Source organism: Oncorhynchus kisutch, linkage group LG17, assembly GCF_002021735.2.
Source record: "Oncorhynchus kisutch isolate 150728-3 linkage group LG17, Okis_V2, whole genome shotgun sequence".
In the NCBI taxonomy this organism is placed as follows: Eukaryota; Metazoa; Chordata; class Actinopteri; order Salmoniformes; family Salmonidae; genus Oncorhynchus; species Oncorhynchus kisutch.
Window position 1 is genome coordinate 21,994,182 of NC_034190.2, and position 53,033 is coordinate 22,047,214.

General features: G+C 43.5%; 4 protein-coding genes across 6 annotated transcripts; 3 read left to right on the forward strand and 1 right to left on the reverse strand.

Moving 5' to 3' along the window:
- Nucleotides 1-11,658: 11,658 nt before the first annotated feature.
- gpr3 (G protein-coupled receptor 3) lies at nucleotides 11,659-14,325 on the reverse strand. Its single transcript, XM_020507278.2, has 2 exons — nucleotides 14,058-14,325; nucleotides 11,659-13,185 (listed from the first exon to the last, which is right to left on the reverse strand). The coding sequence occupies exon 2, from the start codon at nucleotides 13,165-13,167 to the stop codon at nucleotides 12,166-12,168; it is 1,002 nt and encodes a 333-aa protein (XP_020362867.2). The 5' UTR covers nucleotides 13,168-13,185; nucleotides 14,058-14,325; the 3' UTR covers nucleotides 11,659-12,165.
- Nucleotides 14,326-16,708: 2,383 nt separating this feature from the next.
- cd164l2 (CD164 sialomucin-like 2) lies at nucleotides 16,709-33,242 on the forward strand. The gene is made up of 6 exons (XM_031793282.1): nucleotides 16,709-18,250; nucleotides 22,860-22,946; nucleotides 23,148-23,225; nucleotides 23,339-23,374; nucleotides 23,511-23,658; nucleotides 32,660-33,242. The coding sequence occupies exons 1-6, from the start codon at nucleotides 18,163-18,165 to the stop codon at nucleotides 32,673-32,675; spliced, it is 453 nt and encodes a 150-aa protein (XP_031649142.1). The 5' UTR covers nucleotides 16,709-18,162; the 3' UTR covers nucleotides 32,676-33,242.
- Nucleotides 33,243-34,879: 1,637 nt separating this feature from the next.
- On the forward strand, nucleotides 34,880-43,628 carry sytl1 (synaptotagmin-like 1). 3 transcript variants are annotated; one of them, XM_020505240.2, is made up of 16 exons: nucleotides 34,880-35,004; nucleotides 35,198-35,330; nucleotides 35,520-35,642; nucleotides 36,243-36,391; nucleotides 36,470-36,581; nucleotides 38,453-38,510; nucleotides 38,595-38,628; nucleotides 38,751-38,806; nucleotides 38,930-39,031; nucleotides 40,299-40,465; nucleotides 40,588-40,690; nucleotides 40,849-41,010; nucleotides 41,200-41,278; nucleotides 41,389-41,488; nucleotides 41,660-41,865; nucleotides 41,935-43,628. In XM_020505240.2, exons 2-16 carry the CDS (start codon nucleotides 35,314-35,316, stop codon nucleotides 42,075-42,077), a joined length of 1,611 nt encoding a protein of 536 aa, XP_020360829.1. In that variant the 5' UTR covers nucleotides 34,880-35,004; nucleotides 35,198-35,313; the 3' UTR covers nucleotides 42,078-43,628. The 3 variants fall into 3 exon arrangements, with proteins under 3 accessions (XP_020360829.1, XP_031649145.1, XP_031649143.1); XM_031793285.1 differs by lacking the exon at nucleotides 35,198-35,330 and having other exon boundaries at nucleotides 34,883-35,004; XM_031793283.1 differs by lacking the exon at nucleotides 34,880-35,004 and having other exon boundaries at nucleotides 35,034-35,330.
- A 425-nt stretch (nucleotides 43,629-44,053) lies between these two features.
- On the forward strand, nucleotides 44,054-51,932 carry zgc:110239 (C1 family peptidase). Its single transcript, XM_020505241.2, has 11 exons — nucleotides 44,054-44,223; nucleotides 45,379-45,438; nucleotides 45,622-45,714; nucleotides 46,095-46,267; nucleotides 46,347-46,608; nucleotides 46,705-46,900; nucleotides 47,039-47,232; nucleotides 47,451-47,542; nucleotides 50,622-50,783; nucleotides 50,970-51,159; nucleotides 51,459-51,932. Exons 1-11 carry the CDS (start codon nucleotides 44,061-44,063, stop codon nucleotides 51,644-51,646), a joined length of 1,773 nt encoding a protein of 590 aa, XP_020360830.2. The 5' UTR covers nucleotides 44,054-44,060; the 3' UTR covers nucleotides 51,647-51,932.
- Nucleotides 51,933-53,033: the final 1,101 nt, after the last annotated feature.

The following is a 53,033-nucleotide window of genomic DNA, read 5'->3' on the forward strand; positions in this document are numbered from 1 at the left end:
ACTGCAGGAGTCCTGCCGAAGCTGGATTAGCTTCCGAGCAGCTTCTCTCCCGGAGAAAGGGGCATCAAAAACCTTCCTCACCTCTCCCACGAACCCCTCTAGGCTAACGAATATGGCTGGCTGTTGTTCCCATAGAGCAGTAGTCCAGGTGAGAGCCCTCCTGGACATCAGCGTGATGAGGTAGGCTATCTTGGAGCGATCCGAGGGGAAGGAAGAGGGCTGAAGCTCGAAGATGAGGGCACACTGAGCTAGAAACGCCTGACAGGTGCTCGACTCTCCATTGAAGTGTTTCGTGGGAGATGAGTGGGGCTCCCAAGAAGGTGGAGTGACCGACGAGATGGCGCTGCTCACAGCTGAGTTACTGAGGGGCTGTGGGGTTACCACCATGGTAGGCTGCCTCCCAGACAACCCACGGAATTGCTCCAGCAAAATGTCCAGAGGGGTGAGGAAGGTCATGGCGTTCAACCAACGTTTCCCCCCCTCCATAAGGCCATGAAGCAATTCCTCGTGCCTACCTATGGTGGCTACTTGGGAGGAGATGACATTGTGCAGCTGCCCCGGGTCTCCTGGGTCAGTCATGGCCGGTTCGCACTATCAGGTTTGAAGGTAAGATCCAGATGCAGACAGCGTTGATTTGACAACAGTTTAATAATTCAACAGTGGCAAGCAAAATACAGGTCAAGGGCAGGCAGGGGTCAATAATCCAGAGGTGGGGCTAAGGTACTGGATGGCAGGCAGGCTCAGGATCAGGGTCAGGCAGAGCTGTCAGGCAGGCGGGCTCAGAGTCAGGACAGGCAAGGGTCAAAAACCAGGAGGGCGAGAAAAAAGAGACTGGGGAAAAGCAGGAGCTGAAACAAAAATGCTGGTTGACTTGACAAACAAGACGAACTGGCACAGACAGATAGAAAACACAGGTACTGTATAAATACACAGGAGATAATGTGGAAGATGGGCGACACCTGGAGGGGGGTGGAGAGAAGCACAATGACAAGTGAAACAGATCATGGTGTGACACCCCCTGTGTTCTGTTAGACAGGTAACTCTATATCCACAATATAGCAGGGGGTGTAAAGCCATAACACATTTTCCAGCAGCAGACTATGATCAATAAAGTCAAAAGCCGCACTGAAGTCTAACAAAACAGCCCCCACAAAATTTTCATCATCAATTTCTCTGTCAATCATCAGTCATTTGTGTAAATGCTGTGCTTGTTGAATGTCCTTTTCAATAAGCATGCTGAAAGTTTGTTGTCAATTTGTTTACTTTAAAATAGCATTGTATCTGGTCAAACACAATTTTTCCAAAAGTTTGAGAAGGGTTGTTAACAGGCTTGTTACAGGCTTGTTAACAGATTGGTTGGCTATTTGAGCCAGTAAAGGGGTCTTTACTATTCTTGGGTAACGGCGATGACCAATCATATAGAGTGGTTCCCATGACGAATTTGACGCTATGTGACCCAAGGCTGGGGACTTTCTTCAGCAAGGATGGCTGACAAAAATACTAGGATGGAAGCAAATGTAAGTGATAATAATATCATAACAAATCATGCAAAAATGTACAGTTGACAGGAATATGTTAGTTATTGTAGAGACAAACGATTCTGCATATTTTGTGATTTAGCAAGATAGCTGACTAGCTAACATTAGCCAGCTAGCTGACTAGCTTTATTGGTCTTGTGACATGAGTATGAAATTGTAATTCTAGTTGTTTCATGTTTTAGGGACAACTGAAAGAACCAGCAAACCAGGCTGTCGTCTTCGGAAACAGTGGATGTACAGTGCCTTGCAAAAATATACATCCCCCGCGGCATTTTTTCTATTTTGTTGCATTACAACCTGTAATTTAAAATTATTTTTATTTGAATTTCATGTAATGGACATACACAAAATAATCCAAATTGGTGAAGTGAAATTTAAAAAATGACTTGTTTAAAGAAAATCAAATAAATAAAAAACAGAAAAGTGATTTGTGCATGTGTATTCACCCGCTTTGCTACGAAGCCCCTAAATAAGATCTGGTGCAACCAATTTCCTTCAGAAGTCACATAATTAGTTAAATAAAGTCCACCTTTGTACAATCTAAGTGTCACATGATCTGTCACATGATCTCAGTATATATACACCTGTTCTGAAAGGCCCCAGAGTCTGCAACACCACTAAGCAAGGGAGACCACCAAGCAAGCGGCACCATGAAGATCAATGAGTTCTCCAAACAGGTCAGGGACAAAGTTGTGGAGAACTACAGATCAGGGTTGGGTTATAAAAAAAATATCAGAAACTTTGAACATCCCACGGAGCACAATTAAATCCATTATTAAAAAATTGAAATAATATGGCACCACAACAAACCTGCCAAGAGAGGGCCGCCCACCAAAACTCACGAACCAGGCAATGAGGGCATTAATCAGAGAGGCAACAAAGAGACCAAAGATAACCCTGAAGTAGCTGAAAACCTCCACAGCGGAGATTGGAGTATCTGTCCATGGGACCACTTTAAGCCGTACACTCCAGAGTTGGGCTTTACGAAAGAGTGGCTAGAAAAAGCAATTTTTATAAATAAAATAATAATAATTTGCAAATAAATAAATAAAAAATCTTACAATGTGATTTTCTGGATTTTTTTCTCCTCATTTTGTCTGTCATAGTTGAAGTGTACCTATGATGAAAATTACAGGCCTCTCATCTTTTTAAGTGGGAGAACTTGCACAATTGGTGGCTGACTAAATACTTTTTTGCCCCACTGTACGTCCTAACCGACTAGCCAAAACTATAGTTTGTTAACAAGAAATGTGTGGAGTGGTTGAAAAACTAATTTTTATTTTTTCCAACCTAAGTGTATGTAAACTTCTGACTTCAACTGTATGTGCATGTGTAGCATGTGACAATAACAGGATCATATTAAGGATAGCATCACAAATGAATACATAAATTCCACTTGAAGCTTGATGATGAGTTGATCATTTGAGTCAGCTGTGCAGTGCTAAGACAAAAACAAAGAATTGGCACCCATTTGAGTCCCTAGGACCAGAACTGAGAATCACTGCTCTTCATATGTAGACACGATTTCATAGCTTTCATTATCTGAGGACGGAAAACCTCACAAGAAACAGACTTCATTATAGTCAAATTACACCGAACTGAATATTATGTTACTATTATCTCCGTCCTCACTTATAGGGACAGGAACTACACAAAAGTACCTGCCCTGTCCAGAATAGTCTACTCTCTCACTTTGACAGTTGGGGCTGCTATCCTTTCACCCTCCCCCCTGGCTGTTAGCTCGCTACCAATAAATGCATTTGGAGTTTGTTTTTTACAGTGGTAAATACATCAAGATAGCTAGCTAATATGAAGTTAGGTAGCTGGTGATATTTAATTAACTTAGCTAGCTTAGCTATACAGTATGCGAAGTTTGCTAGATAGCTAGCTAGCCAACTATCTGTCTCATTTGAGTTTTAGATTATATTACTATTGAACTATGTACCCATTTAATAACCAGACCATACAAACGTGCTATGATGCATTTTTGACACACGATCCAACATGCTGCTATATGCTGCCAGCACGCCCACCAGCGAGTCACAATGGTGGGCGTGCTGGAGCGACAGGCAGCAATTTACATCTATCTAGTATACATGCGCCACTAATCCTTATGAAGGACTTCCAGGCAGAAGGGGTTACTCGACCAGTCAGCAGCAGATATACCAGTTAAATAATTGCTGAAATGTTGCTTTATTATATATTGTTTAAGGTTAATATCAATAGTGGGTAGATGCTCAGTATATATAATCAGTATCCTACAATGGTGTTTATCACCAGCGTTGTTTGGCGTGATGGTAACACATTTACGTTTTCATTATACGACCGGAGTTCGAATCGCAGACAGCGTCATGATTCATGAAATCTCATTCTAACCAATAATGGGGCGTGTTCATTATAAATACATTGTGATTTTGTTTGCAGAGCACACAGGCTGGCAGTTTATCGGCAGTTTATCGCCAGTTCACCCTATGGGCACAGGGGAGAATTGGACGAGGTGAACGCCGTCTCATCCCTGCGTGTGACGTTTCTTCCATAAGGCACGCAACGTAGAAACAAAGGCATTTACATAGGGTTTGAATAAAACCAGTTAATTTAGTAAATCTAGCCTGCTGTAATTTTTTTTCAAGACCTAATGCCGGCACCTTATGTAAAAATAGTATTAGTTAGCTATAACAACTGGTTCAAGCATAACCAGATAAACTTGCTTTGAAGATAAAACGACTTTCAACTCGCACTAAAACCCGTGTCCCTGTGGCTATAGTGACTTCAACTAGCTTTGGCTGCCATCTATTGGAAAGGAATGGTAACTACACTGGGTAGCCAGTTGGCATTAATAATGTATGCCATTTAGCAGACGCCTTTATCTAAAGCAAACTGGGTAGATGGTGGAAATAGATCACAGAAACAGGATTTCAATTTTGATATCATGGATGGTCAGTCCTTGCATCTATAGCTCTGTCTATAAGTTTGAGAGGAGCTACATTTCTCCAGCCCCATCCCTCAGCGTTTTACTGAAAGAGGAACAGGGAGACACTTTGTTATTGCTTCTACTGCAGATTGCCACTTTAAGAAGTTAAAATGCAGATTAAATACACACATTTCTGTTACTGATACTATAAATGTCCCATCACTCAGACAGTTAGTGAATACACAGCATCCAGCACAGCAAACAACCAATCAATCAATCAATCAAATGTATTTTACAAAAGCCCTTTTTACATGAAAATAATAACCACAGTGGTTATATAGGGTGCAACAGTTCAGCACCTCAGGAGCAAATGGCTTTTCATAGCTGAGCATTCATAGGTTGAGAGAGAGTCGAAACAGCAGGACCGGGACATGGTAGCAGGTCTGTTGAAACAGCAGGACCGGGACAAGGTAGCAGGTCTGTTGAAACAGCAGGACCGGGACAAGGTAGCAGGTCTGTTGAAACAGCAGGACCGGGACAAGGTAGCAGGTCTGTTGAAACAGCAGGACCGGGACAAGGTAGCAGGTCTGTTGAAACAGCAGGACCGGGACAAGGTAGCAGGTCTGTTGAAACAGCAGGACCGGGACAAGGTAGCAGGTCTGTTGAAACAGCAGGACCGGGACAAGGTAGCAGGTCTGTTGAAACAGCAGGACCGGGACAAGGTAGCAGGTCTGTTGAAACAGGTAAAAAAATGGAAAAACACTTCCACTGATTCCCTTTGGATGGGTGTATCTTTTAATTCGCTGTTAAATGGCCTGGTCCTTCCCCATTTTCGGAACACCAGCCCGCTCCCCCAAAGTGATCCATAGTATATTTTGGCTCGCACTGTGATGATTGTGATTCTGAGCTCTTAGGTTCACACAGCGAGTTCTGGTCTTCACTGATCTCACTCTCCGTCAGCTCCATCTGTGGCATATAGGGGCAGGACTCGGTTGTATACTGATGGTTGTGAGCGCAATCTAGCTGGGCCCCGAGCCCTTTAGAGATGGTCCTGGTGGACCTCTTCTCCACTGCAGCACAGGAACACTCTGGCACCCAGTGGTCAGTTTGGCATGCTGTACTAACCTTCTTTCCTGTTGGTAGAAAATAAGTAAGGCGGTGTCTTGAAATAAACAATAGCCTTAGAAATAACATGGATTTGAATGTACCTGCTCTGTCTCCTGCACAGTCTCCTCCAGGATGAAAACCTTTTCATGGATGAAGATGTCTGAACCCAAATATATCAGTTGGCATTAACAAGCTACCTGTCTTGTATGGTTTACACACACACACACATACACACACACACACTTTTCAGCAAACATTAGCTATGTCAACTTCAGTCTAGCTAAATGAGGTGGAGCTATCAAAACATTACAAAATCAAATCTGTCAACAAAATGTATTACAGTACTTGACTATCTGAGGTGGAAGGTCGCTACAGTAACTACCTAATAACAGGAGTACACGGATAAACTATGTAGCAATTTTAGTTGCAGTTGAGTTGCTTGCTAACATTATTTGCTGGGAGATGTTACACAAAACACTACAGACGCAATTAGATAGTTACCTAGAGTTGCAACAAAGTTGTCCAGTGTCTAATGCTAGCCTAGTCAACAACAGTCATGACAGCAGTCGCATTTGCTTCAAATCAAATCAAAGTTTATTTGTCACGTGCGCTGAATACAACAGGTGTAGACCTTACAGTGAAATGCTTACTTATAGTCTCTAACCAATAGTGAAAAAAAGGTATTAGGTGAACAATAGTAAAAAGACAGGCTATATACAGTAGCGAGGCGATAAAAGTAGCGAGGCTACATACAGACACCGGTTAGTCAGGCTGATTGAGGTAGTATGTACATGTAGACATGGTTAAAGGGACTATGCATAAACAGTGAGGGAAAAAAGTATTTGATCCCCTGCTGATTTTGTACATTTGCCCACTGATAAAGAAATGATCAGTCTATAATTTTAATGGTAGGTTTATTTGAACAGTGAGAGACAGAATAACAACAAAAACATCCAGAAAAATGCATGTCAAAAATGTTATAAATTGATTGCCATTTTAATGAGGGAAATAAGTATTTGACCCCTCTGCAAAAACATGACTTAGTATTTGGTGGCAAAACCCTTGTTGGCAATCACAGAGGTCAGACGTTTCTTGTAGTTGGCCACCAGGTTTGCACACATCTCAGGAGGGATTTTGTCCCACTCCTCTCTGCAGATGTTCTCCAAGTCATTAAGGTTTCGAGGCTGACGTTTGGCAACTCGAACCTTCAGCTCCCTCCACAGATTTTCTATGGGAATAAGGTCTGGAGACTGGCTAGGCCACTCCAGGACCTTAATGTGCTTCTTCTTGAGCCACTCCTTTGTTGCCTTGGGTCATTGTCAGGCTGGAATACGGATCCACGACCCATTTTCAATGCCCTGGCTGAGGGAAGGAGGTTCTCACCCAAGATTTGATGGTACATGACCCTGTCCATCGTCCCTTTGATGCGGTGAAGTTGTCCTGTCCCCTTAGCAGAAAAACACCCCCAAATCATAATGTTTACACCTCCATGTTTGAAGGTGGGGATGGTGTTCTTGGGGTCATAGGCAGCATTTCTCCTCCTCCAAACACAGCGAGTTGAGTTGAGCTCCATTTTGGTCTCATCTGACCACAACACTTTCACCCAGTTGTCCTCTGAATTATTCAGATGTTCATTGGCAAACCTCAGAAGGGCATGTATATGTGCTTTCTTGAGCAGGGGGACCTTGCGGGCGCTGCAGGATTTCAGTCCTTCACGGCATAGTGTGTTACCAATTGTTTTCTTGGTGACTATGGTCCCAGCTGCCTTGAGATCATTGACAAGATCCTCCCGTGTAGTTCTGGGCTGATTCCTCACCGTTCTCATGATCATTGCAACTCCACAAGGTGAAATCTTGCATGGAGCCCCAGGCCGAGAGAGATGGACAGTTCTTTTGTGTTTCTTCCATTTGCGAATAATCACACCAACTGTTGTCACCTTCTCACCAAGCTGCTTGGCGATGGTCTTGTAGCCCATCCCAGCCTTGTGTAGGTCTACAATCTTGTCCCTGACATCCTTGGAGAGCTCTTTGGTCTTGGCCATGGTGGAGAGTTTGGTATCTGATTGATTGATTGCTTCTGTGGACAGGTGTCTTTTATACAGGTAACAAGCTGAGATTAGGAGCACTCCCTTTAAGAGTGTGCTCCTAATCTCAGCTCGTTACCTGTATAAAAGACACCTGGGAGCCAGAAATCTTTCTGATTGAGAGGGGGTCAAATACTTATTTCCCTCATTAAAATGCAAATCAATTTATAACATTTTTGACGTGTTTTTCTGGATTTTGTTGTTGTTATTCTGTCTCTCACTGTTCAAATAAACCTACCATTAAAATTATAGACGGATCATTTCTTTGTCAGTGGGCAAACGTACAAAATCAGCAGGGGATCAAATACTTTTTTCCCTCACTGTATGATAAACAGAGAGTAGCAGTAGCGTAAAAGAGGGGTTGGTGGGTGGGACACAATGCAGATAGCCTGGTTAGCCAATGTGCGGGGGAGCACTGGTTGGTCGGCCCAATTGAGGTAGTATGTACATGAATGTATAGTTAAAGTGACTATGCATATATGATAAACAGAGAGTAGCAGCAGCGTAAAAAGAGGGGGGGGTGGCACACAATGCAAATAGTCCGGGTAGCCATTTGATTACCTGTTCAGGAGTCTTATGGCTTGGGGGTAAAAACTGTTGAGAAGCCTTTTTGTCCTAGACTTGGCACTCCGGTACCGCTTGCCATGCGGTAGTAGAGAGAACATGTAGAGAAATGTAATATCCATATATGGCCTGCTATGTAAACTTTAACATTGATTTATCCTGCAAAGATGTAGTTCAATTGGTAACATACATTTTTGTCTTCTAATGCCTCTTAAGGGGAAAGTAATCTAAAAGTAACTGAATGTAATCAGATTACCTTACTGAGTTTGGGAAGTCCAAAAGTTATGTTACTGATTACAATTTAACAGGCAACTAGTAACTGTAATGAATTACATTTAGAAAGTAACCTACCCAACCCTGTATAAAAGGGATAATGCCCTTGAAGCCAGTGTTTGAAGGATATATTGGCACGGTTTGCCGGCCCTCGATGACAACACCCATGAAAATATATCCTCCAAACACGGCTTCTCGGCATTATCACTTATTTATACTTCAAATGGAGCAAACTTTGTTAATAACATGTATTAAATCATATGAAATAATGTCTATAAAAATAAGTTGATTCACCCATATAAGTATACCTGGATGCACAAACATTGTTTTCTTTGTTTGGGCTAATGGCTAGGCTAATGGCTAGGCTAATGTGGATTCTAGGCTACCTGTCACATAGCAGTGGTAATGGCATGCAATTCACACCTCCAACGTAAATGTAGATAATTAGCATAACTATTGATGCTCCGCTCTGTTTTTCCGCCAAAAAATCCTTTGGTCATTGAGCAGCGTTGCTGCATGAGCTCAGCGGTTGAGACCAAGGGCCCAAGGTTCCAGTCTGGAAGCAGCTTTTGACTACACCTACAGTATTGCTTCGGTGCTGCAGTTTAACTGAATCATGGCCGAAGAAGACAATTCCAATAGAGACGATCCCACAGAGAAGTCAAATTCCAAAATGATTTAAATTGTCACCAAAGCCGATTTTTGTCATCACTCACAGCTGAAGATATTAGCATTTTATATTCATGCTCTAAGATTATGACCCCAGCTGGGTCTGGTCTACTTAGTTCATTGACTTTCATTGAACTTTCATTCAACCAGAAAATAACTTTTGAGAGGGGTGTCTCGCTTTCTCTTCTGTCTCTGGATACCTTTTTTGGTCTATGCGTGAACCGGTAGAGTTCGCCCATTGGTTGTTGCATCGCCTCGCCTTAATTGAGGAACGCGCCCTATGTGTCTATGCGTGTGTGTTCTGACACTTCACAAAGAACATCATGAATATTCACACTGGGTTATAAATATTTAAATCCTCCATTCAAGACACCCAAACCCCTCCCTTTTTTGGGCTCAGGAAAATAACTTCACGTGTGGTGGGTGTGTTTAAGGATAGACACTTTCTCACCACTTTATTTCCCTTAAAACCTTCTGTGGGATATGCACATTGGCAAACAGATGTTGAACCTTTGCTAAAGCCACTTCTCTCACAGCCTTTAGCTTCATGACCACAGGCAGAGGGGAAATGTCAATCATATCAAGCTTGATTGAATACTCATGGTCAAGCTCTTCAACGTGTTCTCTCCACCCACCAGCTACCATCCCATGTACCAGAGCGCTGCTATTGGCGAGGACACTCACACCACTGTTAAGGCTTCAGGTTCTACCAACAAAATACAACCTAGGACTCTGGTACCCCGCAAACCATGATCCGTTTTGTATCTTACATGAGTCAAATGTAATGGAGTCTGTTTCACATATTGTTAGTGGTTGCTGTTCATACAAGGACTTATACATCGTTAGACATGACCGCTTTGTCAACCTGATAGCTAATGAGGTGAGATAGGCAGTAACACCATCAGTGCATATTCCTGCATGTTGATTATGTTTTCTTGTATACCAAATATGTCAGATGTTGTTGTTGCTGCTGGAGGGAGGCCAAAGGGAGGGGTTCAGATAGTGTTGTTGTGAGGGATGCCGGAGGGAGGCGCTGGAGGGAGGCCAGAGGGAGGGGTTCAGATAGTGTTGTTGTGAGGGAGGCTGGAGGGAGGTGCTGGAGGGAGGCCAGAGGGAGGGGTTCAGATAGTGTTGTTGTGAGGGAGGCCGGAGGGAGGTACTGGAGGGAGGCCAGAGGGAGGGATTCAGATAGTGTTGTTGTGAGGGAGGCCGGAGGGTGGTACTGGAGGGAGGCCAGAGGGAGGGGTTCAGATAGTGTTGTTGTGAGGGAGGCTGGAGGGAGGTGCTGGAGGGAGGCCAGAGGGAGGGGTTCAGATAGTGTTGTTGTGAGGGAGGCTGGAGGGAGGTGCTGGAGGGAGGCCAGAGGGAGGGGTTCAGATAGTGTTGTTGTGAGGGAGGCCGGAGGGAGGTGCTGGAGGGAGGCCAGAGGGGGGGGGTTCAGATAGTGTTGTTGTGAGGGAGGCTGGAGGGAGGTACTGGAGGGAGGCTAGAGGGAGGGGTTCAGATAGTGTTGTTGTGAGGGAGGCCGGAGGGAAGTGCTCATATTGGAAGTGGGTTGCTATTTTCACCCGTAAGTGGAGCAGGCCTTTGCTGACAAGTTGCTGAAATACCAGGTTATCAGTGCAAACTTGTAGTGCTGATATTTGGGAGTCTTGGCCATGTACATAGGCTGACAGTGCATGGCCTTCAGCTTGCAGGCCTGCATAGGAAAAAGGCAAAGCAGCTAGCGAGGTACTGCTCTGTGTCAGGTGTCACGGGTAGCCTTTCTGAATGGAGAAGAAGTATCTTTCTGTATCCATGTGTCCATACTGTATATCCGTGGAGGCTGCTGAGGGAAGGACGGCTCATAATAATGGCTGGAACGGCGAAGGAAATGGCAATGTATTTGATACCATTCTACTTATTCTGCTCCAGCCGTTACCACGAGCCCGTCCTCCCCCAGTTAAGGTGCCACCAACCTCTTGTGTTGTATATCCATTACCTATGAAATGTTTGAATCCTTCTCAACTGTAATGTGATTTGTGGATTCATAGAAAATATTTAAAACTTTTGTGTAGGTCAATGGCTTCTCCCACAGGTCCACATTTTTCAGCTTTACAGTCATCCACCATGTTCAAGATCCTCCTGAAAAATAAAAAGATGAGTTGAGCTGGATTGGACACCCTTCAGAAACCGACCACCATCATCACTCGCCAGTCCCTGCCCACTGGTTGAACCAACGTTATGTCCACGTCATTTCAATGAAATTACATCGAACCAACGTGGAATAGACGTTTAATTGACATCTGTCCCAGTGGTTGAAATGAAACCCACAGGGAAAAAGAAACAGAGGGCGACCCAGAAACCCAGAAAGTCCAGGCAGAAATGACTGAGAGCGGCCTCAACTGGTGTGACCTGGGAAAACTTGCTCCAAACCGAGATGCAGGACAATTGTCAATAGGCTTAAGTCAAGTACGTCTGTGTGTGTGTGCGCATGCATGCGTGCGTATAGAAAGAAGGAGACTCCACTTCACTTTTAGTACAAAATAAAGTTGTTTTTATTTAGGAAGTAGAAAAAGACAACATTCATACATTTTATTTTAAAAAACATTAGCAAACTCAAACCTTTTCAGAGATAGTTGAGGTGCCTTTTACAGTATTAGTGCAAACCCTTTATAAGAGTTTAAGAGTCCTTCAAGTTACTCTGCATTTGACCTTTGGATCACCGACAGCAGCATAGTATAGTCCCACCAAGGACCCAGATGAATTACGATAGTTGCACCTCTGTGATTGCATCAGAGTGGATTGTCTTCATGTTAGTTGAGGATGAGGCACATGATGAAATGATACAGTACATCAGGTCTCACAGCCAATGACAGAGCTTATTCCAGCTGACTCCAAGATGGCTGCCTTCTGGAACAGTACATTCTGATTGCTTCTTATCTGAAGTGCAAGTGATGATGAGGATGTGCTATTTGTATGCGTTACAGTTATATGGGACAGTATGTGTGTGTCTATGTGTGTCTATGTGTGTCTCCATCCTACACGTCAACAGGCCCGTGTGTGTTGTGTGTGTGTCTGTGAGGACAGCAGGCGTGCAGCAGCACCTTGCGTATGTCTCTGTTCCTCAGGCTATACAGCAGAGGGTTGAGCAGAGAGTTCCCCGCAGCCGGCACTAACGTAGCGTACGTATACAGGGGCGAGCTAGATGCGTCGCCCAGCAAACCGTAAAGGGCGAAGGGCGTCCAGCAGCTGACAAACACTCCGAGGACTAACAACAGCCTAGATAGGCCCTTCCCCCGGCCCCCGTGCTTGCTGTTGTACGATTGGTCGTCAGGCAGGAAGTGCCTCTGCGTGGCGATGGCATGGGCGTGCCGCCTAGCGACACGGCAGATCCCGGTGTATAGCTGCAGCGTTACCATGATGACCAGCAGGAAGCCGCCACAAAGCAACGACAGGTACGTCCGGGTCAGGGGTCGCGCCACGGAACAGGATGTGATGTCATTGAGGCAGTGCCACCCCAGCATTGGGCCCAAGCCGATCAGACATGACCCCAGCCAGACGAGTGCCAGCAGACCAGCGGCGCATCGACGCGAGTGGCGGGAGCCGTAGGTGAGGGCGTGGCTTAGCGACAGGTAACGGTCCAGCGCCACGCCCATCAGGCTGAGGAGGGAGGCGGTTAGTGATGTCGCCAGAAGCCCTGACGTCATCAGATCTGACCAATCCGTGGGCTCCACACAGAACAGGAAGAGGAAGTGCAGGATCAAGGCCACGCCCGCCAGCAGGTCGGCCAATGCCAGGCTGGCGAGGAGCAGGAAGACAGGAGCACGGAGAGAAGGCGTGGCCAAGATGGCCGCCACTACGATGGTGTTCTCGGACACAATGAGGGTTCCGGAGACGCACAGTGCCACTCCCCATAGGCTGAGAGGAGAGGCCTCAGGAATGGTTGTGGGATCTGATTGGTCCAGCTGGGAAAGGGGCGAAGTCATCCCTGAACCTGAAGACTCCTCGAACCAGATGTCCGAGTCATTCTGGGTCATCATGAGTCACACACACGACACCTGAGAGAGAGCGAGAGAGAGAGAAGACAGAGATGTTAACAAACAATGTCACAGACTAGTAGCAAGTCTCCCTCTCTCTCTGTTCTTGCATGTGGTTTGTTATTGTTACTTAACAGCAGCAGACAGACACCCTGCACTGGGGCTGCATCTACTCTACAGTAGCTTCCTCTCCTCGTCTCTTCTCCTGCATCTCAATAGTTTACAGTAGTTTCCTCTCCTCATCTCCTCTCCTGCATCTCAATAGTCTACAGTGGCTTCCTCTCCTCGTCTCCTCTCCTGCATCTCAATAGTCTACAGTGGCTTCCTTTCCTCGTCTCCTGTCCTGCATCTCGATAGTCTACAGTGGCTTCCTCTCTTGGGTCTTAGGCCACTTCGGCATCTGCCAAAAGGTCTGGGCATTTATGGCACAGGAGGTAGGGAACTTGAACCACAGTGATACTGGTTCATCTCAAAGGAGAGACTTTGCATGCTCCTCACATTACTATGGGACCATTCCATTTCATTGCCTGATATCTACTCTTCTCTCTCCAAAGTGTGCACTTGTTCACTCCCCTCAAGAAATGTAAGAGATATATGATGACGAAGCCCTGTCTAGCCTATATGTATGTCTAGCCAATGCTTTTAAATATACAAGGGGGAGTGAACGAGTACACACTCCAGATAGAAGGTGGAGAAGACAGAATTGGAATGCAGCCCTTCTGGTGTCTCTTCTCCACTCTTCTCCTACTGTGCCTTGTGGTGTGTGGTGTAACAGATGCCCACTAGCTTGGAAAACCATGTCCTCATGCCTTATCTCTGATATAAATTGAGGTTTACATACACTGCCCCCACACACAGACTGACATACAGACAGACAGTACAGAAGATCTTACCTTCTAACAAGACCTTGATCACGATTCTTTCAAATCAGCTCTGTTGACAGAGAATCCAGGAAACTGTGATGCCGTGATGCTGTCTGTGTCCAGCTTGTCTCGTGGTATATCGATGGTCGGTAATATCTCAGTAAGGCTTGTCTGTCCCCATCAGAGTAATAACATATCCTCCTTGCGATTAGGTTGTCTCCGTTTCTCCGGTGGTGAACACCGGAATGACTGGATGGATCTCCTGCGCGAATGTTCCTTCACTAGGGAAGGTCGGACTGACGTCAGTGATGGCAGGCTTTAGCCAATGAGGCGCTCGGAGAGACGGGAGTGTGGGGTGGGATGGGGGGCTCTTGTAGAGTAATTTCATTCAGAAAAATGCGGCAGCTTCCCGCCCCTCCCACTGCGGCTTGCCTCGCGCGCAACTTTTCCTTAAAAATTTCGGACAGGCGCTTCCGAAACTCTCGCATGCACGCACGCACACACACACAAACACACACTCACACACACACCGCAGTAAATATTATTGTAAGTGTAAATGGTTGAGAGCGAGAAAGGGGCGTATAGGAGGGGCTCGCAGCGTAGTGGGGCTCGCACCTAGAGGAGCTGTCCAAGGTTCTGAAACGTAATTGTATGCTAGAATTTGCTTGCATAATCGATTGTTGTCATTTATTGAATAAGACTACAAGAAAACATTTGAGGTCATAAGTGTAGTTGTCTCTGCAGAATTAGAAAAGTTAACAGAAACGTGTACGTCATTCAATAAGCAAGAGCAAAATAGGATCTCAGTGCATGAATAGCCTACATGCAGTGTCCTAAGGTGAGTCACTGGCTAAGCACCCTTTGTCTCGGATGAATCATACATGATAATTTCTTGACCTATATGCGCAAGGCATAGTTCTGAGATATTGAGCATCAAAGTTTTCACATCCCAGAATTCAAGACTGTTTTGTAGTGTTTTGTTTTTTCTTAAAGGTACCTAAAGTGCAGAGTATCAAAATCTTGTAACATTTGTAATCCGTTTTTTTAGGGGGGTGCAATCGCAGATCGATCCTGGCTCCGAAATGTCAGTCTGGGTTCAGCTATAAGGTTCTATATGACACTTCTGAATAGTTAGTCATTTAGTCATTAAGATATTAAGACAACTGTAGCTATTTGAATACATAAATGATAGAATAACACTATTTTACCAATATAGAGTCAGAGCACATTATTAAGAAATGTATTATGATCGTTAGACGAATTACTGTCGTCACTGAACAAGCACATGACAACATCAACTTTCTAGTTGTTCATTTTTTCACTTCAAATTTATTTTTTCAAACATCTATCTTCACAGATATATGAAGAACCATCTAAAGATCAATTAAATATGACTATACAATTGTTGTTTTTAAATGTCAGATAGAACCTTACAGTCCCAAGGTCTCGATTTGAGAAAAAGTGCGTAGGCTATATATATATATATATATCTATCTCTCTCTAGGCCTTGGGTGTTTTGAAAAGCACGAAATTGAACATGTATGGGCATACTATCTATTTTGAAACATGAACAGCTGATTAATGTTGATTGGTTAATAATGTAGGCTATCTGATGAGAGATGATGGATAGATATATCTGGGAAACCCGGTCATGGATGATTTACCTGGCAACTGAGATTCTCGGTTTCCCCGGTAATACAAAACAGCGTGCGTGGGCTGCAGTGGTTGCTGCAATGTGTCTACGTGATTACGCACGGGCCACGGCACTGCGCAGAGAGGGGGACCCTCGTTTTCTCGTTGACATAGAACCATGTAAGGAAACTGACTTCCGGTTCTCTAAGGGAGAAATATATAGCATTACGTCATTTACACATTAGAAGGAAAAACTGAGAGAGGTAGACGAGGGAGAGGGAGATATTATAATTCAGCCAGGCTCCTTTTAAAAAATGTAGAGGCTTGGATCAGAAAACCAGCCATGCAGTGCAACACATCTCCTTCCAATACCGTTGATCAGGCTGTTGATTGTGGCCTGTGGATTTTTGTCCCACTCCTCTTCAAAGGCTGCTCGAAGTTTCTGGATATTGTCGGGAACTTGAACATGCTGTCGTACATGTCGATCCAGAGCATCCCAAACATGCAATGGGTGACATGTCTGGTGAGTATGCAGGCCATGGAACAACATTTTCAGCTTGCAGGAATTGTGTACACATCCTTGCAACACGGGGCCGTGCATTATCATGCTGAAACATGAGGTGAGAGCAGCAGATGACTGGCACAACAATGGGCCTCAGGATCTCATCAAGGTATCACTGTGCATTCAAATTGCCATTGATAAAATGCAATTGTGTTCGTTGTCTGTTATGCCTGCCCATACCATAACCACACCACCACCACGGGGCACTCTGTTCATAACGGGGACATCAGCAAATGGCTCGCACAGTTGAAAATGAGGTTCATCCGTGAAGAGCACACTTCTCCAGCGTGCCAGTGGCCATCGAAGGTGAGCATTTGCCCACTGAAGTCAGTTACGACGCCAAACTGCTGTCAGGTCAAGACCCTGGTGAGGACGACGAGCACGCAGATGAGCTTCTCTGAGATGGTTTCTGACAGTTTGTGCAGAAATGATTTGGTTATGCAAATCCACAGTTTCATCAGCTGTCCGGGTGGCTGGTCTCAGACGATCCCGCAGGTGAAGAAGCCGGATGTGGAGGTCCTGGCTGGACTGGTTACACGTGGTCTGCAGTTGTGAGGCCGGATGGAACTACTGCCAAAATCTCTACAATGATGTTGGAGGTGGCTTATGGTAGAGAAATAAACATTAAATTATCTGGCAACAGCTCTTTTATTTCAGCTCATGAAACATGAGACCAACACTTTTACATTTTTGTTCAGTGTACTTCAGCGTGTTGCACCACAGTAACCCGATGAGCTAAAGCCTAGGCAGCAACAAGGGGAGCTTACGCAAGTGTTCAGGTTTCAGGCGTGATTAACCTCCTAATTAAGTATATGTGGTTCCCCGAACCACCTCTGTTACACTACCTTTTAACACCTAGATGGGATAGATAGAGAGGAGACAGGCAGTAAGATCTGTTCCTTACCGTCTGACTGCTCTCAGGTGGGATTTATTAGCTGTTAACGGGAAGCTCAAGCTCGTGCTCATATGACTGCGGAAATTCCTTGGTTATCTAACAAGCACACATACTGCCTCTCCTCATACACACACACCCATACACACCTCTTTGACGCTCCAGCTCAAATCAATGTGTGAGAGGAGGGAGAGGATGGAGAGGAGGAGAAGGGAGAGGAGGAGAGGAGGTTGGGTTGTGTGTGTGGGAGGAGTGTGTGATGGAGAAGGCATGGGTTTGGTATGAGGTGAAGGTGACAAGTGTTTATTGACTTAAAGCATTATTCATTGCAATGTGTGTGTGTCAATCAACATGTTAATTATAGAGTTAGAAAGCAATGTATAGACAGGAATTAACAACACATTGCATATATACACCACATAAATACGCATTTGACAAAATACACATGTCCTTGTGTGACAGTGTCTATACAGTACCTGTAATATCTGTGTCGGAATGATAATCAGCGTGTGTGGGCACACACACCTGTGTGCGTGTGTGCACATTCCTGTGTGTGTGTGTGCGGGCATATGAGTGTGTGTGCTTGTGTGCCTGTGTGCGTGCTTGTGAGCATGCTTTTGTGTGTGTGTCCTGGGGCTCTGAGGTAAAAAGGTGTCAATCTGTCTCAGTGGTGTGGGTTTCAGGGTGGTGGAGAAGGGGAGGGGGATGGCTAGGTAACCAAGTATACTAGGGTCGAATTACACCGGTTCCTGTCTCTCTCTTTCCCAAATGCAGATAACTCCTCTCCTCTTCATTTAATCTTTTCTAAAGCCTCTGCAAGGGATCTACAACCAACTGAATGAAAGTACTTAATCTTACATTTGGAATGTTCTGAAACATTCTGGAACCTTCTGGAACCTTTAAGAACCTTATGATCCCTGTTGACATCTTGAAGCCACCTGAGGAACTGAAGCTATTTTTTGTTTTTCTCTGACTAGTCTGTGGTCTTTACCTGTCTGTACTGGTCTTTGCTGGTCTGTACTAGTCTGAACTGGTCTGTAGTGGTCAGGATGCGAGGGTTAGAGCTAAAGGCCCTCGGTGCAGCGTTGCTGGTCCTTTCAGTGGTTATCACCTCTCATTGTCAGTCGGACTCTTCAGGTAGGTATGTGAGCATGTTTGTGTGTGTGTTTGTGGTCTGTCACCCTTTGAACTTCCTTCCTGAGTTTAGCTCATTGCCTAGGGTTTAGCTCAATGCCTAGGGTGTAGCTCAGTTCCTAGGGTTTTGGTCGATACTTGGGGATTAGCTTAAAGCCTAAGGTTTAGCTCAATGCCTAGGGTTTAGTTCAATGAGTTTACCTCAATACCTGGGGTTTTAGCTCAATGCATAGAGTTTAGCTCAAAGCCTAGGGTTTAGCTCAGAACCTAGGGTTTAGCTCAAATCCCATAGGTTTAGCTCAATGATTAGGGTTTAGGTCAATGCCTAGGGTTTAGATCATTGCCAAGGGTTTAGCTAAATGAGAGTAGCTTAATGCCTAGGGTATAGCTCAATGCCTAAGGTATAGCTCAATGCCTAGGTTTTAGGTGAATGCCTAGGGTATAGCTCAATGTCTAGGGTGTAGCTCAATGCCTAAGGTATAGCTCAATGCCTGGGTTTTAGATCAATGCCTAGGGATTAGCTAAATCCCTAGGGTTTAGCTCAATTCCAAGGGTTTAGCTCATTGCCTTGGGTTTAGCTCATTGCCTAGGGTTTAGCTCAATGAGTTAAGCTCAATGCCTAGGGTTTAGCTCAATTAGTTTAGCTCAATGCCTAGGGTTTAGCTCAATGCCTAGGGTTGAGCTCAATGCCCAGGGTTTAGCTCAATATCTAGGGGTTAGCTTAATGACATGGGTTTAGATCAATACGTTTAGCTCAATTCCTAGGGTTAGCTCAATATCTAGGGATTTTTTTAACACCTTGGTTTTAGCTCAATACCAAGGGTTTAGCTCAATGCATAGGGTTTAGCTCAATACCTATGGTTTAGCTAAACGCCCAGGGTTAGCTCAATACCTAGGGTTTAGCTCAATGCTTAACCTCAATGCCTGGGGATTAGCTAAATTCCCAGGTTTTTGCTCAATTTATAGGGTTTAGCGCAATGCCTATGGTTTAGTTCAATGCCTAGGCTTAAGCTCAATGCCTAGGGTTTTGCTCAATTCGTTTAGCTCAATGCCTAGGGTTTATCTCAATATCTAGGGTTTAGCTCAAAATCTGACTTTTTAGCTCAGTTCCTAGGCTTTTGTTCAATAACTAGGTTTTTTTTCAACACTTAGGTTTTAGCCAAATACCTAGGATAAGCTCAATGACCAGAGTTGAGCTAAATCCCTAGGGTTTAGTTCAATGCCTAGGGTTTAGCTCACTATCTAGGGTTTAGCTCAATAATTTTAGCCTAATGATTTTAGCTCAATTCCTAGGATTTAGGTTAATGCCTAGGCTTAAGCTCAATGCCTAGGCTATTGCTCAATGCCTACGGTTTAGCTCAATGCCCAGGGTTTAGCTCAATAGCTAGGGTTTAGCTCATTGATTTTAGCCTAATGCCTAGTGTTTAGATCAATGCCTAGGGTTTAGCTCAATTCCTAGGGTTTATGTTGATACTTGGGGTTTTGCTCAATGCATAGGGTTTAGCTTAAGGAATTTAGCTCAATACCTAGGGTATAGCTCAATGCATAGGTTTCAGCTCAGTATCTAGGGTTTAGCTCAATAGGTAAGGTTTAGCTCAATACGTTTTCTCAATGCCTAGGGTTGAGCTCAATGCCTAGGGTTTAGCTAAATACCTATGATTTAGCTCAATATCTAGAGTTTAGCTGAATGAGTTTAGCTCAATGCCTTGGGTTTAGCTCAATGCCTAGGGTTTAGCTCAATACCTAGGTTTTAGCTCAATATCTAGAGTTTAGCTCAATGAGTTTAGCTCAATTCCCTGGGTTTAGCTCAAAGCGTAGGGTTTAGCTCAATGCATAGGGTTAGCCCAATGCCTAGGGTTTAGCTCAAAGCCTACAGGTTTATCTCAATGATTAATGTCTAGCTAATGCCCTGGGTTTAGCTCAACACCTAGGTTTTTAGCTCAATGCATAGGTTTCAGCTCAGTATCTAGGGTTTAGCTCAATAGGTAAGGTTTAGCTCAATAAGTTTTTCTCAATGCCTAGGGTTGAGCTCAATGCCTAGGGTTTAGCTAAATACCTAGGATTTAGCTCACTACCTAGAGTTTAGCTGAATGAGTTTAGCTCAATGCCTTGGGTTTAGCTCAATGCCTAGGGTTTAGCTCAATACCTAGGTTTTAGCTCAATATCTAGAGTTTAGCTCAATGAGTTTAGCTCAATTCCCTGGGTTTAGCTCAATGCATAAGGTTAGCCCAATGCCTAGGGTTTAGCTCAAAGCCTACAGGTTTATCTCAATGATTAATGTCTAGCTAATGCCCTGGGTTTAGCTCAATACCTAGGTTTTAGCTCAATGAATAGGTTTTAGCTCAATGGCTAGGGTTTAGCTCAATACCTAGGGTTTAGCTCAATACCTAGGGTTTAGCTCAATGCCTAGGGTTTAGCTCAACTCCTGGGGTTTAGCTCAATGTCTAGGTTTCAGCTCAGTATCCAGGGTTTAGCTCAATAGGTAAGGTTTAGCTCAATAAGTTTTCTCAATACCTAGGGTTGAGCTCAATGCCTAGGGTTTAGCTAAATACCTATGATTTAGCTCAATATCTAGAGTTTAGCTGAATGAGTTTAGCTCAATGCCTTGGGTTTAGCTCAATACCTAGGGTTTAGCTCAATACCTAGGTTTTAGCTCAATATCTAGAGTTTAGCTCAATGAGTTTAGCTCAATTCCCTGGGTTTAGCTCAAAGCTTAGGGTTTAGCTCAATGCATAGGGTTAGCCCAATGCCTAGGGTTTAGCTCAAAGCCTACAGGTTTATCTCAATGATTAATGTCTAGCTAATGCCCTGGGTTTAGCTCAACACCTAGGTTTTTAGCTCAATGCATAGGTTTCAGCTCAGTATCTAGGGTTTAGCTCAATAGGTAAGGTTTAGCTCAATAAGTTTTTCTCAATGCCTAGGGTTGAGCTCAATGCCTAGGGTTTAGCTAAATACCTATGATTTAGCTCAATATCTAGAGTTTAGCTGAATGAGTTTAGCTCAATGCCTTGGGTTTAGCTCAATGCCTAGGGTTTAGCTCAATACCTAGGTTTTAGCTCAATATCTAGAGTTTAGCTCAATGAGTTTAGCTCAATTCCCTGGGTTTAGCTCAATGCATAGGGTTAGCCCAATGCCTAGGGTTTAGCTCAAAGCCTACAGGTTTATCGCAATGATTAATGTCTAGCTAATGCCCTGGGTTTAGCTCAACACCTAGGTTTTAGCTCAATGCATAGGTTTTAGCTCAATGGCTAGGGTTTAGCTCAATACCTAGGGTTTAGCTCAATACCTAGGGTTTAGCTCAATGCCTAGGGTTTAGCTCAACTCCTGGGGTTTAGCTCAATGTCTAGGGTTTCGCTCAATGCCTCGGGTTTAGCTCAATGATTAGGGATTAGTTCAATTCCTGGGATTTAGCTCAATGCCAAGGGTTTAGCTTAATACCTTGGGTTTAGCTCAACACCTAGGTTTTAGCTCAATCCCCAGGGTTTAGCTCAATAAGTTTAGCTCAATGAGTTTAGCTCAATTCCTAGGGTATAGCTCAATGCCTAGGGTACAGCTAAATTCCTAGGGTTTTGCTCAGACCCTAGGGTTTAGCTCAATGCCTAGTGTTTAGCTCAATCACTAGGGTTTATTTCAATGCTTTGGGTTTAGCTCAATGCCATGGGTTTAGCTCAATGCCTATGGTTTAGCTCAATGCCTAGGGTTTAGCTCAAAGCCTAGGGCTTAGCCCAATGCCCAGGGTTTAGGTCGATGCCTAGGGTTTAGCTCAATGCCTAGGGTTTAGCTCAATGTCTCGGGTTTAGCTCAATGTCTTGGGTTTAGCTCAATGCCTTGGGTTTATCTCAACTCCTGGGGTTTAGCTCAATGTCTAGGGTTTAGCTCAATGCCTAAGGTTTAGCTCAATGATTAGGGATTAGCTCAAATCCTAGGGTTTAGCTCAATGCCAAGAGTTTAGCTCATTGCCTAGGGTTTATCTCAATGAGTTTAGCTCAATGCCTAGGGTTTAGCTCAATACCTAGTGTTTAGCTCAACACCTAGGTTTGAACTCAATCCTTAGGGTTTAGCTCAATGTCTAGAGTTTTGCTCAATGCCTAGGGTTTAGCTCAATATATTGGGTTTAGCCCAATACCTGAGGTTTTGCTCAACGAGTTTAGCTCAATCCCTAGGGTTTAGCTCAATGCCGAGGGTTTAGCTCAATGCCTAGGGTTTAGCTCAATGCCTAGGGTTTAGCTCAATGACTTGGGTTTAGCCCAATGCCTCGGGTTTAGCCCAATACCCAGGGTTGATCTCAAAGCCTAGGGTTTAGCTCAATTCCTAGGGTTTAGCTCGATGCCTAGGGTTTAGCTCAATGAGTGTAGCTCAATGCCTAGGATTTAAGTGAATCCTAGGTTTTAGCTCATTTAGTCTTTTTCTGTGTTCCCCTCCCCATCTACTATTGGTTGTATTTGTTGGATGAGAAAAAACCATTTGCGACAAAATATTTTGTGACTAAAGTTCAATTTATCTTGAATGATTCATTGATTCCTGTTATGAGGAAAGCAGAGGTCCGCCCTGAGTGTGTTTATGTGTGTTATTCTGCACTGGCTGATTGATTGACAACTGTTGCCTCCAATAGACTGCTCCCAGGCTGAGTCATGTGACCTGTGTGTCGGAGACTCCACCTTAAATCTGACTGGCTGTGTCTGGAGGGTCTGCGGGAACAGTGAGACACACACACACACACACACACACACACACACACACACACACACACACACACACACACACACACACACACACACACACACACACACACACACACACACAGGTAAGACAACCCTCCAGGTCTTTACCAGATGATTAAATTATTCAGTGTGTCAGGATCTGACCTACACACACACACCATCCCTCCTCTCTCTCGTAGGTAATGATACTGGGTGTGTATCAGATCAGGGTGATTCTCAGAACTGTAATGTGACAAACGACCCAGCCATGTGCACAGGTGAGTAACACACACACACACACGCACACACACACACACAAAATAGACAATGTGAGTAAAAACTATTCGCTAAATAAAAATAACATTGATTACATTTCCTTATGTGTTTTTAGTCATGGAGATAGCGGAAGAAGGTGAAGGGGACTCAGGTGATATTAAACTCAACATTCCATCACTTTATCCATCCCTTATTGATCTCTCTATTATTACTCATCCCTCTCCCCCTCTCTCTCTTCCCATATCTCTCCTTCTCTCCCCCCCTCCCCATATATCTCTGCCTGTCAGATGAGTCTCCTCCAGAGCCATCAGAGTTCTCCCAGGCCAGCTTTGACATGTCCAGTTTCATAGGAGGCATCATCCTGGTGTTGTGTGTACAGGCTGGGGGATTCTTCGCCATGCGCTTCCTCAAGAAAGATACCACCTACGACCCCATGTGAGTGTGTGTGTGTGTGTGTGTGTATGTGTGTGTGTGTGTGTGTGTGTGTGTGTGTGTGTGTGTGTGTGTGTGTGTGTGTGTGTGTGTGTGTGTGTGTGTGTGTGTGTGTGTGTGTGTGTGTGTGAGAGAGAGAGAGAGAGCAAGAGACAATTAGGCAAATTCAATCCCTTTTAGACAACTTCCTGGGCAAAACTTTCCATTGTAATACTGAAGTTGTAAACTTGACAGTAGAAAACCTAAACAGTACATTTGACCTCAGCTTCACTATCAAATCTAAAAATGTCAAACAGAAAACCCGAAGAAAATTAACAACAATGACAAATGGTTTGATGAAGAATGCAAAAACCTAAGAAAGAAATTGAGAAAACTATCCAACCAAAAACAGAGACCCAGAAAACCTGAGCCTACACCTTCACTATGGTGAATCACTAAAACAATACAGAAATACACTACAGAAAAAGAAGGAACAGCACGTCAGAAATCATCTCATTGTAATTTAAGAATCCATAGAATCTAACCACTTCTGGGAAAATTGGAAAACACTAAACAAACAACAACATGAAGAGTTATCTGTCCAAAACGGAGATGTATTGATAAACCACTTCTCCAATCTTTTTGGCTCAATAACAAAGAACAAACAGTAAAAAAATATACATGATCAAATACAAATCATAGAATCAACTATTAAAGACTACCAGAAGTCACTGGATTCTCCAATGACTTTGAATGAACTACAACACAAAATGCAAACCCTCCAACCCAAAAAGGCCTGTGGTGTTGATAGTATCCTCAATGAAATGATGAAATATACATACCACAAATTTCAATTGGCTATACTTAAAGTCTTTAACATCATCCTTAGCTCTGGCATCTTCCCTAGTATTTGGAAGCAAGGACTGATCACCCCAATCCACAAAATTGGAGACAAATTTGACCCCAATAACTACCATGGGATATCCGTCAACGGCAACCTTGGGAAAATCATCTGCATTATCAATAACAGCAGACTCGTACATTTCCTCAGTGAAAACAATGCACTGAGCAAATGTCAAATTGTCTTTTTACCAAATTACCATATGACAGACCACGTATTCACCATGCACACCCTAATTGACAAACAAACAAAACAAAACAAAACAAAGACAAAGTCTTCTCATGCTTTGTTGATTTCAAAAAAACTTTTGACTAAATTTGGCATGAGGGTCTGCTATACAAATTGATGGAAAGTGGTGTTTGGAAAAAAAGGTGATGTGACTATCATTAATGTGATGACTGCTATTTACCGAATATTTACCTACTACGTTTACTTATTACTCAATTAAATTAATCATGTAACAATTAACTCATTCGGAATTTGGAGCACCACGGGAACAGTTGTTTACCGAGTTACTATCTCCTGAATTAAACTCTAAAGATTATCTAAATTTCTCTTACATCAATTATAGACAAATATGAATTATTACCTCATCAGTCACATTCTGAATGTCGCATAAACCTTGGAAATCTGCACGAACTCTAACCTAAGTGATGAATCAGCGATACACAAATTGGCTTAATTATTTATCAACTAAATCATCACACCAAATACGTAAACACACATACAATGAAAACAGGTCCCTAGTCGACTAACAAAAGCATGACCGTTTGGTTATGCAATGGAAAGGGAGGGACAAAGAGTCAACTTATCATACATATGGAAACTGTGCTCACTGTAACCAGAATACAGAATACCAGCACACTAACAACCACAGAAATGCAATATATATTTACGTGTAGATGTCTTTCTCTGTCGTCACCACTTGATCCATCTATGGGAAGTGGTTTGATGTAAGTCTCTGGTTTTCCACCATAGGTTACAATGTCCTTCTTAGTTGTAGACTTCTTTTCTTCTGGAGTGTTCATTAGAATAGGTACTTCAGATGTACCACACACAGTGTTCATTAGAATAGGTACTTCAGATGTACCACACACAGTGTTCTGAGGGATCTATTTATTTAACAAGGCAAGTCTGTTTAGAGCAAATTCTTAATTACAATGACGGTCTACCAGGGAACAGTGGGTTAACTGCCTTGTTCAGGGGCAGAACGATAGGTTTTTACCTTGTCAGCTCGGGGATTCAATCTAGCAACCTTTCTGTTACTGTCCCAACGTTCTAACCACTAGGCTATCTGCCGCCCCTTCTTCTCTCTTGTCTTTGGTCAAAATGTCCTAGACTACTTTACATGCACGGCTGCAGACGGTGCATGTTTCAGTCTAGTGTACAAAGTTCTAAACGTTTCAACGTGTGGACCATGGCCTCACATTCTCTGGTCTCAATGGTTGATTATTCAGGGTACAGCTAGGATCACAGCAACCCGGCATGTTTTGGTCTAATATAAATTTTGTTAGCAAGTCCTTTTAAGCACTCTGATCTTAGGGGCATTCCAACATGCCGACGCAATGTCTGTGCTCACGTGGGCGTGGTTACTGACTGGGCCTATGTTTATATGAAAAGTCATTATCTCATTTAGAAGGCTAAAATCAAAGTTCTATCTTTTCAAAAATAGTTTCATATTTAATCATATAATTTCTACAACATGTAGCTGTAAATCTGACATATACAGTGTGAAAGCTCTTAATGTTACAATATTTCTGTTATAAGGTCTTGCTGATCATTTTAATGACATCACAAAATATTCATTTTCCATATTCCATCTCTCATCATTCGGATGTTGAAATATATTGTCCCAGTGTCCATTGTTTGATGGTAAAATTTTGGCGGCAAAGTCTCTCTGTCTAACAAAGTATTTTCGGTCTTCCCATACTGCAGAGCCAAAGGGAAAGTGTCTGCAAGGTATTTAAGTAATAAAACAGGCCAACCCCCCACCCCCCTCCTCTCCTGTTGGAGGGGAGGGGGCTATCCTCAAACATTTGCCAAGCTGATGGGTCCTTTGTATTTTCGGTCTTCCCATACTGCAGAGCCAAAGGGAAAGTGTCTGCAAGGTATTTAAGTAATAAAACAGGCCAACCCCCCACCCCCCTCCTCTCCTGTTGGAGGGGAGGGGGCTATCCTCAAACATTTGCCAAGCTGATGGGTCCTTTGGATCCTCACCAAGGAGAGAGAGTCATGACACATACGAAATGATAAAATCCATCTACACAAACAACAAGTGTGCGGTTAACTTCTTGGTGACTGGGGGGCAGTGTTGAGTAGCTTGACTGAATAAGGTGCCCAGAGTAAACTACCTGCTACTCAGAATATGCATATAATGCCTGCTACTAGAATATGCATATAATTAGTATATTCGGATAGAAAACACTTTGAAGTTTCTAAAACTGTTTGAATAATGTCTGTGAGTACAACAGAACTCGTATGGCAGGCGAAAACCTGAGAAAAATCCAACCAGGATGTGGGAAATCTAAGATTTGTAGGTTTTCAACTAACAGCCTATCGAAGATACAGTGGGATATTGGCCATGTTGCACTTACTAAGGTTTCCACTAGATGTCAACGAGAATTTTATCTTTAAATGTTGTAAAATACTTGTATGCTTGAGGAATTTTAATTATGAGATTTTTGTTGTTCTGAATTTGGCGCCCTGCACTTTCACTGGCTGTTGGCGGTGTGGGACGCTACCGCCCCGAATATCCCAGAGAGGTTCAAAGTTATTTCCACAGGGCCGTGGGGTGAGACAGGGATGCAGCTTAAGTCCAACCCTCTTCAACATATATCAACAAATTGGCGAGGGCACTAGAACAGTCTGCAGCACCCGACCTCACCCTACTAGAATCTGAAGTCAAATGTCTACTGTTTGCTGATGATCTGGTGCTTCTGTCCCCAACCAAGGAGAGCCTAGAGCAGCACCTAGATGCTTCTGCACAAATTCTGTCAAACCTGGGCCCTGACAGTAAATCTCAGTAAGAGAAAAATAATGGTGTTCCAAAAAAGGTCCAGTTGCCAGGACCACAAATATAAATTCCATCTAGACACTATTGCCCTAGAGCACACAAAAAACTACACATACCTCTGCCTTAACATCAGTGCCACAGGTAAATTCCACAAAGCTGTGAATGAGCTGAGAGACAAGGCAAGAAGGGTGTTCTATGCCATCAAAAGGAACATAATGTAACATTGTGCGCTGAGAGTTGAGAAGCAAGTTCAGGGAGTGAGTGTTTTAATAAACACAACATAACAAACACAACACAACAAAATAAGAAACACGAACAACGCACAGACATGACGATCCCGGGGATCAGAAGCGGACCAGTCACCTCTGCTGAGGCGTGGGAAACCTGTCAGTCCGGCTGAGATGCGGGAGAATGGCGACCTAGAGCCCTGGAGAGAGAGCATACGTGATGGTACCCCCTCCCCGGCGCGTTCGGCTCCAGCCACAGGACGCCAACCAAAGGGATGATCCTGAGGATCAGGAGCGGACCGGTCACCACTGCTGATGCGAGGGAACCTGACAGACCGGCTGAGGCAGGGGAGCATGGCAAACCGGCTGAAGCATGAGAGCCTGATGAGCCGGTGGAAGCAGGGGAGCCTGGCGATCTGTCTGAGGCATGAGAGCCTGTAGCGGTTCCCGGACCCTACGTCATTCCCGCTGAAAAAAAAAACACTCCCTGATGCTTCCCTTAGGTGAGACGTTATTTTGTAACGTTGTTTGCTGAGAGTCGGGAAGCAAGTTCAGGGAGTGAGTGTTTTAATAAATAAACACAACATAATACAAAATAAGAAACACGAACAACGCACAGAAACAGAAACAATAATGCCTGGGGAAGGAACCAAAGGGAGTGACATATATAGGGAAGGTAATCAGGGAAGTGATGGAGTCCAGGTGCGCGTAACAATGGTGACAAGTGTGCACCATAACGAGCAGCCTGGTGACCTAGAGGCTGGAGAGGGAGCACACCTGACACATAAAATTCGACATACAGATTATGATCTGGCTAAAAAATACTTTAATCAGTTATAGAACCCATTGCCCTTTTGCACGCCCAATTTTTCAGTTTTTGATTTGTTAAAAAAGTTTGAAATATCCAATAAATGTCGTTCCACTTCATGATTGTGTCCCACTTGTTGTTGATTCTTCACAAAAAAATACAGTTTTATATCTTTATGTTTGAAACCTGAAATGTGGCAAAAGGTCGCAAAGTTCAAGGGGGCCGAATACTTTCGCAAGGCACTGTATGTGGCAGGGTCTACAGTCAATCACGGACTACAAAAAGAAAACCAGCCCCGTCGCGGACCACGATGTCTTGCTCCCAGACAAACTAAACAATTTACTTGCTCGCTTTGAGGACAATTCAGTGCCAACGACACGGCCCGCTACCAAAACCTGTGGGCTCTCCGTCACTGCAGCCAACGTGAGTAAAACATTTAAACGTGTTGACCCTCGCAAGGCTGCCGGCCCAGACGGCATCCCTAGCTTCGTCCTCAGAGCATGTGCAGACCAGCTGGCTGGTATGTTTACGGACATATTCAATCAATCCTTATCCCAGTCTGCTGTTCCCACATTCTTCAAGAGGGCCACCATTGTTCCTGTTCGCAAGAAAGCTAAGGTAACTGAGCTAAATGACTATTGCCCCGTAGCACTCACTTCCGTCATCATGAAGTGCTTTGAGAGACTAGTCAACGACCATATCACCTCCACCCTACCTGACACCCTAGACCCACTCCAATTTTCTTACCGCCCCAATAGGTCCACAGACGACGCAATCACAATCACACTGCACACTGTCCTAACCCATCTGGACAAGAGGAATACCTATGTAAGAATGCTGTTCATTGACTACAGCTCAGCATTTAACACCATAGTACACTCCAAACTCATCATTATGCTCGAGACCCTGGGTCTCGACCCCGCCCTGTGCAACTGGGTCCTGGACTTCCTGACGGGCCGTCCCCAGGTGGTGAGGGTAGGAACAACATCTCCACCCTGCTGATCCTCAACACTGGGGCCCACAAGGGTGCGTTCTCAGCCCTCTCCTGTACTCTTTGTTCACCCATGACTGCGTGGCCATGCACGCCTCCAACTCAATCATCAAGTTTGCAGACGACACTGCAGTGGTAGGCTTGATTACCAACAACGACGAGACGGCCTACAGGGAGGAGGTGAGAGCCCTCGGAGTGTGTTGTCAGGAAAATAACCTCACACTCAATGTCAACAAAACAAAGGAGATGATCGTGGACTTCAGGAAACAGCAGAGGGAGCAGCCCCCTATCCACATCGACGACACAGTAGTGGAGAAGGCGGAAAGTTTTAAGTTCCTCGGCGTACACATCACGGACAAACTGAAATGGTCCACCCACACAGACAGCGTGGTGAAGAAGGCGCAGCAGTGCCTCTTCAACCTCAGGAGGCTGAAGAAATTCGGCTTGTCACCAAAAACACAAACAAACTTTTACAGATGCACAATCAAGAGCATCCTGTCGGGCTGTATCACCGCCTGGTGCGGCAACTGCTCCACCCACAACCGTAAGGCTCTCCAGAGGATAGTGAGGTCTGCACAACGCATCACCGGGGGCAAACTACCTGCCCTCCAGGACACCTACACCACCCGATGTCACAGGAAGGCCAAAAAGATCATCAAGGACAACAACCACCCGAGCCACTGCCTGTTCACCCCGCTATCATCCAGAAGGCGAGGTCAGTACAGGTGCATCAAAGCTGGGACCGAGAGACTAAAAAACAGCTTCTATCTCAAGGCCATCAGACTGTTAAACAGCCATCACTAACGTTGAGTGGCTACTGCCAAAATACTGACTCATCTCTAGCCACTTTAATAATTAAAAATTGGATGGAATAAATGTATCACTAGCCAATTTAAACAATGCCACTTATATAATGTTTACATACCCTACATCACTCATCTCATATGTACAGTGGGGCAAAGTATTTAGTATTTAGTCAGCCACCAATTGTGCAAGTTCTCCCACTTAAAAAGATGAGAGAGGCCTGTAATTTTCATCATAGGTACACTTCAACTATGACAGACAAAATGAGAAAAAAAATCCAGAAAATCACATTGTAGGATTTTTTATGAATTTATTTGCAAATTATGGTGGAAAATAAGTATTTGGTCAATAACAAAAGTTTATCTCAATACTTTGTTATATACCCTTTGTTGGCAATGACAGAGGTCAAATGTTTTCTGTAAGTCTTCACAAGGTTTTCACACACTGTTGCTGGTATTTTGGCCCATTCCTCCATGCAGATCTCCTCTAGAGCAGTGATGTTTTGGGGCTGTTGCTGGGCAACACGGACTTTCAACTCCCTCCAAAGATTTTCTATGGGGTTGAGATCTGGAGACTGGATAGGCCACTCCAGGACCTTGAAATGCTTCTTACGAAGCCACTCCTTCGTTGCTCGGGCGGTGTGTTTGGGTTCATTGTCATGCTGAAATACCCAGCCACGTTTCATCTTCAATGCCCTTGCTGATGGAAGGAGGTTTTCACTCAAAATCTCACAATACATGGCCCCATTCATTCTTTCCTTTACACGGATCAGTCGTCCTGGTCCCTTTGCAGAATAACAGCCCCAAAGCATGATGTTTCCACCTTCTATTTTGGTTTCATCTGACCATATGACATTCTCCCAATCTTCTTCTGGATCATCCAAATGCTCTCTAGCAAACTTCAGACGGGCCTGGACATGTACTGGCTTAAGCAGGGGGACACGTCTGGCACTGCAGGATTTGAGTCCCTGGCGGCGTAGTGTGTTACTGATGGTAGGCTTTGTTACTTTGGTCCCAGCTCTCTGCAGGTCATTCACTAGGTCCCCCCGTGTGGTTCTGTGATTTTTGCTCACCGTTCTTGTGATCATTTTGACCCCACGGGGTAAGATCTTGCATGGAGCCCCAGATCGAGGGAGATTATCAGTGGTCTTGTATGTCTTCCATTTCCTAATAATTGCTCCCACAGTTGATTTCTTCAAACCAAGCTGCTTACCTATTGCAGATGCAGTCTTCCCAGCCTGGTGCAGGTCTACAATTTAGTTTCTGGTGTCCTTTGACAGCTCTTTGGTCTTGGCCATAGTGGAGTTTGGAGTGTGACTGTTTGAGGTTGTGGACATGTGTCTTTTATACTGATAACAAGTTCAAACAGGTACCATTAATACAAGTAACGAGTGGAGGACAGAGGAGCCTCTTAAAGAAGAAGTTACAGGTCTGTAAGAGCCAGAAATCTTGCTTGTTTGTAGGTGACCAAATACTTATTTTCCACCATAATTTGCAAATAAATTCATTAAAAATCCTACAATGTGATTTTCTGGATTTTTTTCTCATTTTGTCTGTCATAGTTGAAGTGTACCTATGATGAAAACTACAGGCCTCTCTCATCTTTTTAAGTGGGAGAACTTGCACAATTGGTGGCTGACTAAATACTTTTTTGCCCCACTGTATATACTGTACTCTATACCATTTACTGCATCTTGCCTATGCCGTTTGGCCATCGCTCATCCATATATTTTTATGTACATATTCTTATTAATTCCTTTACACTTGTGTGTATAAGGTAGTTGTTGTGAAATTCCTAGATTACTTGTTAGATATTACTGCATGGTTGGAACTAGAAGCATAAGCATTTCGCTACACTCACATTAACATCTGCTTACCTATGTGTATGTGACAAATAAAATTTGATTTGATTTGAAATGGCAACCAGTGAAGAACAACACCATTGTAAATACAACCCATATTTATGTTTATTTATTTTACCTTTTGTACTTTAACTATTTGCACATAATATAACATTTGAAATATCTTTATTCTTTTGGAGTGTAATGTTTACTGTTAATTTGTATTGTTCATTTCACTTTTGTTTATTATCTCATTCACTTGCTTTGGCAATGTTAACATATGTTTCCCATACCAATAAAGCCCTTAAATTGAAATTTAAAAATTGAGAGAGAGAGAGTGTGTGTGTGTGTTTGCATCACAGTGACATCTAGAGAGCTGAAGTAATATAATAGGCTGAACAATAATCTCTGTCTCTCTTTCTCTCTCTCTCCCCTCCACAGAGAGCAGCCAGCCTAGAGGAGAGGAGAGAGAGAAGAGGAGGACAGTGAAAGATGAAGGAGGGAGGGATGAGGGGGAGCTGTGACTCACCATGCTGTCACGATGCTTTGCATGACGTCAATCTACCATACTCCAGTGCGTGTTATACTTTTTTGTGTGTCCCAGATGTGCACCTGTCGGTCATTTTGTTTGTTTGACTGACCGTCCATTATGTTGTGTAACTCCTGTTTGTGTGTGTGTGTGTGCCCATGTGTGTGTGTGCCCATGTGTGTGTGTGCCCACGTGTGTGTGTGTGTGTGTGTGTGCCCATGTGTGTGTGTGCCCATGTGTGTGTGTGTGTGTGTGTGTGTGTATTCCCTTTTTCCTGTCAGTTGGCCTAAATGCCTTCTGAATTTACAGTTGGCAAATAGTATTGTCTTAGAAGGTTGTAGTTATGTGAATGTGTAATGATTTTCAATCTTGTTTAAACATGTTCATTAATTTGTGTTGTTGAACTGGTTTGGCTTGAGCTGCGTTCAGGAGGGAGGGATCTGGGATCTGTTCTGTTGTTGTGTTGTTTATGAAAATAAAGATCATGCAAAATAATAGGTTTATGTGAGTGTGTGTGTGTGTGTGTGTGTGTGAGAGAGTGAAATAAAGAGGGAGAGAGAGTGAGTTAAAAAGGAGTGTGTGTGTGTTTAGATGTGATGATACGGATATGAAGTGACATTGAGCTGGGTGTGTCTGGGTTCCTCAACATGAGGCTAGTAGAGCTGGGTGTGTCTGTGTGCCTCAACATGAGGATAGTAGAGGGAACAGAGCCTGGATCGGAGAACAGTTGCCAGGTTCAGTTGGACAAAAATTAGAAAGTCCAGTTGGTACCTCCCTGTTTCATTCCATTTCAAAACACTTTGTCCCGTTTAGTGCCCACTGAACATGACCCAGTCCTGGTGCTATTGGTTGGTTGACTGGTTGGTTGATCAGTGGGTGGTTGGTTGGCTGGCTGGCTGATTGGCTGGCTGGTTGGCTGTTTGGCTGGTTGGTTGATTGGATGGCTGGTTGGGGCTGTTTTGGGTTGTTCAGACAGAATGTAATTTCTGGACTGATTGGTTATAAAACCTCCCAACTCAGTGAACTGAAATCCCACAAACAAACTGGCTGTCCTCCAGTTCTACTGACAAAGGACTGAATGCTGGACTCTCTCTCTCTCTCAAAATCACACATACAAACACACACACTGACAAAAGGCTTGGTGGTGGAGTCACACACACACACGCACGCACGCACGCACGCACGCACGCACGCACGCACGCACGCACGCACGCACACACACACACACACACACACACACACACACACACACACACACACACACACACACACACACACACACACACACACACACACACACACAGACACACACAAACAGTCTCTCTCCCTCTCATTCTGAAACACACTCACACACTCTCTCTTTAAACAACAAAGACTGTCAGTACACACTGTTCTGTACTGGTGTAGCTGTGTTTGTGTGAGACTGTGTAAGTGTATCGATTTCTCTGTGTGTTTGAGACTGTGTAGGCTTACCTATGTGTGTTTAAAAGGTGGGGCAGCTACTGTAAAGTACCCCACCTAGCCATATGGCCAGATATCTCTGAATGAAATGTTCTAACCTCTATCAAATACAACTATTTCTCTCTTTCTCTTTCACACACACATACACACACACACACACACCTTTTCATCAAACACAGCACAATACTGTCTGATAACACTTATCATGATGTACCAAAAAATATACACACAGCAAGCCTCATCAGCTTTGTCTCTACCACCCTCTTCAATTTCCCTCTCCTTTCCGCAACTAATTAAACTTTTACTATGTTTATTCAAATATGTTTATTCAAATATTATGAATAGAGTGTTGTGACCACCACAGAGTGTTGTGACCACCACAGTTGAGACACTGTGTTTTTCTTATGCAAATGCAACTAAGCAAATTAACCGGCTCACACAAACTGCTCCTGTCGGATCCGATTATTGTTTATTATTAAGCCTACGCCGATTTCGCGTAAATAAAGAGCAAGATACGAGTAAGCATATGTATAGGCTACGTGTCTACAACATCCCATTATATGAATGTGTTGTAAACTTCGTATAACACTCTAACAGCCTACAGGTTTATCTGATGTTATTTATTTTTAGCTCCAGTTCGTGTTTTGCATCCTGCCTGAAAGAGAAGGCGTGTTCGCGTTTATTCAGCAGTCTACCGTGTCGCGTCAACCTCGCCAAGTTCCACCACACCGCTTGGACTTTTCAGACACCAAACTTCTCCCGGAGAAAATATCCACCAACACTGGGCATCATTGATGTAAGTATGAACTGTTATTTGTATTTTTTCCCCAGCGTGTTTGGAAACTTTTTACCAGTTTCATTCCAGTTTAAGAGCAAGTTGGGACAGGTAGCCTTCTCTTGCGCTGTTTGTTTCATGTGTATTCTGCATGTTTGCTTTTAGAAGGTGTGTACCGAGGTCACAGGTGCCTAACATACTTTTTACTAACAAGTTAAAACAGGCTGTTGGGGAAGTGTTGTACTGTGGAAATCTCGCGCTCCGCGGATGTTGCGCTTTGTATCCTGATTGCAAAACAAACCTAAAAAAACACACGGAAGCTCTGAGCGCATGCACGAATCGCCCAGGTGAGACCACCGTTTACATGCTGTCAGACCATACAGTACAAACACACTATAGAGATTCTACAATAACCTCATTTTAGGAGGAAGTGCCAACTGATAAACGTAGTAAACCGATCCCTGAGTCCGGCATTCTGTCATACTAGTAGTACTGTATTTTACAATGTAATCTCCCTCTCGCTCTCTCGCTCTCAGGGTGATGGAGGTAGAAGGGGAGTTGTTGGACCTGAGTCACCTGTCAGAGGCAGAGCAGTCTTCCATCTTGGAAGTGTTGCTAAGGGACTCTGAGCTGCGTTCCCGTGATGATGGTCGTTTAAGGTCAGAGGTGATTATTATTTAACCCTTTAGGTCCCTTATGGGCATCAAGTTGACTGATTGATTGAGTGACGTTTTTCCAAATATAGAGGTCTGTCAAACCCAGGGGCTGTTAATGTTATCCACAGAGGGCCAGTGTGGGTGTAATCTTTTTATTTTGCCCAGCACTTGATTCATTGTTTTATTTGACATTTTAGTCATTTATCAGACCCATTTGTCTAAGATGACTCAGTCAGTGCATTCAACTAAGTTTGGTTGTGAAAACAACCACATCTGACTGTCATTGCAAGTAACCCTCATTAATAAGCTGTATTATAAATGATATTATAATAAATGGGTGGTTCGAGCCCTGAATGCTGTTTGGCTGACAGCTGTGGTGTTTCAGACCATATACCACGGGTATGAAAAAACAATTATTTTTTACTACTCTAATTATGTTGGTAACCAGTTTATAATAGCAATAACCACCGCTAAGGGATTTATCCAGGCTCTTCACGTTGCGTCTTGACTGAGAATAGCCCTTAGCCGTGGTATATTGGCCATATACCACACCCCCTTGGGCTTTATTGCTTAAATATAGTGAACATGATGTTTAACCCTCAGGGCCCTGCAGCAGAAAGAGGCAGACCCAGTGCGTTTGAGGTCACTGTCAGGGGCGTGGTTTAATGAGGAGAGAAGCAAACGCCACCGAGACACGAAGAACGGCGTTGACATCGTACAGGCCTCTATACGACGCAGGAAGCCAAGAACAGGTCAGACTACACACACACACCAATAATAACCAAGTAGCAGGACATCTGGTATAGATTGATTAATTTATTGATTGACAGATTTGCCTCTGAGTGGGGTGTTTAACGGGCAGACAGAAGATGCTCCTCCCACTAACAACAAAGACCCAACTTGTCAGATAAATGACAAGAAAGACGAGGATGACAAGAGAAGGTAAAGGCATTTATAATAAAGAGGGGTTGGATTGTGCTGTTATATGTACAGTTGAAGTTTGCATACACTTAGGTTGGAGTCATTTAAAACTCATTTTTCAACCACTCCACAAATTTCTTGTTAACAAACTATAGTTTTGGCAAGTTGGTTAGGACGTCTACTTTGTGCATGACACAAGTAATTTTTCCAACAATTGTTTACAGACAGATTATTTCACTTAAAATTCATTGTATCACAATTCCAGTGGATCAGAAGTTTACATACACTAAATTGACAGTGCCTTTAAAAAGCTTGGAAAATTCCAGAAAATTATGCTTCTTATATGCTAATTGACATCATTTGAGTCAATTGGAGGTGTGCCTTCAAACTCAGTGCCTCTTTGCTTGACATCATGGGAAAATCAAAAGAATTCAGCCAAAACCTCAGAAAAAACATTGTAGACCTCCACAAGTCTGGTTGGGAGCAATTTCCAAATGCCTGAAGGTACCACGTTCATCTGTACAAACAATAGTACGCAAGTATAAACACCATGGGACCACGCACCCGTCATACCGCTCAGGAAGGAGATGCGTTCTGTCTCCTAGAGATGAACATACTCTAGTGCAAAAAGTGCAAATTAATCCCAGAACAACAGCAAAGGATCTTGTGAAGATGCTGGAGGAAACAGGTATAACATTATCTATATCCACAGTAAAACGAGTCCTATATATTTACATAATCTGAAAGGCTGCTCAGCAAGGAAGAAGCCACTACCATAAAAAAGCCAGACTACGGTTTGCAACTGCACATGGGGACAAAGATCAACTTTTTTTGAGAAATGTCCTCTGGTCTGATGAAACAAAAATAGAACTGTTTGGCCATAATGACCATCGCTATGTTTGGAGGAAAAGGGGAAGGCTTGCAAGCCGAAGAACATCCCAACAGTGAAACACGGGAGTGGCAGCATCATGTTGTGGGGGTGCTTTGCTGCAGGAGGGACTAGTGCACTTCACAAAATAGATGGCTTCATGAGGAAGAAAAATTATATGGATATAATGAAGCATCTCAAGACATCAGTCAGGATGTTAAAGCTTGGTCGCAAATGGGTCTTCCAAATGAACAATGACCCCAAGCATACTTCCAAAGTTGTGGCAAAATGGCTTAAGGACAACAAAGTCAAAGTATTGGAGTGGCCATCGCAACACCCTGACCTCAATCGCATAGAAAAAGCATTTGAAAGCAAGGAGGCCTACAAACCTGACTCAGTTACACCAGCTCTGTCAGGAGCAATGGGCCAAAATTCACCCAAATTATTGTGGGAAGCTTGTGGAAGGCGTAAAAACATTTTAAATGCAATTGAGTGTATGTAAACTTCTGACCCACTGGGAATGTTATGAAATAAATAATTCTCTCTACTATTATTCTGGATTAAATGTCAGAAATTGTGAAAAACTGAGTTTGAATGTATTTGGCTCAGGTGTATGTAAACTTCCGACTTCAACTGTATGTTTGTGTGTTTATGTGTTTTCACACATCCACCCCAATTCTGATGTATTCAAATATGTGATACATACAGTATCTGATCTTTTCCCCAATGTGTAAACAGCAAAAAGCATGTAGAATCTGATCTTTTGAGTTCTGAGTCATACCACATCCATTACCATGACAACCATCCAACATTTTCAAGAAACATGAGCATTGCATCTGCTATTTGAGAGGCTACATCAGTGTGAATGTGCAAATCTGATATGATTCACATGTAGAACTGAGTGTGGACATTCAAACAAAAATGTCAGATATGTAAAGATAATGCTTAAAGAAGTGCATGTATGGTTGAAGAAGTACTTGTATGTACAGTTTTAATGTATATCGTTTTTGTTTTAAAATTTCAGTTACAGGAGTCAAAATCGTCTCACACCTACACCCAGAACCAGGAGCCCAAACACACAGGTTAGTCGTGTGTGTGTGTAGGAGGAGGAGGATTGTCTGTCTAGTTGTGGAGAGGTAATCTCTCTCCTCTCTCTTCCCTTCCAGAGTCTCCAGGACAGCAACAGCATCTCATCTTCAGGTACACATTCCTCCCTGTCTCTCTCTTCACCCCCTCCCCCTGTTAATTTCTCTCGCCCTCCTCCACCGCACTCTCCCTCTCTCATTCTGTCTGATTAATGTGTTTTTGTCTGCGCCTTCCAGAATATTACAGCAGGAGGAATGTACACAGAGAGGAGACAGGGGAGGGAACACTGCAGGTACAGTCTACAGACACTCACTCCTTGTTTGGGGATAATGTTTTATCCTACTATTGCCTCTTTCTGTTCTAGAAACATGCTGACTGTGTGTGTGTGTGTGTGTGTGTGTGTGTGTGTGTGTAGGACTCGGAGGACACAAACTCGGTGTCCAGTGGTGTGACAGATGCTGATCCGACACCTCTAAGGCCTGGGAGCTCAGTCAGCAGTCTACAGTCTAACTACACAGTGAGCCACATACATACATACAATTGAAGTCGGAAGTTTACATACACATTAGCCAAATACATTTAAACTCAGTTTTTCACAATTCCTAACATTTGATCCTTGTAAAAATTCCCTTCTTAGGTCAGTTAGGGTCACCACTTTATTTTAAGAATGTGAAATGTCAGAATAATAGTAGAGAGAATGATTTATTTAAGCTTTTATTTCTTTCATCACATTCCCAGTGGGTCAGAAGTTTACATACACTCAATTATTATTTGGTTGCATTGCCTTTAAATTGTTTCACTTCGGTCAAATGTTTCGGGTAGCCTTCCACAAGCTTCCCAAAATAAGTTGGGTGAATTTTGGCCCAATACTCCTGACAGAGCTGGTGTAACTGAGTCAGGTTTGTAGGCCTCCTTGCTCACACACGCTTTTTCAGTTCTGCCCATAAATTTTCTATGGGATTGAGGTCCGGGCGTTGCGATGGCCACTCCAATACATTGACTTTGTTGTCCTTAAGCCATTTTTCCACAACTTTGGAAGTATGCTTGGGGTCATTGTTCATTTGGAAGACCCATTTGCGACCAAGCTTTACCTTCCTGACCGATGTCTTCAGATGTTGCCTCATTATATCCATATAATTTTTCTTCCTCATGAAGCCATCTATTTTGTGAAGTGCACCAGTCGCTCCTGCAGCAAAGCACCCCCACAACATGATGCTGCCACTCCCGTACTTTATGGTTGGGATGGTGTTCTTCGGCTTGCAAGCCTCCCCCTTTTCCTCTAAACATAACGATGGTCATTATGGCCAAACAGTTCTGTTTTTGTTTCATCAGACCAGAGAACATTTCTCAAAAAAGTACAACCTTTGTCCCCATGTGCAGATGCAAACTGTAGTGTGTCTTTTTTATGGAGGTTTTGGAGCAGTGGCTTCTTACTTGCTGAACGGCCTTTCAGGTTATGTCAATATATAGGACTCGTTTTACTGTGGATATAGATACTTTTGTACCTGTTTCCTCCAGGATCTTCACAAGATCCTTTGCTGTTGTTCTGGGATTGATTTGCACTTTTCGCACTAAATTACGTTAATCTCTTGCCAAATCTATAGTTTGTTAACAAGACATTTGTGGAGTGGTTGAAAAACTAGTTTTAAAGACTCCAACCTAAGTGTAACGGATTTGAAACGGCTAGCTAGTCAGCTGTACTGTTACATAAGTGTATGTCAACTTCAAACTTCAACTGTACATGCATACATACAAAACACGTGTGTATGTGTGTGTGTATGTAGTTGAGTGGCAGTATGATGAGTCTGTTCAGTTCGGGGGAGTTCGGAGCAGTGGAGGTGAAAGGACGTGTCCTATTCTCATTGGACTATGACACTCAGAGGGAGGAGCTGCAGATCAGAGTGTGTCGCTGTGAAGACCTGGCCGCCGCACGCAAGAACCACTCCGACCCGTAAGTAAACTAGGGTTGCTGTTTCGAGGATGCTTACAGGCATCATTAATGTGAACTATCCCTTTGAGAAGCACTTGTTTTGTGTTAAGAAGTGTGTGTGTGCGTGTGTGCGTGTGTTGTAGGTATGTGAAGGCATATCTCCTGCCTGATAAGTCATCTCACAGTAAGAAGAAAACATCAGTGAAGAAAAAGACTCTCAGCCCAGTCTTTGACCAGACACTGAAAGTGAGAGCACACACTCTTTCTCGATTCCTTTACCTCAGCATCTGTCTTGTTTGTTACCTCTCTGTCTACTTGCCGGTCTGTCTTCTGTCTGTCTTGTCTGATGTACTTGTGAATGTATGAACCACTTGTGTCTCTCAGTATAATTGTGTTTGTTTCAGTATAAAATCAGTGTGTCAGAGGTGCGTGGCAGGACTCTGAACCTGTCTGTGTGGCACGCTGCCCCACTGGGCAGAAACCTGTTCCTAGGAGAGGTAGAGCTAGAGCTGGCTCACTGGGACTGGAAACATACATGCTCTGACTGGTACCAGCTACAGCCACGGGTAAGAGCTGGTATACACACACACACACACACCACAGCATGCAGTAAGTCTTAAATTGTATGTGGTCTTAACTGGCCAGGAGAATAGAAGGTGCTGAGAATTTCAACGATCTCTTATGTAACCCTTCTAACCTAATCTCTCTTCTCTTCAAATTCCCGCTCTCCTCTTTTTCTGTTCTCTCTCTCTCAGGTCCAGTGTAGTCCAGAGTCTATCAGTAGTCGAGGCAACATCCTGCTCTCTATCAAGTTCATCCCAGCAGGGTCCGAGGGTAAACTGAGCTCACTATGCTCGTCACACACACCCAGCACTTTCTCTCCTTCTCTCTCTCTACTCACTCACTCTCTCTGTCTGAACTTACTCTGAACGTATACTGTGTAGGTGGAGGTCTACCTCTAACAGGGGAGCTACACATCTGGCTGCGGGAAGCGCAGGGTCTTCTCTCCACCAAAGGGGGTGTCGTTGACTCCTTCATCAAGAGGTGGGTTAGAGCTCAGAGGTCAGGAGTTGAAAGAAAACCCGCAGGGTGGCCGTTCTCAAGGTCTGGATTTGTGGAACGGGGGTCTAGAGTTAGTGGGATAAGACTGTGTTTACAGTATAGTGGAACATGTATAATAACTGTTCTTTAACCCTACTTTGACTTTAATCCAAGTTACGTGCTGCCGGACACCAGCCGGTCGAGCGGTCAGAAGACACGCGTGGTTAAGCGGTCGGTCAGTCCGACCTACAACCACACCATGGTGTATGACGGGTTCCAGCCTGCTGACCTGAGAGAGGCCTGTGCCGAGCTGACTGTCTGGCACCGTGAAGGGTTAAAAACACACCTGCTGGGAGGGGTCCGACTCAGCCGTGGGACAGGTGAGATACACACAGATAGATACGCACTGTGTATGCACAGATGACATTGTAATAAGGTGTGTGTTACAGGTCTGAGCTATGGAGTGGCAGTGTGTTGGATGGATTCAACAGAGGAAGAAGCATCTGTTTGGAATTCCATGATCCTGAACCCCAACCACTGGATGGATACTACACTACCTATCAGAACTAACCTGGCTGATCGCCCAGAATAACACACACACACTACACTTCCCACTAGAATCTGTACATATAAAAGGTAGTGCTGCTGGTAGTATGTGTTGGGTTTTGTTGCCTACAGTAGGATACGTATAGGTATACTTTTAGCCTACCTGTAGGGCTAGTTTTAGAGACCCAGATCAATCAAATACATTTCAGTTAGGGCAGTGTAGGGCTATTGTTTTAAATTAGGATAGGGTCAGCTAATACTTCCTCAAGCCTAGCTAGTGGTTTATAAATGCCCAAACGATCACGGTTGAATTCCACAATAATAAGGAACTAGAAAGAGGAAACTAGGGGGAGGAAATGCATATGACAGTGTGTTAGTTAACAAAGACATTACTTCTTAATCATGTTATGTTAAAACTGCTGTATAAAATGTGTCATCTAAAAACTTGTGTCATATGTCAAGTAAACAATTTAAGAGTATTTGAGCTGCACTTAATATAGCTTGGAGTTGGTACTTTTTGGACTATTCCACAGTATAAGTCATAATAGCGATAACCTAGCTGTCAAACAAGGAAATGGTTCCAATCGTTTTTCCACCATTTATTTTTCCCATAGGGATTTAGATTTTAGAAACACTTAAAATAATGGCTTTGTTTCGTGTAGATCTACCCTGACGTATTCTTTATATTCTTTATCCCCTTACACTTGTGTCTATAAGGTAGTAGTTTTGGAATTGTTAGCTAGATTACTTGTTGGTTATTACTGCATTGTCGGAACTAGAAGCACAAGCATTTCGCTACACTCGCATTAACATCTGCTAACCATGGGTATGTGACAAATAAAATTTGATTTGATTTGATATTTGACGTAATGTTTTGATAACCGTCTAAATCTCTTTCGGACAAGGTGACTTTTATCAATATATTTTCTTGAATTTACCCCCCCCAAAATGAAATGATAATTAGTTGCTAATGTTGGTGTCATAAAGAACTACAAATGTCATGATGATCTGGACGAGACTGGCTAATCGAGGCAATGATAAGAATCTAAGGGATTAACTATCTAATGTTAGCTAAATGTAGTAATGACTAAATTGACATTCTGTGAACTGTCTTGTGCACGTTTTTAATGGCACAATACCTGTTAGCAAAGGTGTCAGCTAGGGATAAAATGCAGGAGCTTGTAGGGATTTGTAATCTGCATTTTCGTATCTGAGTGGAATATATTGACAAATCAATTTGGCCAGGAGAGATTTACATGGTTATCAAAACGTCACGCCACGGTAAGCCTGCACGAAACACAGCCCTTATTTTAAGTGTCTCTAAAATCCCCTATGGAAAAAATGAATGGTGGAAATATGATTGAAACCAATTCCCGGTTTGGGTTTTGTGGGTATTCTGACACCTCCACCGTTTAGACGACTTCAAGCCCAACTCAGGTATTTGACTAATATATTATGACGCAGTTCTGGTTCTCTGTTGTGAAGTAAAATTTACTGTAAAAATCAACCTTTATGAATGTTTCTGTGTAATAATGTTATTGTACATGATCAATTACATTTCAATACCTCGATTAAACTACAGTTTTGTAATCTCGTGGACAGAGTACACTACTCATTTGTTATCTGACTCAATTAGGCACAATTTTAGTTATGTATTTCCGAAATCGTGTCCTTCTCACATATAATCACTGACAGTAAGAACATGGATCTACATAGTGTCTTTATTTGTCGTTTTATGAGGCAATGGCATTCTGCCACACTGCGGAATACAGCCATAGAAGACCAGGGGAATGTTATCAAATGCGATAAAAGCTCTGACAGTAAATGCACATGAATATGTCATTTTGTCTCTGACAGACTCTAAAGATGCCGAATAATGCCAAAATATCTGTAGAAATCCACAATATATACCCAAAATCCTCATATGACCGAAATCACATGACTTGCCCAAATCAAATCACCGGTGATTGGAGGGCTTCAATCAGGACTTCCATCTGATTGGCCAACATAGATGCCAATCATTAACAGCATGGCCTTACATTCAATACATTTTGAATCACTCAAGTCGTTGCAGAACGCAATACGATATGTTTATGTCTTTCTGACTGCGCTCATATACGCGCAGAACAACCTACGAAAAGAAGCTATGAGGGACTGGTACATTGTAACTGTGCTATTGTGGAGCGTAGTAGGTAAGATCTCGAGATGTTTTTGTTAAGACAGTTAATTAAAAGTTGATAGATTCTGATCGTTTTGTTTATGTTTTGCGTATTCGATGAGTCCTCTTTACTCAACCAAATGTAGGCCTACTATACAATTATTTATAATGTTATTGTATGAACTGAATTGTGTTTTGGATAAAATGCTAATTGGGAACATAACTGTTGACGCGCCTGTACAGATCTCGTGACACCGGGGCGCCCTGACCGCACTGCTAAAACTCCCAGTCAAATATCTTGGCATGAACGAGGTCACAAGTTACTATAATTTGAAAAGACCCTGCATGTTGTACTGGTAAACAAATGTTGATTCTGATTCACGGGTAGGATACTGCTCTGTTGTAGCTGACTAAACTCCAATCCATGGTGAATGAACCCAGACTGGAGTTTAGTCGGCTAGCTCTATTTAGCCTAAGTAGTCTACTATGTCAAACTGATTTAGGTACAACATCGTGATAAACATGTGTTATTTTTTAGAGTCACTGTAAACTGGCATAAAATGAACACTATCTCTAAACTGGATTCGTGTATCCCGAGTGGCGCAGCGGTCTAAGGCACTGCATCTCGGTGCAAGAGGCGTTACTACAATCCCTTTTTCGATTCCAGGCTTTATCACATCCGGCCGTGATTGGGAGTCGCACAGGGCGGCGTTTAGCATTGGCCGGGGTAGGCCGTCATTGTAAATAATTAAGAACAAATTCTTAACGGACTTTCCTAGTTAAGTGTGTGTGTGATCTGATCTGTGGGCCTCGACTGTTGACTCGCGTTGCTTCTGACTAGAGTAGGTAACACATTTATTATTTTTCAACAATAGTGAGTGAGAAAAGCAAAGCTCATGTCTGTCTGCCCAGTCTGATAAGTCCTCAAAGGTCATCCAGCCAACCACACCACCAGCGTGAGACTTTGGCACTTGGCGGTCACAAGCCTGGTCTCTACTGTTATCATATGTGTTTACTTTGTAGTCCTGCAACAAGCACAAACTCCACTCCACATCTGTAACCCACTTTCTTCTCTTAATTCACAGCGGAGGGGTGATGTTAGCAGTAATAGTATGAGACGGGTTAAGGGTAGACTCTGGAATATGACCTCTTCATACACCACTGGCATTGACATGCTCTTTCTCCACAGCCACGGAGGGAAAAGCTCTCCCTTCAGTCCCAGACTTTGGGAAGGCATACCATGTCAAAGGTGAGTGAGACTTATTGTTATTGAACTGAGTGGTCACTTAATGTATGGTAATAATATATATCCTGTACTTTTGCATGACTTGTCAGTAACTACAAGATTACACCATTTACATTTTAATAATTTAGCAGACACTCTTATCCAGAGTGACTTACTGTTAGTTTATTAATTACATTTGTGTATCAGGTGTGATCTCCCTGCCCTATGCTGAGATAAAGGAACCATTTGAGGCCTGGTTCGACCTGAAGGGGAGGACCAGCCGTATCGACTATTACCACGGTAACTATTTACACACTATGTCATTTGAGGAGTCCCCTGTGCTGCAGCTTTGATCAGAAGTAGTGCATGTTGGCAGCAGGGTTGTAGTGGATGTCATTTGAGATGCCCCGTCAGTGAATCACGTGTGGAACTGAGAGGCCTTTCTACTGAGTCAAGGTCAGTAGACTGAAACCTCAGCACTTCTAGACAGTGAAACTTGTCAACTAAGCAGTGAACTATAGCTTCTTTTAAATCACGCTATAAAATCCTGGAGATGAGAGGGCCACTAAGACCAGGGATCTCTAACTCTATTCTAGGTTGTGCAGACTTTTGTTAGTTCAGCAATAACACGCAGTCAACTTCACTTCTTATTTTCTGTGTGTTGTCATGGTGACCTGCAGGCCAGGTGTCGACGTACCAGATGGGGATGGAGCTTCCTTGGGGATCATCCTATAAGATCACTCCTGAGACCACAGAGGTGGAGCTAAACATTATGAAGTGTTTCCAGATCAATGGCACAGAAGAAGATCCAGTCACACCTCAAGGATCCCTACCTGACCTCCAGGGGTTCATGGTGTGTGTGGTAGTTGAGTTTTTCAATTAATACAGGTCGTTTTGAAAAGTTATTTGTAATAAGTGGTCTTTGTGTGTAGTTCCTCAGGATGGAGTACCATGGAGGTGTGCTCTGTGAGGTCTGGCAGAATGTGACAGTAGTCGGACACAAGAAGAATACCTACACACTCTGGGTGACACGCCCTGAAGGAGGGGTTATGGGAGGAGCTGAGCTGACCACGCCCCTATACTACGAGATGATGGGCTACAACACCCTGCTGGGGTCCCATTATGATAAATATCTGGTCGACTACAAGGAGTTCAGCTCAAAGTTTGACCCCAAAGTCTTTGCCCTGCCTGATGGTTCGCATGTTCACACACAGCTCTCAAGCCATGTGACAATTTAACAAACAATCTTAATCACTTTCTTGTCCTTGTTGGTCACATCTCTCTCTTCAGGGATGAGCTGTGGTTCATTTCCTGGTCCGGGAGTGGAGCACCACCTGCTGGCCAATCCGATGAAAGATCTGATTCACACTTCCTCGTTAGGCCATGCCCAGCGGTTGTTCGGCCACTTCAAGGAGCAGTTTGGGCGTCGTTATGGTGACGAGAGAGAGCATGAGAAGAGAGAGCACGCATTCGTTCATAACCTCCGGTGAGGGTGCTGAGGAAAGTGGGAGAGGGCAAGAGAAACTAATGAATGATTGAAAGTTTTAGGTGAATATAATTTGGTTACAAATTCTGTTTTCCTCTATTCCCCTCTTGCTCTTCCCTCCATCATACCCTCTCCCAGGTATGTCCACTCAATGAACCGTGCTGGCCTGTCGTTCTCCCTGGCGGTCAACTCTCTGTCTGACCTCTCCATGTCGGAGATGTCTGCTATGAGGGGCAGAAATGGAGGGAAGAGGCCCAACAACGGCTTGCCGTTCCCCATGCACCTATACACTGGAGTACAGGTCCCTGATCAGCTGGACTGGAGGCTCTATGGTGTGTGGAGCAGAGAAGGCTGTTGGAAGGAGCTATAGGAGGACGAGTTCATTGTAATTGCTGGAATTAACTGAATGGAGTCAAACGTGGTTTCCATATGTTTGATACCGTTCCATTTATTCTGTTCCAGAGACTTCTCAGCCCGTTCTCCTATAGTTCCACCCACCAGCTTCTATGTGCGTGTGCATGCGTGTGTGACAACATTGTGTATTTTCTAGGTGCTGTGACTCCGGTGAAGGACCAGGCCATCTGTGGTTCATGTTGGAGCTTTGCCACCACTGGAGCAGTAGAGGGCGCTCTCTTCCTGAAAGTAATATCTCACAGTGATTTTTAGAATAACTTCATTTTGGGGTGGTGTTATAGCTGTTTATTTGGATCCCCATTAGGTTTTGCAGCAACTATTCTAACTGGGGTCCACAAACACACTGATAGACTGACAGTCACATAAATGTAAAATACAACAAGAAAGTGTCTGCCATGGTTTCTGTTTGGGAAAAGGTGGACCATGTTAATGCGTCTTAACAGAACATGCAACTCATTTAATGACGCAGCCAATAAAATGTCATTTTCAAATGTTTGCCAAAATGCAATTCTGAACAGGGCACCTGGAACACCCCCATTCTGAACAGGGCATGTGATAGCAGTTTGAATGGGGGGGGGGGGATCTAAAGATGCAATAACTAGGATGAGTTGCTAATATGACTAGGATGTTGCCTTTGGCTTCTGGACAATGAAATAGAGTTGACATGAGAACCAGGAGAGAAATGTCATAGCGGTGGGTCCAACAGGGAATTAAATGGAAAAGCATGTGCCCAAATTTATATAATTACTCCCGTCTGTACAGCAATAAAATACTTCACCAGAAAGCATGACTTAGCATCAGAGGAATCAAGGATTATTAGATTCTTTAAGAAAATTGCTGTGGATTGTTTCAAATCACAAGCTCGTAGGCCTATGCCTATTGGAAGTCGCACGCGTGGCAATGGGCCAAGCTGGTTGAGTTGCGGATGTCAGTGAAAAACATCTCATGTGTGACGATAATGTCTGGAGTATAATTTTAAATGTCGTGACAAGAAGGGGAGGGATGTGTGGTGTAGATATAGACCAGTCTCTCCAGAATGGCTCAGCTGTATCCTGCCAAGTCTTGCTAGTTGTTTGCCCTTTGAGAATTCTTAATTTTTTTGTAATGGGGATTGTCACCAGTAGTAAATGTACTGTTAATCCTTGCCATTTGGTTAGATTAATTAGTCATTTACAATGTTCTTTGCAGAGTTCAGAACTTGCTACACTGGTGAGAAACAAGTTTAGGTTTTTCATAACCATGTAAGAGATTTGTTTCATTGAGCCCTTCAAACAAAAAGACAATGTCTTGTTCCCCTCTCCTGATAATGTTGAGGGAGGGAGCGTGCGCTTGAGCACACAGAAGTACCTGGCCTTAAGATTTTATGATTAAGCACGTGACAATGATTTTGAGAAATGAAAAACATTATTGAAATGAAAGTTCCATGAGAAATGCGCATATGAAACTCATACCTGGCGCACAGAAAGTAGGCTAAATTGTAAGCTTCCTTAAACTTTTTAAAAATAACTTAATTGCCTCCATGTTGCCATGGTCAGATTTTGCCTATAGGCTACTTTGAAGCAATGTAAGACAAACATTCAGGTGTCAAACAATTAAGTATGTTTTCAAAATGCAGCTCCAGCTCACGCTATAAAGTGCTGGGTGACCCACTGATGGTAGTTGCCTGACTTGATGGTGAATGGGAGATGCGCTTCAATTACCAGTTGAGATACAAACAGTTTTTTAAATAAAAAATAATAATAATCATGGACCATAACTGTTTAACACATTATTGCATTTTAAAAATGTTGTGCAATGAATGGGCTCATAAAAGCACAAGTCTTACTACTGCAGAGAAGCTGCAGGAGAAATCTCACTCCAACTAGGCTCTGTATGCTGTGCACTTGTGATAGTTGTTTCATAAGTAAAATGCACACAGGCCAATTTAATTCCAGTAAATTAGAAAATCCTGTTTGTGTACCATGAAATGTTGACTCTGTTTTTTAAAGGGAATTTTGCTGTTTGCTTGAGTAATTTGCTATGAATCCTGTGCGTCGCTGTGAATATGTTTCGGACTTTGGTTATGGGTGTCTGAGCTGAATGTTATTTGCTTGTGCAGACAATCTGGAATTTTCGTCACAGTAATATAACGCATAACTTAGAAGTGGCGCTTTTCATGTCTCGTCAACCTCAGCCAGGAGAGACTATCGTGCATGTTAGTGCTGTAAAGGGTAAGGCATGCAGCTCTCTTCTGAGCCAGCTGTAGCTTTGCTAGGGCTTTCTTTGCTGCACTTGACCATATTGCTATCCGGTAATATGGTCAAGTTGATCTGTGTTCCACACATCATGTTTTTCTAACACCCCTCCATCTTCAGAACAGGTGAATTAAAGCAAGTTAGGTTTTTTTCAATAACGTCTTAGGCTGCACTGAAAGGTTATAAATTACCCAACTTAATGAATGATGGAAATGAATTGGATTTTCTACCCATAATATCAACAGTCAGCGCTGTAGCTCATCCCTAAGGAGGACGATCATTAATATTGTCCTTTTTTTCTTTTTTCTTCCTAAATGTCAACTTGTTGTTCACAATTAGCTGTAGTTTGAACACTTTCCTCTCACGTATTTGCATTTGATTATGTGGTTGAGGTGTTTTAAGATCTCTAGCTGTAATATACTTGCATGTATCACCGCCATCTCTGGTCTCCCTGCACCCCATAATCCATATCCACAGGCATTCCTTCCTCACTGGTGTTGCCTAGCAACTCTAGAAATGTTCAAGACAGGTTTCTTATGGGCTGTCGCGCTGAGTATTCACCATTCCCTTGAACAACACGCACTCATTAGCAGTAGTAGCTGATTGCAGTTCAGGAGATTTTTTTTAATGAGCCACGTGTGGTGGTTCAAGGAGTTTGTTGAACTTACATAGGAGGCAATTTAAGATGAAGTTGGGACTTATTTGGGAGAGTTGAGGGGATGGTTGTTAGTCTTGTCAGTTGGTCCTCCTTTGTACCTCTGCCAGCTCTAAGGAAATGAGCTTGTCCTCTCAGTAGGAAGTGACCGGGAGGTGCTGTGTCCTGCTGCACTGGCAGGTTCATAAACATACTACTTCCCAGGGGGCCAATCAGATTCCTCCCATCTGACCTCCTAGCAACCCACAGATGCAGCTGTGGAAGTTGCTGTGAAAAAACAGATTGGTCCCCCCCCCCCCCCCCCCCCCCCCCCCCAACTCTTCATATCCAGTCTTCTGTTAGCAGGTTTATTGCCCCGGAGAAGTAGAATGCTTCTCACCCAGTTATAATTGTCAGTTCTTCTCTTTTCTCCCTGTAGTCAGGGTCCCTCCAGGTCTTGTCCCAGCAGATGTTGGTAGATTGTAGCTGGGGCTTTGGTAATAACGGATGTGATGGAGGAGAGGAGTGGAGGGCCTACGAGTGGATCATGAAACACGGAGGCATCGCCACTACGGAGACCTATGGTTCCTACATGGGCATGGTGAGACACACACACACAGAGAGCTTGTCTAGAGGTAATCCACAGGGCTCTATGCTTTGCCTGCTGCTTTTCATGTCTTACAGACTTGTTTATAAACTCATATACTCTGACAAACAGGACATGTAAATCTTTACAATATACTGTACTTGAACCTAGTGTATGACTCTCTCCTCTCTCTCCTAACAGAACGGCCTGTGCCACCTCAACACTTCTCAGCTGACCGCTCGTGTCCAGAGCTACACCAATGTGACATCAGGTGATGCCGATGCGCTGAAGGTGGCGTTGTTTAAACACGGCCCAGTGGCCGTCAGTATTGACGCAGGACATAGATCCTTTGTCTTCTACAGCCACGGGGTCTACTATGAACCCAAATGTGGTGAGTTATATACTATAATGCCCTCAAACTCAACTCCTGACCTCAGTCAGTTCCACTGTGGTTTTTCATTGTTCCCCTCTAATCAGGGACTGATTTAGACATGGGACATCATGTGGGTGCAATTAATTATGAGGTAGAACAGAACCAGCAGGCTCCAGACTTCGTAGCGTAAGAGTTGAATACGCCTGCCATAGGGTAAACATACACAGCTATTCTTCAAATCTGTCTGAGGTATTCCCCAGGGTTGTTCTCATTCTCTCTCGATCACTCACGCAATCTCTTTTCTCCCTCACGCCTAGGAAACACAACTGACTCCCTGGACCACGCGGTGCTTGCAGTGGGTTATGGTGTCATGGATGCGGAGCCTTACTGGCTGGTGAAGAACTCCTGGTCAACCTACTGGGGAAACGACGGGTACATACTGATGTCTATGAAGGATAACAACTGTGGTGTTACCACTGATGCTACGTATGTTACACTGGCATAGAGCGAGAGAGAAACATGAAACGCACGCACAGGAGTTACCACTCCTTTTTAAATGATAGGAGGGGTTATTTGAAATTGGAATAATATCAGAAGTGTGTGGTGCATGGGATGAAGTAATGTTTAGGCAGTAAGATTTTTAGACATGTTTATTGCTGGTTGGCGCACGGTGCCTTTCGCTCCCTTTCATATACACACTTTGTCACACAAACATGCGCACACACTGAATCATGCTATACGCACACTCTGGAATCGTGGAGTCATCTCAATAAATGTGGAATGATTTTGTACTTGCTGCTGTCTTTTTTTTGTTCATGCTGACTCAATAGTGTTTTGCTAACTCATGTGACAAATAAGACCTTACTCTTCCCAACATACTCAGTCGTTCTAAACACATGATGAATACATGTATGCGTTGCTGTTGCTAGCAGTAGCACCACATGTACATTATATATATCTATACCGAAGTATGTGGACACCCCTTCAAATTAGTGGATTCTTCTATTTTAGCCATACCTGTTGCTAACAGGTGTCTAAAATTGAGCAAACAGCCATGCAATCTCCATAGACCGACATTAGCAGAATGGCCTCACTGAAGAGCTCCGTGACTTTCAACATGGCACTGTAATAGGATTCCACCTTTCCAAGAAGTCAGTTTGTCAAATTGATGCGACGCTAGAGCTGCCCTGGTCAACTGTAAGTGCTGTTATTGGGAAGTGGAAACATCCTAGGAGCAGCAACGGCTCAGCCGTACACACACGCTCACAGAATAGCACTGTCATACCATGTTTTAAACATCTTGGCCTCGGTTGCAAAAATCAGTTACAATGCCTCTGGATGTTCCAGTAACGGGAAAGCTTAACGCTACAGCACACAATGACATTCTAGATGATTCTGTGCTTCCAACTTTTTGGCAACAGTTTGCAGGCCCTTTCCTGTTTCATCATGACAATGCCCCTGTGCACAAAGTGAGAGCCATGCGGAAGAACTTGACTGGCCTGCACAGAGCCCTGACCTCAACCGTTATTAAACACCTTTGGAATGAATTGGAAAGGCGACTGCAAGCCAGGCCTAATCGCCAAAATCGTTGCTGGACCTCATTAATGCTCTTGTGGCTGAATGGAAGCAATGTTCCAACAGCTAGTGGAAAGCCTTCCCAGAAGAGTGGAGGCTGTTATAGCAGCAAAGGGGGACCAACTCTATATTAATGCCCATGATTATGGAATGTATGTTCAACAAGCAGGTGTTCACATACTCTTGGTGATGTAGTGTATATAGCTATGGATCAAATCTAACCTTTGCCAATTGTCAATGATACCCTCAGAACAAAATACACATCAGCCCAAAAAAGCTGTAGCAGTTAATGTACTACATTTCAACACATATTACTA

Excerpts from the sequence above, each read along its gene's own strand:
- gpr3 (XM_020507278.2), bottom strand. The coding sequence starts at position 13,167 with ATGATGACCCAGAATGACTCGGACATCTGGTTCGAGGAGTCTTCAGGT.
- cd164l2 (XM_031793282.1), top strand. The coding sequence starts at position 18,163 with ATGCGAGGGTTAGAGCTAAAGGCCCTCGGTGCAGCGTTGCTGGTCCTT. Across the intron at positions 18,251-22,859 it reads TTGTCAGTCGGACTCTTCAG|ACTGCTCCCAGGCTGAGTCA; the intron begins GTAGGTATGTGA and ends TGCCTCCAATAG. Across the intron at positions 23,226-23,338 it reads CGACCCAGCCATGTGCACAG|TCATGGAGATAGCGGAAGAA; the intron begins GTGAGTAACACA and ends ATGTGTTTTTAG.
- sytl1 (XM_020505240.2), top strand. Across the intron at positions 38,629-38,750 it reads CAACAGCATCTCATCTTCAG|AATATTACAGCAGGAGGAAT; the intron begins GTACACATTCCT and ends TGCGCCTTCCAG. Across the intron at positions 41,279-41,388 it reads CATCCCAGCAGGGTCCGAGG|GTGGAGGTCTACCTCTAACA; the intron begins GTAAACTGAGCT and ends TATACTGTGTAG.
- zgc:110239 (XM_020505241.2), top strand. The coding sequence starts at position 44,061 with ATGGCCTTACATTCAATACATTTTGAATCACTCAAGTCGTTGCAGAAC. Across the intron at positions 46,609-46,704 it reads AGTCTTTGCCCTGCCTGATG|GGATGAGCTGTGGTTCATTT; the intron begins GTTCGCATGTTC and ends CTCTCTCTTCAG. Across the intron at positions 51,160-51,458 it reads CTACTATGAACCCAAATGTG|GAAACACAACTGACTCCCTG; the intron begins GTGAGTTATATA and ends CCTCACGCCTAG.